At 32.6% G+C, this 72,089-nt stretch overlaps 3 protein-coding genes across 3 annotated transcripts; 2 read left to right on the top strand and 1 right to left on the bottom strand.

Annotated features, from left to right (window-relative positions):
- Positions 1 to 13,828: 13,828 nt before the first annotated feature.
- On the top strand, positions 13,829 to 20,651 carry LOC120091618 (uncharacterized). The gene is made up of 8 exons (XM_039049718.2): positions 13,829 to 14,101; positions 14,920 to 14,977; positions 15,409 to 15,588; positions 15,765 to 15,845; positions 15,936 to 16,099; positions 17,607 to 17,743; positions 19,047 to 19,162; positions 20,199 to 20,651. The coding sequence occupies exons 1-8, from the start codon at positions 13,929 to 13,931 to the stop codon at positions 20,466 to 20,468; spliced, it is 1,179 nt and encodes a 392-aa protein (XP_038905646.1). The 5' UTR covers positions 13,829 to 13,928; the 3' UTR covers positions 20,469 to 20,651.
- A 3,195-nt stretch (positions 20,652 to 23,846) lies between these two features.
- LOC120091740 (uncharacterized) lies at positions 23,847 to 25,085 on the top strand. The gene is given in 3 exon segments (XM_039049856.2): positions 23,847 to 23,907; positions 23,910 to 24,017; positions 24,383 to 25,085. Coding segments are annotated over 3 exon segments (504 nt in total). The 5' UTR covers positions 23,847 to 23,861; the 3' UTR covers positions 24,733 to 25,085.
- Positions 24,510 to 29,632, bottom strand: LOC120091742 (cytokinin dehydrogenase 6-like). The gene is made up of 5 exons (XM_039049858.2): positions 28,365 to 29,632; positions 26,324 to 26,451; positions 25,968 to 26,228; positions 25,564 to 25,826; positions 24,510 to 25,480 (listed from the first exon to the last, which is right to left on the bottom strand). The coding sequence occupies exons 1-5, from the start codon at positions 29,029 to 29,031 to the stop codon at positions 25,096 to 25,098; spliced, it is 1,704 nt and encodes a 567-aa protein (XP_038905786.1). The 5' UTR covers positions 29,032 to 29,632; the 3' UTR covers positions 24,510 to 25,095.
- Positions 29,633 to 72,089: the final 42,457 nt, after the last annotated feature.

Here is a 72,089-nt window from a genome sequence, read left to right as displayed (position 1 = left end):
GATAGTAGAAAGTTTGTTCTCTTAAGTGTTGTTCCCGGGCTTGAACAAGGGGCCCCATACTCTCACTGGCCCGAGAGGGAATGGATTTAGTGATTAGATCCTAAATCAATTGTTCATTAGAAGGACAGTGGTACTTAAGGAGAAAAGATGTAACTCAGAGGTAAATCGATAACTGACCTAGCTGAAGTTATGAACGACCTGTGAAGGATTGACTTATCGATGACGGTTATATAAAATGGACACAAATATATCTACAATGAGAAGAATGCAGCTACGGGCTTTAGTGGAGTGTCCCGTTAGTTAACGAATGTTGGTTAACTAGATTAAAGAGTTTGACCAGTTAATCTCGGATCATTGGAGCTCATGATCTATAGGTCCATTAGGTCTCTCTATTATCTCATAAATGGACTAAAATCTTAGATAGTGTGGTGAATGAGTTTGAACCGTTCAAATCTTGGCTTAAGGAATGAAAGTAAGATATATACGATATATCGACGTTTAATTATGAATTTAACGGAAAAATAGAGTTAATTATAATACTTAAATATGATTTAAATATTAATTATATGAATAGGGATTCATATCGTTTTTTAGAAAGATCGGGATAAGTGGGAAAAAATAATATTATTTTATATTAAAATAATATTATATTTAATTAAATATTAAATTATTTGTATTTATTTAATTATTTTTTAAAAATTAAAAATCAATTTTAATTCAATTTTTGGAAATTCATTGAGAAATTGATTTTTGAAGATTGAATTTTCCCACTAATTTTCCCACTAACTAAGCTAGGAGCTTGGTTGTCTTCTTCACAATTAACCAACAAATTAACCATTTTGTATTGTCAAATTTTGATGCAATTAGATGGTTAAGAATTTTGTGAAATAAAAGGTTGATTTTGCAAAATTCAATCCATTGTTCATCTTCTTCCCAACCTTCATTCCTTCTCAAATTCACCACAAATTTGGATCCCACTATCCAATCTAAGCCTAGAGAATAGTAGAGAAGACTCTTGTGGTGGTCTACAACCAAGTGGTGTTGAAATTCATCAAGAATTGAAGGAGAATTTGAAGCTTCAAGGGTAAGTGTTCTTGAAACTTTGTTTTTCCTTTTTTAATTGCATGTTTAATCCTCTAAATTGAGCATCTTAGAGTGAAAATTGATCGAATCAACTTCCACTGCATGCTCATTGATCCTGCAGGGATGAAGTCGGTGAAAGGAAATTACTAGGTCCAGAACTTGTGCAACAGACATCATATAACGTTAAGATTATAAGAGATAATCTTAAGACAGCTCGAGATAGGCAAAAGAGTTATGCCAATAAACGGAGAAGAGAGTTGGATTTTGAAGTTGGTGATAAAGTATTTCTTAAGTTGTCTCCATGGAAATGAATACTCAGGTTTGGTAGGAAAGGGAAATTAAGCTCAAGATATATTGGACCTTACGAGATAATAGAAAAAGTTGGCCCAATGGCATATCGATTGGATTTACCTCCATAATTATCTCGTATTCATGACGTGTTTCATGTGGAAATGCTTAGAAAGTATGTGCCAGATCCTACCCACGTGTTGCCTGAGCAACCAGTACAGTTGAAGGAAAATTTGTCTTACGAAGAAGAAGCAGTGGAGATTCTTGACTGAAAGAAACAGGTCTTAAGGAATAAGACAATTCCATTAGTAAAGGTACTATGGCAGAACCATAGCACGGAAGAAGCAACGTGGGAAGCCGAAGAGCAAATCATGAACAAGTATCTGCAGTTGTTTAATTGACGGACTTGTAGCGAAATTTCGAGGACAAAATTTTCATAAGAGGGAGGTAAATGTGAACCCCGAATCCTAATTTCTCTACTTGAATATGTTTCCTACTAAGACTAGTAAGGTGAGTAGGTTAATGTGGAAACTAGTGTGGAATGGTAGAGAAAAAGGTGAAAATTTAGAAGAAAAGAGGAAATTTGGAAGTTTGACTTTTGGGAAAAAACTTGGAAATTTGGCTAAGTAAAGAATTTTATATGGGATGCGTTGGAAGGGTTGTGTTGATGCGTTGGAAAGGTTGTTGGTGATGGCATGCAGTTGAAGGAAGAAAGATGGAGGTGACGCGTTGGAAGGCACAAGGGTAGGCAAGGCATGCGTTGGAAGGCAGCCCATGCGTCGAGCAGTCGAATCCAACCGCCCCTGCCCATGCGCCGAGCGGTCATGCCAAGCGCACAGCCCATGCGTCGAAGCGCCCTGCCAAGCATCAATGCATTGAGCATGCCCAAGCGGTCGGGCACGCCCATGAGACCGAGCAAGCAAGCGATGGCCAGCGCCTATGCAGCATGCCCATGCATCTAGTGGCCAGCTCCTATGCCAAGCGCCATGCGCCCATGCCAACGAGCCTTGCGGTGATACCTAGTGAGCCATGCGTCGAGGATGAGCAGCCATCCTATGCGTTGGTGATGGTTGGCTCTTACGATGGCTAAGTTGGATTGCGATGGCTAAGTTGGGTTGCTAGGCATTGAGTAGTGGACTATGCGTTGAACGTCATCAAACCATGTGTCTTCTTGGGAGGAAACATTAAACCTTAAGCATTTGAGGTGGTTGCATCAGAGGACATGCAATTTGAACCTCATGCGTTGGCTACATAGGAGAAAGACACTTAGATTGCGTTGATAAAAAAGATGTGTTGGTAGTATGAGGGAGAAACACTTGGACATAAAGCCAAGTAGGAGGTGTCAAATTTGGAGAAGGTTTGGACGCCTATAAATAGGGCCAAAGACTTCATTTTTCAGATCACAACTCAAATTACATTAGAAAAGAGTGGGAAAGTTGAGCAAATCTTGCGTTGAGAGCAAAATCCATGCGTTGATCATAGAGCTTCAAAGGGGACGCATTGGACAGTGAAGTCTAGAAAACAGCATCAATTTGGGACAAGAAGTTTTCCCAATTTACTCGTGCGTTTGAAGTGATTCCAAAGCCACCTGAAATCTATGAAAGTTTAGTTTTTAGGGTAGGGCTGCCAGAGAAAAATCTCAAAGGGATCGGGCTGGAAACTGAGAAAAAGACAGAAGGGTCAGGCTGTCAGATAAGCTTGGGCCAGTCTTGGAGATTTTGTGATTCCCGCCAAACCACGAGAAGTTCTGAGCTCAAATTTTAAGATAAGATTCCTGAGACATTTTGGAATATTTTGTAGAAGAAAGTATCTCAAAATAAGGTCTATAACTATGAGTAATCTGAGCGGTAAATTAAATTTGGATTCTAGGGGTGAAAAACGAAGCTCGAGGTAGAAAGGGAACTACTAGAGTGAAAAGTTCCTAAACGATCGAAGTGAGTGACTAAAACATTTGACTAAAATGTTTGATTTACAATGTTTTAAAGAAAGCATGTTTTAAAGAAGAATATTCTCGTGCTAGCTAGTTTTATAAAGTAATTTCCAAGCAAACCATGAGTTATGTTTTAAACGCATGCATGTGTGGAAAGTTTGTTGAAAAGCTATTTATATGTATTAAATATACCCAGCATGCGTTAGTATCTTTAAAACCATGTTTTTATATGTGTTATACTTTACATGCTTTAAAGAGAAAGTCATTTATGACCAGTTTTACTTAAAACGCGATACCGAAGGACATTTGAGAAGGTATCCGCCCAACTAAATACCGAAGGATGCTTGAGAAGGTATCTATTGGTACTGAAGGACGTTTGATAAGGTACCAAACCAACCGGATACTAAAGGACATTTGTGAAGGTATCCTAGCAGCTCAATATTGAAGGACATTTGAGAAGGTATCTGAGCAGAAATACCTAAGGTATGACGGTTCTTAGTATGGCCATGTGCACGTAAGTAGATAGAGTCAGAGATTGAGCAAAAAGGTTCTCTCTTGACTAGCAGTTGGTGTTAGGATTATTTTTACCCACAGTGGGGTTATTCTCAACTGAGAAACAGTTTTAATGTTTTATGATTAAAACAGCTTTATATGCTTTATGCTTGGAAAATGTTTATACTGCAATATAAGGTACTGTAGAAGTTTACATTTCAGTTTAAACTCTTTATTGAGAATTTTGCACGAGAATCAATTATCTTTCTTAAGTCACTCACTGGGCTAGCAAGCTCACCCCATTTTCAAATGTTTTCCTTTCCCTCAGGTAGCAGTTAAATCCTCAGGAGATAGCTCTGCATCTGCCCTGCCACTAAAGGATAAAAATATTGTAACCCGTCTGTTAGGTGGTTACTATAAATATTGTACACATGTTATAGTTGTTCATATAGGGACTAGGATTTTGGGCTTGGGACTTATGAATCTAGTGTTGTAATGACTCTAAACATGTTTTGTTTCTGAATTAATAAATATTTGGCCTAAAGAAATTCTGTTGTATATGAGGTATATATTGGTATAAGAGTTATTTCGCAACAGTTATTAGGCAGTAAGTGTCAACCAAAGGGTTGATAACTACTGCAGTCACACCCTTTCCTAGGCTAAGAGGGTGGTCTGGGGCAGGGTGTGACACATAAAACTCAAAATTTGTTCCCAAAATGGTTTATCTCAACCCCCCCCCCCCCACCACAACACATTAAACTTCGTAAATATTCATAAATACACAAGATAGCCAAGTTCAAGGACAAGACGGGTGTAATGAAACTCTACCCACCCCCCACAACAAATATGGAACCTCCCGAACATAAAAAACACACAAAACGAGTAAACAATGACCAACACACATAAAACTCAAATTTGTCTCCAAAATGGTTTAACCCAATCTCAACCCCCCCTCCCCCATCCCCCACAACACATTAAACTTCGTAAACATTCATAAATACACAAGATAGTTAAGTTCAAGGACAAGACGGGTGTAATGAAACTCTACCCACCCCCCACGACAAACCTGGAACCTCCTAAACGTAAAAAAACACACAAAACGAGTAAACAATGACCAACACACATAAAACTCAAATTTGTCCCCAAAATGGTTCAACCCAATCTCAACCCTTCCTCCCCCCCCCCCCCCCCCCCCACACACACACACACACACTCACAACACATTAAACTTCGTAAACATTCATAAATACACAAGATGGCCAATAAAAAAACACATCAAAATCCAGTTGTTTGGCTACCATAACTGCAAGATAGCCAACAATTCTTTAATTATCATAAAGCTACTTAAGACATAACTACTTTGCTACCATAACTGCAGGATAGCAACATATTAAACAACTAAATAATGTAGTAATCATACCTAATTTGATGGGTCTCCTCTATGTGATCGTATCATGTCTTCAATCATTTTTTTCATTTCTTCCATTTGTCTTGCATGATCCTCTTGCATTTTTTTCTAAACGTCTTCAAGTTCCTTAATCCTCGACTGAAACTACTGGAAATTGGCTCTCAATTCCTCCATTCCTGCCTCCGTTCCTTGAATAGATGACGAGCTTGATGAGATGTTACTCCTCCTTGACTTAGGCTTAGGCCCCACCCTAGGCCTTTTGAATATCCGGGTCGTCTACCCAAAATTGTCTCATAGATTTCATTCCCTGTTAGTAGTGGAGAACCTTCTAGAGTGGGACTGGATTGTAATTCCAACATTTGATGCTAGACATAATAATTAAATGGGTAAGAACGAGCGACTAAAGTTAAAAGTGAAAAAAAAAACACGATAGTAAAGCAAAAAATGTTACATGTGCATTTTCAGCTGCTTCGTTCACAAACTTGCCACCTTTAGAGTGTGTTTCCCTAAATAGGTCAATACGTCCTATTTCTTAACCTTCCTTTGCCTACAACTCTGCCTGAATTTGCAGGAATGACTTCGATCCACCTACGTGGTCGAACGGTAATTTCTCTCTGATCTTCCTGTTCATCACAAACATTTCCTACATTTGAAGGAAAAAAATGTCAATAGTGTGATGTATTAGTAAATGCAGCAAATGATACACGCCATAAATATTCTACCTGAAACGCTTCACTCTCGAAGCGATCACACAAAAAGTACCAATCTCCTGGCCTATTTTTAAGCCAACTAGACAAATTGGCACGTGCTTGCTGAGGATCTCCACATTTTCTGTAATGTCTGTGCAAATCTGCTCTAAATTCATTGAAGGAGTTTTGCATTTGATGTTCTATAAAATGGTTAAGTCGTTGACTAGACAAATCAAGTTCGAAATGAGCCTACAAAAGAGTGAGAGAAGAATTAGCATAGATGATGTTCATGACTGTTAAAGAGTAAACTTATAATTACTTACCAATAATTGACTCTTAGCTAATTCTATGAACTCGTTTGGAACCTCAGCAAAAGTACGACAATGTACTAGAAATGCAGATCTCACGGCGACGCCGATTGCATTACTAAATCGTACCAAATGTTGTAATTCTCCCATGTTTTTTTGACGTATTTTTCCAACTCGATGTTCCGCGAATACTCTCGTTTCTTCCGAGTGGATGCTGAGCTACTATCTGAAGAATAAAAAATTTAAAACAGTTTATGATATATTTCAGTTAACAGAATATATTTCAAAATATACTAACCTGAAGTATCACCCACAGAAGATACCATGTTGCCTAGATATATCTCCTGGAATTCTTCATCAGCCTCCTGTTGCCTATTAGGGGTTGACATTGTATCTATACAAACACCAAAAAGAGAAAACAATATTAAATTAACAATAAATATGTGTAAGCTAGAGAAAAAGAAAATTGAGTAGATACATCATTACTCATCATCGTAATCTAATTCAAATTATTCATTAGCACTTGAACTGTTATTGGGAGATAATTGTTCTTCATCATCATCGTTTATGAAGTCATGATCGCCATGTACAATAATTGGTCTTTCCACAACTGTAGGATCAACGTCAATTCTGCATAAAGTAACCTCTTCAATGGTTTCATCCACTCGGACGCCACCAACAATTTCTAGTAAATCTAGTTGTGTGTTTTCAACATCATCCACTTCTGGTGCCCATATTCGTTTATTTTGGACAACTTGAACAACTTTCCAATTGCTACCATGTTTGATGTCATCAATATAAAAGACTTGTTGTGCTTGGATAACAAAGATGAAAGGCTCACCGACATACCAAAAGTGTGATGTATTGATCGATTTATATCCTAAATCCACATGTGTCCTATTACTTTTGTTGTTATCAGTGTCAAACCATCTACACTTCAACAAGAAAACACGTCTTGTATTTTGCATATTGGAAATCTAATACTTCATCTACAACATTGTAGAAATTGTTATCCACACTTGTGTTCTCACCGATCTCTCTGGCCACTAGGACTCCACTATTTTGTGTAGTTCAACGATTATCATGCTCTACAGTGTGAAACCATATCCCATTAACAATGCATCCATTGTAAGAGCGCACCTTAGACGAAAGTCCCATTGCAAGTGAAAAGAAATCATCGGAGATATCTTTTCTCTCGCGCCGTTGTAGAACCTAATAATTAATTATATATTAAAATTGACTATGAAAAATGAATCATCCCTCAACTGTTTCCTACAAAATGACTATGTATACCTGAGATTTGAACCAATCGGGAAATTTGCGTTGATGTTTTATATATAAGTAGAGGCGCTTTGAGCTTCACGACGAATTAGCCTCAAATGTTGCCTACGAAATTGATCATTTAAATGTTATATCAAAGGAGATATCCTAGAATTTAGAAAAGTAAAAAGTTTGAAACGTACTTGCGATAGTCTGTTATTTCTTTACAATTGTTGAGAATGTACCAATGTGCAATACGCTTTTCCTCCGCTGATAGCGTCCGTAAAGTTGACGCCCCTAATGGTCATACCCTCTGCCTAAATAATTCAAATTCACCAAATATCTTGTGATCGGGAATGCTATCATCATTTCGTTCATCTCTATTAAATCTCGTTTCAATCCTACTTAGATATCGCGAGCAGAAGTTCCATGATTCATTCGTTGCATATGATTCCGCTATAGACCCATTGGGACGTGCTTTGTTCCGTACAAATTGTTTTAATATTCGTAAACTTATTTCAATAGGATACATCCAACTATAACTAACTGGACCCACCACTTTGGTTTCATATGGTAGATGAACTGCAAGGTGTACCATTACATCGAAAAAGGCAGGTGAGAATATTCTCTCCAATTTACAAAGTATGACTATGATGTCTACTTATAGTCTGTTCAAATCACTTACACATATTGTCTTTGCACATAAGTCGTGAAAGAATGTACACAACTCAACAATAGTAGTGGATATGTTCTTCGGTAGGCATGCTCGAATACCAATAGGAGTAGTCTGTAAAGCAACACATGACAATCGTGTGTTTTTAGCCCCGATATTTTTCCATCTTTGTCATTCACACATCGTGATATGTTAGATACGAATCCATCAGGGAATTTCACTGATTTCAAATACTTACAAAACGAAATCTGTTCACCATTTGTTAATGTATATGCTGCGTGTGGTTTTACAAATCTGTTTTCGACCTGTATTAAGTGTAAGTCCTTTCTTATCTTCAAATCTTGTAAGTCTAATCGAACATTTGTTGTATCCTTTGTCTTTTCTTCAATATTTAGCAATGTGCCCACAAAATTTTCCCATATGTTTTTTTAATATGCATTACATCTAATTTATGTCGTAACAATAATCTAGACCAATATGGAAGTTGGAAAAAAATACTTTTTTTAGTCCAGTTTAGAATTCACTTTCTTTTTTTATCTCGCTTTGATGGATGTTTGCTAAGCACAAAAAAGTTTAGCGTATTTATTTGTTGTAATATCTCTTCTCCATTCATTACGACTGGTGGAGGTCTACGTTCAACTTTTCTATTATGTTGTATACTTCGATGCCAACTATGATTCTCTGGAAGATAACACCGATGTCCTATAAATGATATTTTCCCTCTTATCCCAAAGGACGAGTTATCTTCTTTGCATATTGGACATGCTTGATAACCTTTTGTACTCCACCTAGATAAGCCACCGTACGCAGGGAAGTCATTAATCGTCCATAATAAGGTAGCATATAGTTGAAAAAAACTCACCAGCAACAGAATCATAAGTTCGCACATCAATTGTCCACAACTCTTTCAACTCTTCAATCAACGGTTTTGGACCAGGTATGAGCAAACACATGAAGAAGTTTGTTTCCTTCATGCATTTCTAAGGGGGCAAATTATAAGAAATTATCACCACAGGCTACATACTATAAGAAGTGCTCATATTTCCAAACGGATTGAAGCCATCTAAAGCTAATCCCAAACGAACATTTCAAGGATCTAAAGCGAAATGAGGGAATTCACGATCAAAATGTTTCCACCCCTCTGCATCAGCTGGATGTCGCAATACATTCTCCGTTTCAACTTGTTTATCTTTATGTCATCTCATGTCAGAAGTGCCTTCTTTTGATGCAAACAATCGTTTTAATCTCGGTATCAATGTATGTGGTATTTTTTTTACCCTTGCCATCATTAACTTTGTACCAAAACTCACTACAAACAGGGCATTGTTGCAAATCTGCAAACTCTTTCCAATACAATACACAATCATATTTACACGCATGAATAGACTCATAACCTAGGTCTAAATCACGCAATTTTCGCTTGGCTTCATAAAAGGAAGTAGGTATAGAGGTGCTAGCTGGAAACACTACTTTTAACAATTCCAGCAACATGTCAAATGATTTGTTACTCTAGCCGTTCAGAACTTTGATATGCATCAACTTCACTAAAAAGTTCAAGGACGAAAATTGCGAACACCCAGGGTATAATTCATTACGTGCTTCGGTCATTAAATCCTCGAATAAGTTCGTGGTATCTCTTTCTTGACCATTAAAGGACATATCATTCTCAATCCTTCCTTCATTTGCATTTTGTTTTCAATTGGAACTTGTAAATCGTTTATAAGATTCAACATCTCATTTTTTTCGATAGCATTACTCTCTATACTATCTACTTTAACATCCTGTATTGAATGACTTGTATGACTTCTAGATAAGTTTACTGGCTCTCCATGATATACCCATTCACAATACGAGGGAGATATTCTATATGTTAATAGATGTCGTTCCACAATATCTATCTTTTCCCAAATTGAATTCATACAATTCTTGCATGGACATCTTATTCGTCTGGAATCATTAACATGAAACCTTGCCATATCTAAGAACTGTGATACTCCTTCTCTATATTCCCCTGATAACTTATTCCTTAGTTTAATCCATTCTTTATTCATCCCTAAAAATACATATTTTCTAACCAACTTGTAATCCAAAACAATAACCTGGATTAGAGGACAAAGTACAAAGTATTATTTAGCATTGAGTTCCATAATTTTTATTTTTTAAGACAAAATAAACACATAGGTCCTTAGACCGTTTAAATTGTCTTAACAACTTTCAGATGTTTTATTTAATACGTCTCCAAGCTTTCAATTTTGTGTCTAATATAGGCCTTTCATCTATTCAACATCTTCTAAAATTTACAAGCCTATTGGACACAAAATTTAAAGATCAATTTTCTATTAGACACAAAATTTAGTTTTATGTCTAGTAGATTCTTTAAATTTTTTTAAAATATTAAATGTGTTAGGGACCTATTAAGTAACAAATTGGAGGTTTAAAGATTTATTTTATATTTTTTAGATTTATAGTTTTATTAGACACAAACATATAGGCATAAAAAAATTCATATACTAAAAATAGCACATAGCATCTATGTACTAATTTTCTTTCTCCTTTCAAGGAAAGTTCGAAATGTTAAATCATGCATGCTTAAGCTCCAAATAACCAACATCATATCATTTTGTAGACATAAACATAGTGTTATAATCAACTTGAAACTTAAAAGAATTTTATAATGTTTATCTCTAACGAATTATGACATGTTCGTTATAAAATTACTCTCAACAATTTCAGAGAATTGTAAAATAAATATATTCTGCAAAATTGACGAGATATTAATGGGCATGATTTGCACAAAAAAATTTCAGAGAAGATTTTAATGGACATGATTTGTACAACAATTTCAGAGAATTAACAAAAGCGAATACAATATGTACAACATGATTTGTACAAAAAAAATGTGAAATAATGATTTAAATAAATATACAAGATAAAATAAAATGAGAAGATTACCGGCAGCGGCGGTGGCTGAACGAGACGAAGAGACGACGGCGGCGGCGGGTAGTTGATTGCAGCTGTTGACCGAAGGGAGGAGCGGCAGCGGAAAAATGGAGGAAAAATGGGGGGAAATGGGAGAAAAATGGGAGAGGGAGGGAGAGAAGAGGTGCGCTGCGAGGGCAGCGACAACGTGTAAAAGGATGGGAAAATTGGGAGAGGGAGGGAGAATTGTGGAGAAGAATGAGGAAAATGGGAGAAGAAGGGAAAAATTTGAGAGGGAGAGGCAAAAGATGTAGAGGCGGCGCCGGTTTAGGGGGAAGATGGGTTGGGGTTTTGAGAAAATGAGGGGAAAATGGGGGAGATGGAGAAGAAACCAGACCCCTCTCCCGATGCTGCCCGACGGGCGTCGGGAGAGTCATTGGGAGTTCCTCGAGAACTCCCGATGGGCCTTTACGTTGTCGGGAGAGACGGTCTCTCCCGACAACCTAACTCCCGACACTCTATTTAGGCATCAGGAGAACTTCTGTTTCTTGTAGTGTGTCACCTATGGACATGCTGGTGAAATGTAAGTCTCTATTATGAACGACATTATATAATGAGACTAGTCATTTCGTGGTCCGGTTTTAACAAATTCCTTTGTATAGAATATCTCCGATCACATGTCTCCACATGAATTATTAGGATCGACACATTTGTAGCACTTTTCAATAATTGTAACATCTATAAAGCGCGTTGTACTCGTAGTGTCACCAGGACAAAGTATCAAATCTTATCCACCTACTACAGACCATTTAGGTTATCATTTAAACATGATCCACCTGTATGTCTCTACATACATGTTTAAGTTATAAAAATTAACCTTGGATGTTAGTTTATTGGTTTGTGGGTTTAATTCTACTAAATGTCAAATAAAACATTTCATATTTTATTAAAGACCCTATGAGATTTAGGGCACCAACCCCAATAATACAAATATTAATTCTTGGTTTCAATTGATATAACCTTAAAAAATTTAGAGGTATAAGTTGATACTATTCTTTAGGTAAAAAAAATCATTTTTATCATGAATTTGGTAGGTTGTATCAAATTTAATCTTAAACTTTCAATTTTATCAATTTAATCCTTAAATTTGGTAGATTATATCAAGTTCAACCATATACTTTCAATTTCATCACCGTACAAAAAATTGGACCTTAAATGTAGTAAAAAAAAATTGTGCGCACATATAATGTCTGACAGAGAAAAAATCAGAAAAATTGAAAAATTGAAATAGTGGCCTTAATGGACATTGTATTGCCGTCATTGTAGATCTCCTTTCTCAATACTGCCCCAAATTTTGAGTTTTCTGTATGCAGTGAGAAGCTTGGATTTATCTTAGCTAACGTAGATTTTGAGTCTTCTTTGTTATTTATAGGTTTTTAACATCGTTGGTTGTGGGTATTTGGCATAATTAGTGTGAGTTTTGTTTAATAAGTTTCTTATAAACACGAGTTATTTAGATATGTGCACTTTAGTCGGATTTTGTCGTCATGGTGCCTTTTAGCTTTCGTTCATAGATCTATTTGTGCATTTTACTCGCTAGATCTAAAGGTTTGATCCTCATCTTCTACAATTTCTATGGAGACATAAGGAGTAGGGGAGTGAGTTTTTTATTTGAAGATGAAGGGGACGTGGTGAGTTTTTCTTTTAAAGAGGGTGACGGCAAGGGCGACAGAGATAGTGGACGGCAACCACGATGGTGGAGGAGGGTCTAAAGGAGGAATGTCATAAAGAAGGGGAGCAAAAAGGGAGAGTGAGTAGTGAGAGAATTAAGTGTAAATTAGTAGAATTAAAAGTTTAGAGTTAAACTTGATTAAATCGGTCATGTTTAGGGTAAAAAATCTAACTTTTCTCTATCTTTTAAATTAATTAGTCAAGAAACACGTGCAATGTATATGAAATCATGTAGTTCTAATTATTTTTTTAAATAGTGATTTTTTAACATATAATAAATAAATATAATACATTTTATTTTAGTTACCATCAACTTTTAAACGTTAGATAATGTAACAATTTTTATTTTAGTGTTCCCATATTATCGTTATTTTTATAAAAAAAATCTTATATCTGGTAGAAAGAGATAAAATTTGTTCTAGTAATTAAATTATCGAGTAATATGTTGATATTCCAGTATTTTAATATATATAATGCAATAATTTTTATTCTAATATTATTACATATCTACTTTGAAGTCACATGAAGAGGATACATTATGAAGTCATGCGAAAGGATGCATTGTTTCACTATATTGATTACTACTTTTATTCAATTAAATTCTCTATTTTTTTTACTTTATTTAAACTTTGGACGGAATTATTTTTTTAAGAATGTAAATGCATGTATTTATTTTGTTTTTTCTTTTACGTGTGGATCTCACGTATAATTGGAAGAATCAATACACCAATTCGATGTGTATAACCACCTTCACTCTAAATAAATTCATCCAATTGGCATCTATTGCATCCTAGTTACATCCCGTCAATATTAATTGCATTTATTCGATCTAAGATTTTATGTTTTTAAATATGTAAATTTATTTTGAAAACTAAAAATTGGATAAGTCATCTTTACTCAAACGGACATCTACAATTGAAAAGTCACAACAAAAAGTAATATAAATAAAAGTTTATAGAAGATGTAAGAATAAAAGTGACATGATTCTTCCACCAAAGAGATAGAGATAGATATAAAAGATAAGTCAAAACTATGTAAAATCACGTGCGTTGCACGTGAAAGAAACTGGCATTATATTTATAATAGATCGATTTATCGATCTTCATCTTGTTTATAGCTTTCTTGCGGGACATTCCGTTCTGGGATTATGCAAACTGCAAAGCTCTCTGCTAAATTGACTCGACAAGGTTTTTCTTGGCGCTATGCATATAATCTATCCATGGAAACTCCCTGCCGATTTCTTGTTCCACCTTTGGCCACGGATGTAGGCGTCAACTCCATCAGAAGGCTTGGCATACGACGAGAAGTTGGTAATTGCAGGTATGGACGAAATAATGCTTCTTCACAAAGTCATAATCCAGTTTGTATGATTACGATTGTTTGATCTGATTATAGGGAGAATTAGTCACACCCTTTTGATTTTGAAGCTTTAGTTTTGTATTAAACTACTTGATCACCGTTGCAAGATCATTCACTGAAAATGTGCAATAGAGTCTTTTAATCCTTTAGGGGCGAGTTGTGAAATTGGGGCATTTCTCTTTTACTATTTTAGGATAAGAAATCTAATTCAACTACTTTGTGGGCATCCTTTCAAGAGTAGAGGTAATAAGCTTTGGGTAAATGCAATGCGGACTTTTCATTGGGTTTGGGTTTGGAAGAAACAACATATTGTTGAAAGGAAAGGTAAATGATTGGAGAGAATAATTTGATTAATTTCAATCTTCACTTTCAGTTCCTATGCATGGTGAATGTAGCAATTATTCCTTTGCATTTACTACAGATTAGAGCAGGTTCTTATAAGCTCTGGTGGGGAGTATGGTCCCTTGTATGTGGTACTTGGTCTATTGGACTTTCGTACTTTTCACTATAAAAAAATATTGGTTCCAGTTTAAAAAAGAAAAAAAAAAAAAAACCCGTATAATTGATCACTGGTTGTTGTATTTATTTGTATAATGGAGCTCTTTAAGCTCTAGTAACAGTACACAGCTTGTGTAATAAAATCTACAAAATAATATAATTTTTCTAATGACGTGTATACCGTGTACGTTTAAATTAACTATGGACTTTGTAGTAATTCGGGATTTTCTTTAAGTCCCATACCTAAGTTTGAATGTAACATTCCATTTCTTTCTCTCCAGTCAACAAGATGGAAGAGATGCAGTCCTTTCGAGAGAAAATAAGGGGGGATTGTCCCAGGTGATGTTCTAAAATGGATAGTTACTACTTCCTAGTATGAGATGTAAATACCAAGAGTCGTAATCTATCACATCAAGAATTTATCGAATTGTTAATATAGCTTCGATAACTGTCAATAGTCTATGAAATACTCAACAAAGGTGTTTCAAATTTTGAAATGATTTTTTTCCCTTTGTGCTATCATTGGGTTTTGTTTCCAGTCAAGATCTCTGTCCTCTTATTTGTACCCTTGTATGATATGATTTGAAACAATGTTTTCCCCTTTTTTTTGTACTGTAATCTTAATCTTAACTATTTGCAATATTGTTCTCAATTATTATTATTACTTTTATTTAAAATATCCAGTGGTTTCTGTTTCTTACAAAAGGGAAAAAAAGAAAAGCAATACGTATGGTGAATTGTTTGATGAAAGACTTTTTCTGCCTTTGCAGTATTTATGCCATATTCCGCAATTTGTGAAGATTGTTGAAGTTGGTCCAAGAGATGGACTACAAAATGAAAAACACATTGTACCAACTGCTGTTAAGGTTGAATTGATAAAGATGCTAGTCTCTTCTGGGTTGCCTATTGTTGAAGCCACCAGTTTTGTTTCTCCAAAATGGGTACCGCAGGTAACTTGGCTTGATATTCAATGAAAATGTTGGTTGGTATATTTTTCTGTTCCTGAAACAGTTACTTTGTTGTCATTCTTCATACTGTTGGCCTTCGACTTTTCATGCGTTCTGCCTTCATGTTTGAGTTTCTTGTACGTATACTTATTAATCTTCTTTTCTTGTATTTTCCTCAGTTAGCAGATGCAAAGGATGTTATGGAGGGAATTCAAAATGTTGAAGGTGCTCGATTTCCTGTGTTGACCCCAAATCTTAAAGTATGAGCTTTAATACGGAAATGCAAAATTAGGACTAATCTGGAATGCATTTCGTGATTATTGATGACATTTTTGGATTTCTTTGTCTAGGGTTTTGAAGCAGCTGTAGCAGCTGGCGCAAAGGAAGTAGCCATCTTTGCTTCAGCGTCCGAATCCTTCTCGAAGTCAAATATCAACTGCAGCATAGAAGAAAGTCTTCATAGATACCGTGAAGTTGCTGATGCGGCAAGAAAGCACTCACTTCCAGTTCGTGGGTAGGTATTTCAACCAGAAAACTGAGTAATTTTAACAATCAGACATCTTGTTTGATTTTGTAATCTTTTAGTGTTAACGTATTTACAAAATTTGAGGCTATAATATTTCAACCCCTTTTTGTCTACAAAATAGTACAGTTGATAAGTTCATAAGCTAACAAGCATATCATCTATAACAAGTCTGCCTGGCATAAGAGCACTTTGGTGGTTGAAATGATCCGATCCAATACTTTTTTCAAATGGTTAGCAAGAATCTTTGAAATACTTTTGTAGATCACATTACATAGACTTGATGTATGAAAAGCAGATTCAATTCATTAATATTGGCCTTAGGGAGTTTGAGTGAAGGATCATGACATTTTCCTTGAAATCAACACCTCTGGGAAAGCACCCTCCACTTCTCGTCTTACAATTTTCAGAGCTTTTGATTGAACACTGCAAGCAGACCATCTAGATTTGAACCTTCAGTAGGGCACATGTTTCTGTAATTGGAGGTTCCTTTCCATCAATCCAAATTGGTGTTGGTATTGGTAATGCCTCTTTTTATTAGAAACCAAACTTTCGTGGGAAAGCAAAACGAAAGGAAAAAAACCAACCCAAAAAGGAGCCAACCTAAAGAAAATGACTCCAATGAAGTTTGAATGAGGATACATAATGGGTAATTACTAAGTCCTTACACGTTAAAGCCCAAAGGGAGGTACTGAACCTAGCAAGGAGGGATCTAACTTCCTCCTTAGATCTCCCAACTCCTCTAAGAACTCTATTGTTCCTCTCACCCTAAAGACCTCAAAACTTTTTCATTCAACTTAACTTTTTTAGGAACTCTTGTGTTTCAGCAGCTTCTTCCTTCATTAGAAGATGTTGAAAATCTTCCTGAACGTTTGAGTATAAATAACATCAATGCCAGCCTCCTCCCCTGTTTTGATTAGACGCTCTGCTGTGAAATCAATCCTCCATTAACCTTTGCTTTTAGCTGGTTTCCTTCGTTTCAAAATATTTTCTAGCTTCCTCAGGTGAAGGTGCTTTGGTTTAATGCCTGTAGTGTTCTTCTTTGAATGTGTGGTTGGGATGCATAGGAGATTTTTTAGAGATGAGGATAAATCAAGAGAGCAAATTTTGGAATAAGTTATTTACTTGGTTGTTTTGGTTTCTAAATTCTAAGAACTTTTGTAATTATAGTCTTACATTGTTGAGCTTTGTAGAGCTTTGTAGCAACTTTGGAGTTCTTTGTAGTTTTTCTTTCTTATTAAAAAAAGAATAACAAAAAGAGGTTTAATTGTAGTTGGATCAATATTGCCAAAGTATTTTTTTACCGTTTTAATTGAATCTGCCTCCTTTTACTATTGGAGGTGGGAGGATGTATAGCCCTCCCATCTTATGTCTTTCCTATAAATTAAAATGTAATTACGTACAGATGATAATTATATGTTTATTTAGATTTAAAATCTTTTAGGGGAGTGATGATTTTCTATTTATATTTTGAAAATGTCTCCTATAAACATGTTAGATATGTATCATGTGTTGTGGGCTGTCCCATTGAAGGAATGGTACCCGCATCAAATGTAGCATACGTTGCTAAGGAGCTTTACAGAATGGGATGCTCTGAGATTTCCCTTGGCGATACAATTGGTGTTGGTACTCCAGGTAACCTCTTGGAATAGCTAGTTTAAAATCACAGTTAATATGAACAAAATCTATCTTCTAAAGGCATTTGACAAATTGAAGAAATATTACATCACAAGTTAAATTAGGTATCTGTATGGTCTCTGCCTCTCATTCTAAATTGGTTAACTGATATCATCCATAACTGGCACCATTTGATTTCGCCATTCATATGACACCATTTGAGGTTGTTTACGGGAGGGTACTGCCACCTGTTGTCTTTTGAATATGACATTTATGTGGTGGATGAGGTAGACCGTCAATTAGGAGCTTGGGACCTGATGTTGGCTAAGTTAAAGAGTAATTACAGCAAACCCGTCAGTGCATGGTTGAAATTACTAATAGAAAAATACGAGAAGTGAAATTGGAGGTTGATGATTGTGCTTATGTTAAGCTCCAACCTTACTGCCAAATTGGCACTGCCGTTTATTGGGCCGTTATTTGCAGTAGGTTCGGTTGCTTATTGCCTTGCTTTAGCTGAGGGCATTCCTATTCACCCGGTCTATTATGTGTCTCGATTATGTAAAGTTTTTTCAATTCCTTCCTCTTATACCTCTGTGTTGCGTGTAGCCCCCAACCTTTTGGGTTGTTGGGCCTCTGTTATTCATCATCAGAAGAGGGAGAATTGGAAGTTTTAATTCATTCCTCTGGTGCTTCCCTGAGGAAGCCACTTGGGAGGAAGCCTCTGTTCTGTCCTTTCTTCCCAATCTCCCGATTTTCACTTTGAGTACCAGGTAGCACCGTGGTGGATTGCGCAGTGGGTAATGACAGACCTCCAACAATGTTTTGTCGGGGCCATTTTCTGTTATGGGTGGGACCAAAGATTATTAGTTTTTCATTCGTCTTTCTTCTATATAGGATATGGTTGTGGGAGGATCATCTTTTAAGCAATTTTCTGCACTTTGCTCAGTGAGTGAGCTCAGGAGGGGATCTCGAATCTCCATAGGTTGTACCATTTTTGTCTTAAATAAATTGGACCCTATCTGGTGGTTTAATTTTATTCATATTTTTAAGAGAAATTTTTCTATAGAATACTTATATTCTATTCAATTCTTATAATCTTATTGGAAGCATCAAGTGATAAACTTATAAAAAAGTATTATCCTTATCAGATATTGCATCATAACGGTTTTTGGTCTGGAATATTGCTTGGCAATGCTTTCTTTTCTTTTCTTTTCTTTTTTTCCTCCAATGACTTCGGAACGACATATGAAGATCTTGATAGTTTCTTAATTAGAAGAGTTCCATTCATGTTCTTGTTAACTTTAGTTTTTTACCACTGCAGGAACTGTGATTCCAATGCTTGAATCTGTAGTTAATGTTGTTCCAATTGAAAATCTTGCTGTTCATTTCCATGATACTTACGGGCAAGCTCTCTCCAATATTCTAGTCTCACTCCAGGTAATCTCTTCTTTTTCCATCATGGTTTTAATCGTTCGAAACCTACAAGTCGTCAAAAAATATATGGCATTGAATTGGTATTTATTCGGCGAGTATCTGATATAACCACTATATATATTCAGAGAATTCAAGGCACAATTTAGGGAATTCATCAAAGTGTCCTTATCTCTCGTATGCTACCTTGCACTTAGCCAGAATCCTTGTACCCTCTATCTCTTGCACTTAGCCAGAAGTGCCCTATGTACTTCTAGGCACCCACTCACACAACTAACTTATAGCGGCCCACAAATTGAAATTTTGTGGTCTTATTAGACAGGAAGTTTAATTTTATGTTTAACAAACCTGTTAATTTTAGAAAACCTCAAATAAAAAATGTTATATACAACTTATTAGTTTAAGAACTAGATTTTTAGTTTAACCAATGACTAGATTTTTAGATTCAACTTAAAAGTATCACCGATTGATGTGTCAAAATAGTGAAAGGAAGTAGGTAATAGTACTAAAAAATTTTCTCCTTTCACTTGCTTTCTCTTGCATGCTGACTACCAAAGGCCTATCTCTCTTGGCATCTAAAACTTAATTTTTATTAAGAGGAAAGATGTACAAAGCACCAAATCACCTATGTATGTATATATGTGTGTGTATATATATAGTTTGTCAACAAAAATGAAATACTTAGAAAAGAATTTCAACTTAGAGGGTTGGAAAAAAGGCAAAATTAAGGCCTTGTCGTCCTTGAATTTCCAAACTTAGAACAGCTAGATTTTGCTTAAAGAAGCAATATTATAAATTGAGGGCTAAATTGAGGGTTAAATTGTTAAAGGTCTCATTTGATAATCATTTGGTTTTTTTTTAAAAAAAAAAAAAAAAAAAAAAAAAAATTAAGTTTATAAACCCCACTCCCGCCCCACCAATGAGTCACACCATTTAATTGTGATCATGGTAACGAAAATAAATCTATTACATGGAACGCATACAATGACGTTGAAAAGCAATACAAAATATGAAGATGGAAAATATTTTATCTTATTATCAGATGGGGATCGGCACGGTGGATTCTTCGGTTTCAGGTCTTGGGGGTTGCCCGTATGCTAAAGGTGCTTCTGGAAACGTTGCAACTGAAGATGTTGTGTATATGCTGAATGGAATTGGGGTGAAGACCGATGTAGATCTTGAAAAGCTCATGTTGGCTGGAGATTTCATCTGCAAGCACTTGGGGCGTCCTTCAGCTTCAAAAGTAGCAATTGCATTGCGGAAAGTTGCCTCCAACGCCAATAAATGCACAGCTACTGCATCCAAATTATGAGGTGCATTTTACCAAAGCTGTAAAATGATGCCTACTTCATCCTCTCCTCCCCTCTGATATTGTTCCTCAACACCCATAATTTGTATATCTCATTTCAGCTTTCTTCTAAGTTCTAGGTGCAAAAATATTTTATTGTGTATTTTACTCTCATATAACATAAAATCAAAGGATAAATTATGAGTATGTGAATGAAAAAATTGAGGGGATAGAAAAAGAGTGCCACAAAAGGGAGCAACTTACCAAAAGAAAAAAAAAAAGACTTGGTTACAATTGTCCATAGACACATTGAACCGAATACAAGACCAAACCTCACACATTGAACCGAATATAAGACCAAACCTCACACGTTGAACCGCATATGACCCGTTCATATATATATATATATATTAAATTTTGTGTGTACCGTTAAAAAAGTGTTGAATTAAAAAATACTCCCTAACTGTGTGGTTGGATATAATTATATCTCTAAAATTTTAAAAGTTCTATTTTAACCTTTGAAGTAATCTTTGTATGTTTGCCAAAAAGAGAGTTTGTATTCACTTGTGTGAATATATAATCTAAACATGTACTTGGACAAAAATTAAACGCGCATGGTGGATGTGTGCATCATTCATGTCCTCTTTCTCCTTTTAACCATCTATGTTTTTTGCTCTTTCGTTTATGACTTTTTCATTAACTCTCAAATTTGCTTATTTTATGTATTTAAATTTGTTCACTTAAGCAATATACAAGTAGACAAAAACTTTTCTGACAATGAATTTAACAAATAAAACATTCCATGGTTGTTTTGAAAAAATGTCAAACTTCAAAAGTTAAAATGAAACATTACAAACTTTAAGAATATAATTGAAATGAACTCTTGAGGTTATTATTGATAATTTAACCTTAAAAAGATCATAATACTAAAAAAAATTCACTTGATGCTTATGAAGTTCCTCTCACTCAATTGTTCAATCTTCATTCTCTTTGTATTCATCTTCGATTGTTTTATTCAATTTTTCAACTTTATCTTTAGTTTATGTAATACCATGGGTCTTGTCACTCATTTAATGAAAATTGTGGGTATAATCACATGATTAGGATAAATGAGAATTGAGAACATTTGAAGAGCGTGTATGTGATCGCAATATTAAGGAAAGTGTGTGCTAAATTCGATGAGCAATATCATTGTAGTATACTACGAAGGCAATTTCTACTCTATTTTTTTAAGTATTTATATTTTATAAACAAGAAACAAGAATCTTTATAAAAAATATATATATATATTATTTCTTCATAAAAGAGAAAATGTAAAGGTTATCGAGTAGACCTTATCAAATCTATCTCAAAGTTTTAAAATTATAATTACAAGTTGCTGGCTACATCCATATGCACCTCAATTTAAAACTTCATCCAAAGAGATCACTTAAAATTTATTTTTCATAAATAATTCAAAAGTTAAAAATTGAAAATGAAACATAAATTAATACTTTGAGATGGAAACCTACTAAAGAGTTCAAGATAGTTTTGTTTAATTCAACCAAACTAAAAGAAAAATAATTCATTAGTCACACACGAGCATTGCTCATCAATTCTCAACACTTGCAGTATTTGTTGTACTGAAATATACATATATATATATATAGACACACGCATAACGAAATTGTATTATATGACCAAATCAGTCAACTTCTTTGCAAATATAGCAAATAAGTAAAAGAAAATAATGCAAATATGACAATCAGATTTTCACTATTAAAGAATGACAATATTACCCTTCCTCTTGAAGGGGATTATTACACAAAAACTCCAATGTCATAGCGAAACCAGTGATAGATATAGTCCAGAAGTGTTATAGTCACGCCTTTTCTATGACTCTTATCGGCTTAGCACCGCCGACGCTCTCGACCGCCCCTGCTGCCGCCCTCGACGAGAGCCGAATCTTCTTTTGGCTTCAGTTAACACGATGATCAACTTCGGATCAAGAAATCAGAATGAGGGAGAGGGAAGTTGGAAAATTTGAAGGTTAGAAAAATATGTTTTTTTGTTTTTTTTGGAATGGAGAAGAAAGATGAAAATCACATCTCCAGAGGAGACAGTACATGGAGTCTATGAAGTTTCTTTTTCCCTTTTTAATGGACAATCATTAGGTAAATCTAAGCTACACCCAATTCTATACATCTCATTTTTTTTACATTGTAAAAAAAAATCAATTTTTTAACTTTTTCTCTCACAAATTTAGATATAATATCTTCATATGTCAACTCCGACAATCACCTCAGATGACCATCTAGGCGACCAACTTTGGTGGTCAACTCTAATTAGACCACATTTGACCCCCCATTTTGATGACGACCACCTCTAAGGTTAGTTCTAATGACTCCCTTCGATAATCAACTCCGACGATCATCTTGGTCGACTAGTTCATAATGTTTAATAGTATTCTTTTATAATGATTTGACATTAATTAGTATAGCAAATCAAATAAGCTTATGTATAAAAATATTTTTGAGACCAACTTGTGTAACTTTTTATAGATCAATAAGATATTTTTCTCTTTTTTAATATTATGTTTCTCTTTCGTTTTTTCCTTTTTTTCTTAAAAAAAATTAGTCATTGAAATTAAATAAATCCCTCAAGTTATAGACTGTAATTGTTAAAATTGGTGTATAAACTGTAGATAGAAAATGTAGGAAAATGATTATTTTTCAGATTTTATCTAGTCCAATAGAAGAAGAAAATAAATTCGGATAGAAACAAAATATTTGAAATAAAAAAAAAACCCATTTTAGCAGTTATATAATTAATTAAAATTTTAAGGGCAAAATTTTATAAATATGTAAGTGATGGAGCCCAATTTTAATAAATATCAGTTTGAGTATCTAAAATTTTTTAATATTTTATTTTTGAATTATAAATAAATATTTAATCAATCAAGTCATGCATAAATTCAGAAATAAATTTGATTGATTTACGTAGTTGACAAAATATGATACATAAGGTACGATTACTTATAATAGAAAAAAGTTTAAAAAAAATATTATTTTGACATTTACTTTGAAGTTTATTTAATTTTAATCCATATACTTTTAAATGTCTAATTTTAATTTTTATACTTTTAATAAATCTTAAATTTAGTCATTTCTATCCCTTTTAAAATATATAGTATTTTAAATTTTAACTTAAAAAAATAATCTAAATCCAAACTAAAATAACGTACTCTAGATATAAAATATTATAATTTAGATGGTTTTAATTTACACTTGAAATACGAATAATTATAATTCAAATAATAAATTATCGTAAGGGATTTTTTTTAAATATAAAAAAGATATTTAAAAAAAATTTATACATTATAAAAAAACAAAAGTTTCAGACAATTATTTCATAGTACGGTACTTTCCCCAAGTTCTAATGACCGGTAATCGAATTGCAAACGTGTCCGACGCGCGTCTTTATATTTCCATCACACGTTGCCTTCTGGTGCTCTACAAAGGATCGAAGCCGAGGGAGGGCCATGAGAGATCGTTAACTTTGCTATGGAAGTTCATCGGAGCTCTTCACTTCCAGGTCTGTCTAAGAATCATTCTCCCCTCCCGTGTTCTGTTTTGGCTTCCATTGAGAAGCATGCTAATCCGGTAGAAGATCAACGCGTTTGATCTTTTATTTGGTTGTTAATTTCATTTCAACGAGTATCTTTCTGGTTCAATGTCGGGTCTCTGGATCTAAACCAACTAGTATTTTTTAAAAGGATTCGGTGATGTATGTAGGAACTGGTTTGTGCATTGTCAAATGCGAAATTTTCATAGAATTGTCAACATTTTCATTGTAAGAGTTCAAGAACGATCTAGGAAAATCATCACAAATTCAGTATCTTGTGCGTCAAGATTTATCTGTTGATTTTTTCTGTTTTTTTTTTTTTTTTTTTACACCAGATAAGAGAGAAGATCCTTCTGTGGGAGTCGAGAAAGATGTTACAGAATCAGTTTCAAGCTCACCAAAAGATGTGCAGACTAACAGAGGTAGGGGAAATATCATGAAGGGTGAACCTAGTCAACAGGTTGATATGGCTGGGGAAATTAGCATGGAGGCCTCGATGTCGGCTGATGATGTTTTACGGGCTGGAGGGTTTGGTGCGAGGGATGATATTGGTAGTTTTCTTCCTGTTGCTAGTGATTCTACAGATTTTGAGGCTACAATTCTCAATGCTCGAGACTATGAAGGACCACAGGGGGAAATTTCTAGACCAGGTCTTGGGTGGAAAGAAGCTACAAAAACTGAATAGTTCTGCTTTGAGCATTTTGTTTTTGTCCAACTTCAGTCATTTGTAAGTATGGCTTGTTTACTAGGTCTACAGGATTATGTTTTGTGACGTTAGGGAGATGCATTAGTTTGTTGTATTTTGAATCAATATAGATCAGGACCCATTGCAATCCAATCATCAAGATAGATTTTGAGGATGAATCTTTCAAAATTATGCTTGGTATGTCCTTTGGAAGCAAAGGTAAGCTAATGTTTCTATGATGCATTAGTCATTGTGGTTTTAAATCATAAACCTCTCGAAGACAGAACTCAAGATGGCCACAGTCTTTGTTTTGATTAATGGTATTATTATGATAGAATACACTTCTTATTTAATTTACCTTTATCAAATCATTTTGACATTCTCTTCCTCTAGGATACTCTTTTTGTGTTTTGTTTTGTATATAAGATGTTGTACAGAAGTGACTTTCTGGAAGATTCTTTGTCCTGGTGCAAGGATTGACAATGGGTCATAAGCAGATTTCCTCTCCATCAGTACCCGCCATTTGGAGCCAAAATGAGCTTGCCACTCGTCTTGGGAGGTATAATGAGGCAGATATTGCTTACATCCTTCAAGGGACCTGGCACAGTAGTCCAGAATTACTTGGTTTTGGGCTAAAATGTATTGTAAGCTCTCTTTTCCGGTTGAAGTTGGCAGTGCAGAAAATAAGAAACCCACTAAATAGAAAATTTCTTCGTCTGGTGTGACCAATGATGTTTTATTGTTCCACCTGTATAACCCAAACTGATTTGTATTAGGATGGGGAAATGATAAGTGTCAGGGTTTCTGGGACAAATCTAATGAAACAACTACTTGGATTTATTGACTGGGTAGATTAGGATGGGACCGCTGGTAGAATCTGAAAGAATTTTGCCAAACACCTCTGTCGCAAAATCATGTATTTTGCTTCTTGGGATCATTAGATTCAGCCAAGGATGAGGTACCTCCCACAATCCTTTTGTCCTGAGTTTTTTCTCAGATATATGCACTCTATCCAGAAACTCCACGTAAGGAACTTCTGATAGGAAGAGAGTGGCTGGAATGTAGCTCAATTGCGATAGCAGCTTCTCAACTCTCTGCATGACCACTCAGAGTTTAGAAATGACCTTATATGGTAAACACCGCTATTTTATTTTTGTAATTTTTATTACTTTTTTTTTTTTTTTTGGCTGTTTGACATGAGCATGATATCTGATAATGTTTATGGCAATGCTCACCTTGTTCATAGTTTCTTTCTCTTCGGAGTTGAAGTACATGGCCATTTCTAAACAATACAGAGTTGTATTGTCTGCGATGAATTGGCTGGCTTGAACTGGATCTTTGGGATCAAAGGAAGATCTCCAATTATTGAGAATACCAGTTCTATTTATTAAAACAAAGCCTTCAATATAATCAAAGGAGTACTTGGAGGATATCAGATGCTCCTGGTCCTTGGAGAATATGGCAAAGTCTGAATACAAGGTTCTTATCCACTTTACCTGCCAAAAGAGCGTGGATTGTGTTATACATTACTAGTTATCACTAAAAAGGTTTATGTTTTATACCTATTCTGATGGAATGCAGGGTATATTACCATTTTTGGTGCTGATTCTAAAGATATCCTTGCCCTTGTGATGATGCCGAACTGACCGAGGCCTCCAAGTACACTGTAAAACAGGTCTGCATTCTCCTGCTCTGAACAGGTAATTATCTCTCCCTTTCCTGCTAAATTGAAAGTGAAACTACATTGGTTTTGTTTACCTCCAAGGTTTTAATGTTGAAATGAGTTAAAGCTTGGCTTTCATTTGCTTTGGTGGGTTCTTTTTTCTTTCTTTTTCTTTTTTCCCCCTGTAGTTTCTCTCTCAAATTCCCTCTGGCTTTCTCCGTTTGTTGGCGCTCTTGGCCCTTGTCAGCCTCTTGTCATTTTTTTTTATATCTTATAGAGATTTAGGTTATTTTCACGGTGCTTCCACTTCTCACCTTTTCGTCTTCACTATTGGGTTTGCATTCAGACTGGGACATTATACCAATGTTTCTATTTTCCGTCCTTTTTCACCAAATAAGGAAAACTTGGGACGGAAAACATGAAATGAAGATGAAGACAAAAGGTTTAGGGAGTTACTAGTACTTTATATTTTCCTTGTGAATGGTAGCATTTAATTTGCAGGTATTAATTTCAGAGGGTTTCAAGAGTTATTGTCACTGATTTGAATGTTGTATTTTAATTACAGATCTTACATGATTGAGGGGTTGACTGAAATGAAAGATTCTAGTGGCCAACAGTTTTCACTGTTAAAAAGAAATTATAAAAGGTCACTTTTTTTTTTCTTTTTGATGGTCTTAATTATTGATTTTCTTTTTATAGAAGTAACTTTTACAGTAAATTGGAGATTGGGACTGAAATATAACTACTGCTGGTGATTAAAATTACTTGCATTTTTTCAACTTCTCCTCCAACTTTTGTCAGGGTCTAGACCATCCATGTATTCATATTTGGTTTATATCATTGTTGCCCTCCATCTTCTCAAATCCAAGTAGAAGAAGAAACATATAGCATGAGCAATTCATAATGTTTGAGTTAGGAGATGCCGTTATTCTTCTCACCAAAGAGGAATTAAAGAGGATCCCCACAGCCAACAACACAAGTACTATTTAAATTTTCTGCACTGTTACTTTGTTATGGGAACATATGGACCAAGCGGATATGAATGGATTACATATTTTTGTCCAGAGAGAAAAAAAACCATCTCTAAATTATAGAATTCTCTTAATAAATTAATCCTTCAGACTTACATAAGTGTAAAAATTATTCTCTTTGCCTCATATTAAATATTCAATTTGACGAGAAAAAAAGTCTCGTTCTTTTTAGAACTTCTCTCAACTACTCTGCTCTAAAAAAATATCTGCTTCTCTATAATACAATTCTCTCAAAAAATTTCATTATTGCAGCCCTCTCCCTAATTTGTTTGATAGAGAAGTGTGGTTAGGGGTATAAAAATAGTATTTAAAGCGGAATATGTGAGAGAGACGTTTTTAGAGAGAGAAAAGTAGTTGTGAGAAAGATTGTTAATGGAGGGTAATAGAATGATCTATATTTTACACAAAAAAATTTTGGAAGTCAGTTTTGGGGGCCACCCTAATTAAATTAGGGGGTTTGCACAATTTGCCTGGTGATCAAGTATAACAGGAAGGTTCATCATTAATATCCTATATTGGTAATTAACATGCATGGTAAATGACAAAGATTTCCTTCTTTGAGGTCCAAAATTCAGTTTCCTATCCCGTGATTACCCCTGTAGGAGTGTTTTTGTTTTAAGTTCTACAACACAGGGAAGTTGTTTGTGGGGATCTAAACCTCTGATCTCTTGGTTGAGAGTACGTACTTAAGTCACCTGATTCCATGTTGGCAAAGTATAATTTTAATTGTTATACCTGGGCCAACAAAGTGTATACCTAAATTTGGTGATAAAAAGAAATAGTTTAAAGAACTAGTTGGGCCATTCCATTACTATAAGAAGGAAAAGCGAGAAAATTTAATAGCGCAACGAGTACATGATCATTTTACAGTTATTGAGCGAGAGGAATTCTAAACAATATATGCAATATAAAAAGCTTATGAATAAGCCAAGGAGTACCTGTGACAACTTCTAGCTGGTGAACGTTACTGATTTGAGGTCCATGCCTAAAAGCTTGCCCACTAATACCAGCATTTGATAGAGTACCACCCACGGAAAGATGAAGGTAGTCGGTCCAAGATTTTGGTGTTAAGCCATATTTAAGTGTTTCATGTAAGATATTTATCCACAGCTCTCCTCCAGGGACATCCACCCATGGCAGGTTTCCATTGTGAACCTGCATGGCTGGTTCCTTAAGGGATTCCATGTTGATAACTACGCCTTGCAAGGTTTGTGCCTGACCTTGAAGAGAATGGCCGTGGCCTCTTGCAGCAACTGTAAGTTCTGTTCCCGAACCCATTTGAAAAATATGCTTTAATGTAATTGAAATGTCACGAACCGAATATGGATGTAGAACTGCTAAGGGTAGCATATGATATCTATTGCCAAAATCTTTAGCTGCTTCTTGATTGTTTTTAAAGCTAAAGTATCCATCTAGGCTTATTGTTTCCAAGGATGAAAGCACTTTGGAAGAAGACTTTATAGGAAGGTCACCTGTTGGCTCCCCAAAACACTTGGTGAAACAAAGGTTGGGTTTATAAGTTGCACAGTTCATGAATAGGATCATGGAAATTTTGAAGATTAAGATTTTTTTGTGGTTGAGGAAGCTAGAAAATAGTGACCCCATGTTTCTAAATATTGAACTTCTCTTTGTTTTCCTTTATGAGGCAAAGAGAAAAGAAGTGGTGTAGAAGGGCTCAAGGTAATTGGAGATGGAAGAAGAGAATTTAAAGAGCTTGTTTATCCAATGAACAGTTTCGACTTGGGTGCAGACGTTATTACTTACTGTCTTGTCTTGGGTGGGTAGGCGTCTTTATTAGCTCAGCTTGGGTTCTAATGTTGTTAAGGGGCATTTGGTTGAGAGAAAAGTTGCTGATGTCATTTAATTCCCCTCCTCTCTGCCCCTTAAGAACGATATGTTCGATAACTGTTTTCTATATTCATTTTTTTAATTATGCTTTCATGAGTGACTTATTACTTTCCCTAAATAGATGAATTTATTCATCCTTCTAAATTTTTTAATAGTGATTTCATGCCACTGAAGTATTAACGTTGATAAGTTCTCACACTTAAGTTAAATACAACAAACCAGAAACTGACTTGGAGGTTCTAAGTTCGAACCTTCATACGAGCTTAATACAAAAATCTTTTGATGTCTCCTAGGCTTGGGCCTTGTGGTGGGCAAAGTTTTGACTCCAAAATATACCAAAAAGGAAAAAAAAGAAAAAAAAAAGTGAAACTGTTTCGGAGTCATGTTTGGTTGGTTTCTTTAGGTTTTTGTTCTCTGATACATTAGGATATTTCACGATGATTATTTCTGTACAACTTATGGATCATATTATCACTCAGACTGATGCAAACATAAATAGTAAATTGGGTAAAGAACTCAAAAGTGCAGATTTGCTGTGCTGAAATCAATATGTATAAACATGTAAGGAGAGGAGCTATGGACGTTGAAGATTGTCGGGTGACTCCTATTAAAAGCAATGTAAGTTATTTTGAATAATATTGATTCTATTATTTTACTTGCTTTGAGAAAAGTCAGGTGACAAAGTGAAATGAACTGAAGCAAGTTCAAGGGCGCAGTGGTGAGTTGAAATGGACCATCTGGAATTCCTTGGAGATGTTGATGTATGGAAAATGGTCCAAAGTCTTAAAGGTATTTGATCATTATAGGTAAGGTGTCGTGTGGGTCCCCGAGCATGTGATTGCCACGAGGAGTCAGTGGTACAACAATTTCCCTCTCTCACCTTCTTTCTCAAAATTAAATTTTCAAGAAAAATCATAATTTCCAGAGCCCCTAAAGTTTCATGTTTATTTCTATATTTTACATGCCTTACAATATCTTACTCAAGCTCTCTCTCTCCTAGTGTACTCTACATTAAGAAGTTTGATTGGGAGAACATTAATTAGGACAGAGCTTAGAATTTGGGTATTATACCATAGAGGAGAGAAAAATGGTTGGGAACAGATGGGTATGTGAGGCATGTAAATCAATGAAGCACCAACAAAACATAGTACAATTATTGTGGAAGTCCTCTCTTTGTTGCAGAAGTTTTAAAGAAACCTCCACGAAGACCTCGTGGTCGAAAGCAACTTGGTCGTCCCACCAAGTTCTATATGGAGTGACATCCCTCTTTTCGCAAGCTGCATCGATGTCGATGTGCTTTGGCCTTTCAAACAATATATTATCACAATGACCTTTTGAATGACAATACCATTTTGAATAGATGATTTCATGAGATGATGGCATGCTTAGAAGTAGGTTTTCTTCTAAGAAGCCTTAATTCCATGAGGGAGAGAGTTTTAATTTTAGGACAACATTAAATGTTTTTTCCCCTTAGACCCTACAGCTTTATAGAAAAAGATTCACCTTTAATATTGGATCTCTCAGAGATTGGACTCTGCCTCCGTGGCCCTCCCTCAATAATGTTACCTTTGTCAATGAGTATCAAATCTTGTCATGGGGTAGATGCTGTAGATGCTTCTTCCGATGCCTGGTATTCTGTTGAAGCAAGACTTGATACTCATTTTCCATACTATTTGCTTGGTTTTCTATTTCTAAAATCTACATGACTTCGTGAATTTCCTAATCTTTTAATTTATTTTCATCAACTCTCACAACTCTATGAGTATTTTTTTGTTGGAGTGATTCTGTAATGGATTATCATTTTTGTCGTTTTTAAAATTGTTCAAAATGTATTTTTAATCATTCAAAACCAATTTTTGAGGATACGAAAGTTGCATTTAAAAGATTAAATTAATTTTGAATAATTAAATACTTGATTTGGAGTGATTTTAATCATTTGAAAATCACTTCTAAACATACACTAAATAAATAATTTTACTGTTCACAACTTGACAGACCATCTTTCTTCCCTACTTTGCTCTATAATTGCTTTTGTTGGGATTTTCTGCTTGTTTTTCTTGTTTTTATAACATGTCACAAGCAAGACCCTCTTCTCTTTTTATTTGCTAAAGGGTACAGTTTTGTTTTTATTTCCTTGGTGAGTTGGTGTATGACGATTTCTTTTCTTTTTGTATAAGTTAAGGTAGTGTATATGTATTATCTATTTTATAAAAGCACATTTTTTGTGGACCATCAATATTTATTTGTTATTATAATGTTTGATCTGTCAATATTTATTTATTTATTCATTATAATGGTACTCCGTACTATTTCAATATAATATCGTTATGATTCTATATTTGAGCATCCTTGTCAATTAACACTGCTGAAATAACTACAAATTATATTTTTCTGTATATGTATTATTGCTATTGCCTGTTGATAAAAGCATAAAATAACTATTGTCGTTGGTTCTATTCTAAAAGGAAAAAAAAAAATGTTGTTAGTTAGTTGATCTCAACTTTCCTTAGATTGTTATGTCTAAATTTTCATTATTTGTTTAGTGATCTAAAGGTTATTCTAATTTCGTTAAATATGATACACGTGTTCGGTAGATCATCCAATTTTTCATCATATGCGTCTAAAATTTTTAATTATCTCGCTGTAAATTAATTCTTTAATTTTTGAGATATTATGCGTATGTGTATGTAAATTCTTGGTATCTATTAACCCACCTAATGATCATTTATTTTGTTGTCCTAGTGTATGTATATAATACTTCGGCATTAGTGACATTATTGACTATATGGACTAAAGATGTCCACAGACGGATCAGAGATGTCATTTTCCATTCTGCTCTCTATTTTATTTCTTCATCCTGTGAAATTTTCACGGGTATCAATCCTGCAGAAAATTCGCGAGATGAATTCATCTCGATTGTTTTTTTGATTTTTTCATCTCGATTGTTTTTTTTATAAAAAAAATCAATTGCTTTAAATCACTAATAGGGAGAAATTTTAATTAATAATTAATTCTATCACTAAGTTATTTATTATTATAGTTAATTTTACGAGACAATTGATAAATTACTTAAATTTTGAAAAAAAAATTAATCAATTTTTTTAGTAGAAAAAAATAAATATAAATTTAATTATTCACATATGTAGTCTAAATTTAAATATTTAATTTAAATATATTCATTATCTCAATTAATAAACCCTCAAATTTCATCTATATAATGTTAATAATATATACTAAATAAATAACAGGGAAGGGGATGTATTCTGTATTCTTCGTCTCTTACGGAGAATTCTCTCATTTCTTCTCCTATTTTTTCGTCTAATTGGAGAATCTCTGTGGGCCTCGTCTTCCTAGAGAAATTGGATATCTATATTATGGGTTATATTGACTGTTACGAAACAAAAGGATGACAACGTTGACATGTGGAGAGGTAAATAATAAAATCTCAATCATACTTACGAAGTTGAAAGTAGCATGGATGGATGAGCGTGTTACTTGCAAAGATCTAAGAGTGAAGGGTGAAAAACATGATTTAATGGAAAGACTTTAATTAATTTAGAAAATATTTTAGATGTTATCTTCAGTTATACTAATATTTTGTTTGGCCCAGTAAAATTTCAACTATCTTCCTTCCTCTCTAAAATATATTTCTATTTTTTTTTTTAGTGAGTTAGTAAAAATGAGTATTAGTCTAAAATCTATCTAAATCTTGCTTACTAAGTTGGTGAAAAAGTTGGTAATAGTTTACTTTCAGTATATTTAATGAATGAGGACAAAATTATAATCTTACCATATGGATGACATTGTCAAGTACCCTATCTTCTTCATTTATGAAATTTGTCTGAATATTTTCAAAAAAATTGTACTAATGACCTATTTGACAAGATCAAAATAAAATTTGAAATTCTATTTTAAAACTTAAGTTTAACAACTTTTTGCTTGTGTCATCACGAATTAACTTTATTATGTATATGTGTTAATGCTTGAATTTCATATTTGTTACTCGTTTTTTTGTTATTCTCTTTATCAATTTAATTCTCTTTTTTTTCTTCTTAATGTCTCTAAGTTTTCATTCCTTTAGACGTCCAAAGTAGAAAGTCAACAAGAATTTGAAAAAAATCGAAAAGAAAAGAGGAATGATAATTACGAATCACAAGAGTAAAGAAATTTTAAAAAAATGAGCTAGTAGTAAGAGATTGAGCGAGGGAGTCTATTATCAGGAATAATTTTGTAATTTTAGTAAAAAATTATAAAATTTATGTCTTAGAAAGTGAGTTAAGCTCCATATGGGTCTTGTATAAAGAGTCATCTTAAAAATCTCAAAAAAAAAATATTTGTTATCTTTAACAATGACCCATTTACGTTTTGCAATCTCGTTAGTTGCTCCTATTATTTTTCTTTTGGAAACCTCACTAAAGAGCATAATATGTGTAACTCATGAATAAATAAATAAATAAAATACAGTTAAATAATTACCCATAAATAATGAGTACTCCTAGGTCCCCCCCCATTTTATGAAAAATTTGTTGTACGATGGAACATTATGTAGCATGGTCACAATGTCCCAAGTGGCAAGAGACTGTAATAATAATGATGATGATAATAATGAAAGTATTAAAAAAGAATATAGAAAGAAAAGAGTACGGAATTAGTGTGGGTAAATTCTTATCCATGTTTCCTAACTGACTTCCAGTTCGTATCTTTATCTTAATTCTTATCATGTTCCCATATGCTTTAACCTTCATCATCATCTTTACCGTACAAATCTGATCTATTGCCGTTGTCGTTGTGAATGATTTGCAGTCAAGGACAAGTGGTTGGTTGGTGAGTAGGTTCCAACTTCAGAATTTAGATTCTATGCACAGCTTTTATGTATAAATCTTTGTGATTTTCCTTTTAATTTCACTCTAATAAGTCTCGTATCTCGTATCAAATCAATGGAGATAGTACTTCTCGTTTATATATTTATGATCACACCTTATCTCATACTAAATCAATGAAGATAGTTGTCTTCATTTATACATTTGTCTAACTAATGTGGGTAATGGCAGATCTAGAAATTTTGTTAACGAATAGCTTTATATAATTTAATAAAAATAAATGTAATAAGTGGGATTTGAATCTAAATTTACAAAGGCTTGAAAGGCAAATTAACCTGTGAACTAGCTAGTTGTTTTGATACTATGTTAGCTTTATATATGTATGTATGGAGCATAAAGTTGGGGGTATACTTAATGTGTCAAAAGCCTAAATATAGTACCCATATATAAAAGAATTAACTTTTTGGTTCCTATATTTAGGTCTAATTTTCATTTGCTACCTAGGTTTACATTTAGTTCTTTAATTTTGAATTCGATTTCAACTTAATCATTAAATATCAAAATGTTACAATTTTATTCTTGTAGTTTAAGCTTTGTTTTAATTTGATTAGTAGGTTTCAAGGTTTACATTTTTAATAATGGTTTTTTTACTAAATGCTTACTTCAATCGTTGATGTTAATGGTATTAACTAATTTAAAATAATTATAAAGTGAAATATTAAAATTAATTTTAATGGTCTTAAAAAAAATAGTGAAAGTTAATTAATTGTAATTATTTTAATTCTTTCAAATTAATTAATGGATATTAACATTATAACTAAAAGAAAGTATTTAGTGAAAAATCAAGATTAAAAATGTGAATCTTAAAATTTAGAGACCAAATTGAAACAAAACTTAAATTCAAGGGTGAAATTGTAACATTCTTAAACTTATGAACTAAATTGAAATAAAAAAAAATAATAACTAAAAGTATATAACTAAAAGTATAACATTTTGAAACCTAAAAACTAAACGGAAACTAGACTCAGAAATTAGGGGTAATAAATGTATTCTTCTTTACTATGGTTAAAATTTGCAAATATATAATATTTTTGCACAATTTTTTTTAATGGGTCCAGGGTGCCATCTTCATTTATCATGCTCCAATAATAGATATAGTTAATCATTCTGGACATTCAAATCTAAATCTTAAGAGGTGTTCAATCGATTCTTAAAATATCAATTTTGTATAAATAAATTATTAATCAATACAAAAAATTTGAAATTTCACGTAAAACTAAATGGAAAATTTAGAGGTTTTATTAAATATAAAATTAATTTCTGTAGGTAGTATACTATTCTACCCTTTGGCAGTTAGCTCTTCTTTTATTCCCTCAAGAAGATGAAACCAGGGGCGGATTGGACCAACAGTTTGTGCCAGCTTGTGGTTGGTTGTTGAAGTTCATTCAGATGCTTTTAGGAATCCTCAATTAATTGAGTTTCCCTCTCACATGGGGTTTAAAGGAAATTTGTATTTGATAGAAAAAGTGATTAGCATATTTGTAATCTTGTCTGTGATTTTCTACCTTTGCAATTGTAGTAAAACTATTTAGGTCACGTTTATACTAGAGAAACGTAATAAACTAATGGTAATATGAAAAGCGAGTTTCATTTGATTACATTTTTTTTTGTTGTTTATCTATGTTCCATAATCGCAATGAAATGCGAGACCCACTTCCAAGTGTTGGGATTCATATCCTAAATCTTGTGGGTCTTGTAATTTGTAATTATATTGTACAAACAGTTTATTTATAGGTTTATTTATAGGTTATCTTCTATAGCTTAAACACGTATGTAAAACATACAAGTGGATCATGTTTAAGTTAAAGGGCTGTGAGGTCCGATGCGAAAGTGTGGATCGTGTCCCAATTTTAAGTTCACAAAGAATTAAAATTATAGAGAACTAAATTACGCATATTATCAAAATTTTATAGCATGCTTCAAAATAAATAGAAGGGAGAGATTAGGGTTTAGATTATACTAACCTCTGAAGAATGAATTCTTCACAGTAATCCTAATCAATCCGGTCATGAACACTCCTCTTGCAATCCCAACAGAATTAAACCCCAATGTGGATACACCACAAATGAGCCACCTGTATTCTCTTTAGGGGTTCAGAATTAACATGAGTTGTGGGTTTTGTTGATTTTGGATGAGAGAGGAAGAATTTTTCTAGGAAGAGAATTTTCTGAAAGAATCTCACCCACAGACCTTATGTGATCTCTCGAAGAAGATGAAAAACATAAAACAAACTCCCACACAATTTTAACTAAGAGTAATAAGGGAGGGAAGTTGTAACTTCCTCCCTTTAATTTAAAATTAAATTAGATTTAATTTAATAATTAACTTATTATTATTATTATTATTATTATTATTATTATTATTATTATTATTATTATTATATCAAATATAACACATAACCTATAGTTTACATTATATCAAATATAATATAATCTATAGTTCTAGAATTCTAAATAATTCATGGTATTTAATATAAATCAAATTTATACTAAATTTAATTATATGAATTCAGTCCATATAATTAGTATTTGAATCATATTCATATATTTATTTCCTCTCATATTAAACTTTATATAATGTATCAATTACATTATATTAATTATATCATATATAATTAATTCCCTCAATTAATTTGAACAATTCAAATTAATTCTCAATAATCCTAATTGAGCTACAGTTGGGCCAAAATTAACGTTTTGTCTCTGTAGTTACATCTAACTCCTTAAGTACCACTGATCCCTTTAATAAACAATAAGTCATAGTCTAACTATGATGAAACACCCTCTCAAGCCATGAGAGGGTGTGGTGTCACATTGTTCAAGCCCTAGAATCAACCCTAAGAGAACAATTTATTTACTTACCCCGACATTAGGGAAAAAGTGAGGAAAAAGTGAATTTCGTCTTGTATAGTTGTGTTCCCAGCTCCCCAATCAGACGAATCCCCAAAATGGTAGGCATATTGAGTCGGCGAACTGGCCACTCTCACCCATGCAAATCAAACGACCACCTTCATAGGTAAGAGTTTACAACTCACTCAAGATTCAGGTCATGTCACCTATGAACATTCTAGTGAAATAGGTGACATGTAAGTCCCTGCTATTAACGGTGTTACATAATGAGACTATTCATTTCGTGGTCCGGTCTTATACAAATCCTTTTGTATAGAACACCTCCGCTCATATGTCTCTACATGAATGACCAAGATTAGATCACTTGTAGAAATTTACAACAAATGTAACATCTACAAAGCGGGTCGTATCTATACACTAAGATAAAGTACTCAACCTTATCCATCTACTACAGACCATTTAGGTTATCACTTAAATATGATTCACCTGTATGTCTCTACATACATGTTTAAGCTACAGAAGATAACTTTGGATGTTAGTTTATTAGTTTTATGGGTTAATGCTACTAAAAGTCGAATAAATACCTTATATTTTATTAAATAAATAAATTATTTGTACATTACAAGCTACAGGACCCACGAGATTTAGGGCATCAACCCCAACATACGTGATAACTTGAATGGTCTGTAGTAGATGGATAAGGCTGGGTACATCCTGGTGACACTACGGATACAACCTGCTTTGTAGATGTTACAATTGTTGTAAAGTTCTACAAATGATCTGATCCTAATCATTCATGTAGAGACATATAAGCGGAGGTGTTCAATACAAAAGGGTTTGTATAAGACCGAATCATAAAATAAATAGTCTCATTATATAACACCGTTAATAGTAGAGACTTACATTTTACCAGGATGCCCATAGGTTACATGACCTGAATCTTGAATGAGTTGTGAATTCCTACCTATGAAGGCGATCCTTTGATTTGCATGAGTGAGAGTGCTAGTTCATCGACTCAATATGGCTATCATTTTGGGGATTCGTCTGATTGGAGAGCTAGAAACACGATTACATAAAGACGAAATTCATTTCTTCCCTAATTTTGGGGCAAGTAGATAAATTGCTCTCTTTAGAGCTGATTTTGGGGCTTGAACAATGTGGCGCCACACTCTCTCTTGGCCTGAGGGTAATGTAACTATAGGACAAAACAATAATTTCGGTTCAGCTGTACTTACGAGCAATTTGTGAAGGGTCATCACACTGTTGACTGGTTATATCCAATGGACATAGAAATATACTATAGTGGGAAGAGTGCAGTTGTCGGTCTTTAGTGGAGTGATCGGCAGCTAATGGAAGTTGGGTAATTTAATTAAAAGAGTTAAATTAATTATTCAAGTATCAATGAAGCTTCAAATTATAGGTACGTAAGATCCCCTCGGAAGATCAACTGGGATTATTGAGAATCAAATTATTTTTTTATTAATTTAAAATTTTCAAATTAATTGAGGGAATTACTTATATATGATATAATTAATTTAAATTAATTATATGTGATATAATTAATATAATGTATTTGATACATTATAATATAAAGTTTATTTTGAGAGAAAATAAATAATCATAATTATATGAATTGAATTCATATAATTAAATTTAATATACATTTGATTTATATTAAATACTATAGGTTTAATGAGAGAATTTCAAACCATAGGTTATACTATATTTGATATAATAATAAATTATAAGTTATATATAACATATAGTGTAATGTATATTACATGATAAGTGAGTTATTATATTTATATTATATTAACTAAATTTAAAGTTAGTTTTAATTAATTTACATTTTAAACTAATTTTTTAAATTTAATTAAAGGAGGAGTTGCACAAATAATCTCTCCACTCCCCAAAAATTGATATGGAGCCTACAACTCGTGTGTTTTCTCAACCCTAAGGAGAATACCTTGGTAATTTTATGGTGGTGCCCAACAAATTGTTTTTGGTTTTGTTGACTTTTTAGGAGTTCGTGGTCCAAGGAGATTAGAAATGTTCGTGACCAATTGGAGAAAGAACTTGTGAAGATCTTGTCTTCAAGAGGTTAGTGTAATCCAAACCCCAAATTTCTTTTCTGTATTTTTCTCTTAACATGACGTAATTTGTTTAGAATGCATAATAGGTTTAGAATTTTACTTCTTCTGTGTAAATTTGAAAATTGGGAAACGATCTCACTTCCGTCTGTGGTTTCCACAAACCTTCACTAAGTTTGTAAGCGACAGATGCAATACAATTGAGGCGTGAAGGATGATTAATCTGATTGTGTTTCAAAATTACGTGGGACCACTAGCCGATAACGTTACGATTATTGTTATTATTATTGTTACAGTATAAAAGTATGAATCTGTCACATTTATTATTACTATTTGACCCTAGATGGTAACAATATCTTATGCATGTCTAGATTTCAAGATCAATTTCTTAGAAGATGCTTTTGTACAAGAATTAACCTTGTTCGAAAGGGTGAGTTCTAAAATTATTAGAAAATGTAGCATGCATAATCCATTGTTGTTCATTCACTACTCAATGCCCTTAACCTACGTTCTTAAGGTTTTTCTATTTGGTGTGTGGAAAATACACTTTATGAAGTGTGTAATTGACAACACTTTCTTTTAGGCCTCTGTCTCCCCCATTGATTCAAAGAGTGTGCTTCAGTTCAGTAGAGGTTGTTGAGTGGGTTTGTTTTTCTCAATTGTAGGTAGGAAAACTCAACTCTTGAAGAAAGTCTAATTGAAAAGAAATGGTAGTTGGCCAATAAAAATTCATTTTGTTTTGATTTACTTTCGTGGTCACCTGGATTTTGTCTATGTTGGGCTTTATTGTGATCCTCTTCTGGGTTAAATCTTCGGCCCATTTCTTCCTAGTCTGGTCTTAAAGATACTTCAAGCTCACTTACATAAAAGATCCTCACACCGCTGTAGTATCGAGCTTATTGTACTCTAATGCTTAAATTAGTACAAAGAGTGTGGCTAATTTAGAGCTAAGTACAAAAGAAGTAAAGTTAAGTATCTTCTTTGGAGATTACTTATCCACCATTTTTAGGTGGTCAAATGGGACTATTTGTAAGTCTTTCCTCTGACACATGTCTTTGATTATATGTAACGACGACGGTGTCAAGGATGTTTATAGTGCTCAAGGTTCCTGGTGTCAATCCAAGTCCGTGTTCGATTCAATTATTTAGTGATTGATATATATTTATCGACTCAACTATTCGGTCGAAACTTTGAGACATTGATATTTTTCTTTTGGGACATGCATTCCTCTATACGTCCTTCCAATACTATGTAGATTTGATTCCTATACGTAGACTTTGGTTAACCGTCAACAACTTTCAAATTTAAAGCACCATTAAATTTGAAGTTGTCACAACTTGCTGGGATTACAACCGTAAGTTGGCCATTTAACATAACTGCCCTCTACACACAAGGCAATAAACATCAAATCTACCCAAACTTATCATTTTTACACTTAAATGAACACATTTAGCTAAATGGTCAACGCTTCAACCAATTAAACTATATATATATACTCAAGCTGTGCCAATAAATTTGAGGTTCCAAAGAATTAATATAGATGTTGAATTTATTTATTTATATATATATATATATATATATATATATATATTGACAACTTAACAAGTCTTGTATATGTAGAATTGTTTTGCATATCCCCCAATACTGATCAAAGTCAAACAATCATATTTATTTATGTACTTTGTAAGTCAGTGATAGATATCCGACAAAGTATGTCCCGCAAACACAAAGTCAAGAACAACTTAACCTCTAGAGACATACATACATATATATAGGTTATAAATATGAAAGCAACATTTTTTAGTAAAATTTCTTTGCCACGTGAAGAAGATTGACTAAGTGATCTAAAATCCAAAGCCTAAAACAGAAAATGACCATAATGTATATATCTTAGCTAAGTGATATATGTTGAAGTTTATGTCAATTCCATCGGTTTATTTCCCCAACACCTAGCATCTTTTCTCAAAGATTTAGGACGTTCTTATGTCCTTGTCTCTAGTTTGTTTGTTTGTTTTTTTTTTCCCTACCTTCACAATTAATTTACTATGCTTTCAATTTTTATGATCTTTTACTAAATATGTGACGATTCACGGTTGAAAATATAGCAACTAGACTCAAAATATTAACAGATATAACATAATATAAAAAATTTACAGATATAACAAAATTAAAATTTTTTTTCCCTTATCTAAAAAGGGAAAAAAAATCAAGTTGAGATATAATTGAAAAGTCAAATATAAATCAAATTAATTATATGTTGAAAATTCCATATATGAAAATTTGTTTTGAAATTAAAAAAAAATGAAAATCAAATATTATAATCAATAAGATTTTATTCATAAATAAATATGTTTAAATGAGATACATCTCAAATTTAGGACGACTTTCAATTAAAGGAAAACAACAAAAAATTTTAATCTATCTGTGATAGATTGTAATAGACATCTATCAGTGTCAGTGATAGATGTATATCACAGTGTATCACTAATAGACAGCGACATTTTGCTATACTTAAAAATACCTAATTTTCAGCAGTTTTACCATTTAAAATAATTACTCTAAAATTTCAGAGGTGTTTGACTCACAACTTGAGTTGAGTTGAGTTAGTAATTACCAACTCAAAGGCTTTTACTTCTAACATCAAGTTGGTGGAGTGAGCTATTATACTTAAATCTATGTTCGGGGCTCCAAATATAAGTGGTGTTTATAACTATTTATAATCCACAATTAACTATAGTACTGTAATACTATTTGAAATCTCTCTATATTTACTATTTTCTACCCATCATCTCTCTCGCTCTCTTTGTTACCGTATGTTTATTATTTTCCATCCAGACTAAAATAGTTTGCACACCAAAATACTAATTACTAACAATAAGTCTATAATAACCAATGATCAGCACCTCAAACGCCCCCTCAATGCTCTAAACCAACCAAACAACATAACAAATCCGAACCCAAAATTTGACATAAGATGTCATTAGAAAAATCCTAACTCGTTGATGACATACTTCATTTTTGTGTATGTTCCACTCATATATTCCACAAATTGAATATATATTGTAAGGTGGTTGCTCTTATAAAAAATAATATTTTGTCTACCTCAAGTACAATGGTTACATGCATAAATTTGTAAAGTATATGTGAAGTTTTTAAGTTGAGATCTCAATTGAGTGTTGAAAATAGGAGAAAGTATGTGTGTAAATAGATAATGTAAAAAAAAAAAAAAACAAACAAACAAAAAAAAAAAGCAGACTTATTTTGATTATAAAAAACTGCATCTGATATCTCCGACAATAACATCTCAAACACAGACTTGCTAATGTTATTCAACTCAACTTTGCATCTTAAAGATAATTTTTTTAACTCTGTAAATAATTATTATTAATTCAACTCAACTTTAAACGATAAGAGTCTGAAAATATAAAAATATCCTATTTGACACAAGATGATGTGATGTATCTATTTTTAGTTTTGGGCTGGTCTCCATATATCAGCCAGTCTTATTTGCAGTCAGGCCCAGTTTTAATACTTTTGAGACGACTAGACAAATATCTAAATTAAAGAAAAATGATAGTAGGTGACCGATATAGGACTTCACTTTTGAAATTTGGCCATTTTTTTTAAATTACTGAAATTTGACCATTTGGTTGTTTTAGGGCCCACAACTAAACTTTATTTCTCCTCTTTACCGTCACAGATACTCCCATACCTGTGGAAAAGGTACATAGAATTTTTTTATAAAAAAAAAAAAAATTATAGATTACATCCTTGAAATTACAATAGTTTAAAAAAATGATATAGAATGTGTAAAGTTTTTGTTAACAGATTCTTTTTTTCTTTATATATATATATATATATATATATCATCACTTTAATTATTTAATAGACTTTTTCTTTGTTTAAATAGAGAGTGGTTGAACCCCAAAACCATAGGCGCTCGTATATGCAAGGCTTTTTCTAAAGATTTTCCAAAGATACATTGTTCAATAATTTGCACTCATTGGATTGACATTCTAAAAATACACAAATTTAAGGTATGTAATTTTTGTTTTTTTGAATGCCAATTGGAATGAAACATGTGTTGGAAAATTTGAAGAATTTGTATTTCTAAAGAAAAGGTGGAGGAGAAGGAGGTTGATAGATGGTGTGAAATTTAGCAGGTTGGAATCAGTGTTGCAGCCTACAATTAGTGAAGATCATTCATATATCAGAATATTTAATTCGATTAGAAATGACGTATTTGCATTGAAAGATGCTGCCCTTGCACATATTTTTGTGTATGAGACTCCTTTGTCCATGTTTGGTATCAAGTGTACCAAAGAAAAGAGAGTTTGTTTAACTTTTGACCAAATTGTTCCCGAAATGTACTATTCACATCAAAGATTTTAGATTTTTAGTATAGAGTATTTGTTTGGTTTAGTTGGCGATTTTACATAGTATTTACATTGTTTAAATGACTCATTCTTATAAAGATTTTAGCTATTACAATATATGCATGTCAAGAGTGTATGTCAAAATATGAGTAGAGGTATTTTATGGGGCGTAGAGAGACAGATTTTTAGAGTTGATGGGTAAAAGGTGTTTGATAGCTATTTTGGATATATGATATTTACGTATTTCGTGTATAAAGTTTGAGTTATTAATTATAATAAATTTTCATTATTAGAATTTAAAATACAACATAATTATAGGAATTAGTTTGTAGGGTATTTGTGTCCATTATTAAAATTTAAATAGTATCAAAATTAATCATTTGGTCACTTTCGTAAAGAAAAATACGTTTGGACGTTTTTTAAAAACGTCATCCCATTTTGGTCATTTGTCCAATCACCCTTAAATTAAAAATACATTTTAAAAAAATGTCTAATCTTACATTTTACTTGAAAAATGTCTAAATACTAGATTCTTCCCTTTATTTAATTTTAAAACGGATCAATATACCCCTCCTAAAAATTTGGAGGTATAAAACAAATCCAATTCAACAAAATCAAATTGAATGAAAATAATGACATAAAATATTTAAAACAAATCACCACAACTATGGAGTATTTGAAACAAAATCTAATAAACTAAAATAGTCTAATCAAATCAAACAAAATTAATTTAAATAAATAAAATATAAAATATGATCATGTAAATAAAAATAAAAAATAAAAAATAAAAAAGGAAACTAAGAAACTGAAAATGAAAACTAGAAGTAATACACCGTTTCCCTTGAATTTGGAAAAACTTGTTCTTCTTTAAAAGTGAAAACTATGTTTCTCCATAATTGAATTTGGAAAAATGTGTTCTTTTTTAAAAGTGAAAAGTAGAAGAAAATACAATGTTTTTCCACAATTGAATTTGGAAAAACTTTTCTTCTTTAAAGGTGAGAATTCGAAGAAAATACACCATTTTTTCATAATTGAATTTGGAAAAGCTTGTTCTTCTTTTAAAATGGAAACTAAAAGATCTGTAATTGAATTTTAAAGTGGAATTTTGTAATACAAATACCTGGTATGTAAAATTTCTCCCACAAGTTTCTTTGCCTACTCCCTTACCATTTGACCGAGCAAACATCTTGATCTTTCTTCCACCTTTATAATTAGTATGGAATAATTCAAAAACTTGATGCCAAATATATATATAGGGCACTTGCAAAAAGAGCAAAACAAATTATATCACTACTATAATATACTTGATACACTTGATGCCCCTTAATACACTTGATATAACTGAAGGAACCAGCAAAAACGGGATCGGAATCCAAAATCCCAAATCTACAAAACAATATTGTATAACGAACAAACAAGTAAATTATGCATTTAATAAGGAAAAACAACATGCTCAAAAGAATTATACAGAATAGTACATGGGTTTCAGAAAGGTAAATTGATTCTTCAAGAAGAAAACCCTCGAACCAAACGAACACCACCAAAATGAAACTTCATTGTCCAGAGATCTTAGAATAGTTCTATGTTTTCTCTGTGTTGTGTTTTTGTGAAAAAATAGAATGAGAGGATGATCATAACCCATAACCTCATTATCACCTTTCTTAGAGAAAAAAGGAGGAAGTTACAAATCCCTCCCAAAAATTGTTTTTTTAAAAATAAAATTAATAAAATAATTTTTTTTTAATTAAAACTTTAATATATATTTATATGATAACAACTTTATCATATAATATATATTAAACTATATGTTATATTATATTGCATCCAATACAATATAACATATAGTTTAATTCTCTCAAGAACGATACTTAATATAAATCTCATTTATATTAAATTTAATTATATGAATCCAACTCACATAATTAATATTTGAATCATATTCAAATATTTATTTCCTCTCAAATAAACTTTATAATATAATGTATCAAATATATTATAGTAATTATATCATATATAATTAAATTAAAATAATTAAATTACATATAATTAATTTCCGCAATTAATTTAAATAATTCAAATTTATCCAAAAAATTGATTCTTCTCATTAATTCTCGTTGAGCTACAGGGGGGACCTCATGGACCTTTAGCTTAAAGCTCTAACAGTACATGAATAATTAATTAGACTCTTTAATTAAATTATTCACCATTCAGTAACTATCGGACACTCAACTAAAGATTGACAGCTGCACTCTTCGCACTACAAATATATTTTTGTGTTCATTGGATATAACCAGTAAACCTGAGCCAAAATTATCGTTTTGCTTACATCTAACTTCTTAAGTACCACTGATTCTTCTAGTGAATAATAAATCATAGTCCAACTATGACCAAACCTCTCTTAAGCTAAGAGAGAGTGTGGCACCACATTATTCAAGTCTTGGAATCAGTTTTTAAGAGAGCAATTTATCTACTTACCCCGACGTTGGGGAAAGTGTAAATTCCTTCTTTTGTACCTGTGTTCTTAACTCCTCAATAAGACGAATCCTCAAAATGGTAGACTTGTTGAGTCGGCGATCTGGCCACTCTCACCCATACAAATCAAAGGACCGCCTTCATAGGCAGGAGTTCACAACTCACTTAAGATTCAAATCATATTACCTATGGTTATCTTGGTGAAATGTAAGACTTTATTATGAATGTCGTTATATAATGAGACTAGTCATTTCGTGGTCCGGTCTTATACAAACTCCTTTGTATAATATCCCTATTCACATTTCTCTATATGAATGATCAAGATCATATCATTTGTAACACTTTACAACAATTGTAATATATACAAAGCGGGTCATACTCGAAGTGTCAATAGGATAAGGTATCCATCTACTACAGACCATTTAGATTATCACTTAAACATGATCTACCCGTATGTCTCTACATACATGTTAAACTACAAGATAACCTTGGATGTTAGTTTATTGGTTTGTAGGTTTAATGCAACTAAATGTCAAATAAAACATCACATATTTTATTAGATAAATAAGATCCACCCGTATGTCTCTACATACATGTTTAAGCTACAAGATAACCTTGGATGTTAGTTTATTGGTTTGTAGGTTTAATGCAACTAAATGTCAAATAAAACATCACATATTTTATTAAATAAATAAGATGTTTGTACAATACAATTATAAACTATAAGACCCTACGAGATTTAGGGCACCAACCTTAACAACAATAATGATGTATACTTAATCACACTTGATACCTCTTGATATACTTCGATACACTTGATACCTCTTAATACATTATTGATGTATACTTAATACACACTTGATATCCTTTGATACCCTTGATACATTTGATATCCTTTGATACTCTTGATACACTTGATGACTTGATACCTTTTGATACCCCTCGATACACTTGATTTATTACTGATGTATATTTGTTACATATTTGATACACATATGATGTACACTTGATACGCACTTCAACTCCCCTCCCCCAACCCATTTTTTAGTTTTCTTTAAATTTCTGATTCTTATACTTCATAGTAATCGACTTTCCCATCTTTCAAATAGTAGAAGAATTCACAAGCCCTACAACCTAATTTCAATTAAATTTCCATAAATTAAAAAAAAAAAACACCACAAAAACTTTTAAGTGTTGAGGTTGGTGTCTTAATTCTCCTAGTAGTCTCATAGTTTGTAAACATTTTGTAAACATATTGTTATTAATAAAATAAATGTTATTTTATAAGCATTTACTCAAATCCAATAAACTAAAATCCATGGTTATTTCATGTAACTTAAGCATGTATGAGGAGACATACAAGTGGATCATGCCTTAAGTCATAACCTAAATGGTTTGTAGTGGATGGATAAAGGAGGGATACCTTATGCTGATGACACAATGGATATGGCCCGTTTTGTAGATGTTACAAGTATTGTAAAGTGCTACAAATAGTTTGATCCTGACCATTCATGTGAAGACATGCAAGCGGAGTATTCTATACAAAGAGTTTGTATAAGACTGGACCACGAAATGATTAGTCTCTTTATATAACGCTGTTGATAATTGAGACTTATATTTCACTAGAATGACCATAGGTGACATGACTTTAATCCTACGTGAGTTGGGAACTCCTGCTCATGAGGGCGGTCCTTTGATTTGTATGCGTGAGAGTGGTCAGATTGCCAACTCAACAAGCCTACCATTTTGGGATTCCTCTGATTGGGAAGCTGGGAACTTAGCTACACAAGATAGAATTTACTTCTCCCCTAAGCAGGGGTAAGTAGATAAATTGCTCCCTTAAGGGCTGATTTCGGGTCTCGAACATAGTGGCCATGCCCTCTCCTGGCCCGAGAGAATTTAGTCATAATAGAATTATGACTTATGGTTCATTAGAGGAATCAGTGGTACTTAAAGAGTTAAATGTAACTACACGGGACAAAACGGTGAATTGGCCCAGTTGTACTTATGAGCAATTTGTGAAGGGTCATTGCGCTGTTGATTGGTCATATAAACAGAAAAATATATTTGTAGTAGTGTGAAGAGTGCAGTTGTCGGTCTTTAGTGGAGTGACCAACAGTTAACAGATGGTGGATCTCATGATTAAAGAGTTTAATCAGTTATTCACGTACCGTTGGAGCTTCAAGCTACATGTCTCTTTTGTTGCTCAATGGGTTCAAGTTGCGAATCAGATTTTGGGTTAATTTGAAGTGTTCAAATTAACAAGAAAAAATTCAATTATATATGATATAATTGAAATGATGTATTAGATACATTAATTAGAGGAACTAACATAAATTTTTATGATTTATATTAAATACCATAAATTAAAAAAAAAAAGAACTATGGTTTATATGTTTCATATGATGAAATATTAAAACTATAGGTTATAAATATAATATGATAAGTTGGTTATTATATTTATTTATAACATAATTAATTATTTTTTTTTCTTTAATAACCGAATTGAGTGAGAGGTTATTGGAAGTTTTATGGTAACTGTTAGATAAAAGAAAAATGGTTTTCCAAAATTAAGTTAATGATTCATTCGGAATAATCTCACAAAAAGGCTATCAAGTAAAAGTGTTTTACTAGACAATAGCATAAAGAGCATACACAATCGAGTTACGAATTTACTATACGATAGTTACTCGCTTACTCGTTGCTACACCATCGAGTAGCAAAGTCTATACAATAGACTTCATCTTTCTAAACGATCGAATATTTTGTCTATACGATAGACAACATTCATCTCCTATTTACTCAATCATCTACACAATCATCTACCTCCTGCTTTCCTTAATCCAAAATCATACAGAGTCCACAACTCCTGGATTCTCACACCGAGAATTTCAAGGTAACCATTGTGGTGGTGTTCTAATTCCGTTCGAGGATCGGGTTGAACTCGATTGTGATCGAGGTGCATTTAGACGTTCGTTGAGATTAAGTTCTGATCGTTGCATTCGAGTTCAAGTTGTTGAATGGTTGCTGAACGATCAAGGGATACTTGAAGAAGAGTTCTTCAAAGGTTTGCATACTCTATCCCTTGTTCAGTCTTTTAAAGAAACATGTTGTAATTTACTGTTTATGCATAATCGTTGTTGTTTAGACTGTAGTTGTTTGTCTTCTTTCTTAATGAGATTTGGAACGATCCGCTTCTACTCAATGGATCTCTGTTTAGATTTCCTTCATTAAGAACATCAAATTTTCCCTTTTGTCTTTTTAACCTCATGTAAATGCTAGTTAAGGACTTTACCAAGCACATGAACCCTTTCATCTTCTTTCTTTGCCCAACAAAATACGATAACCTTCCCAATCTCTAAAGTCAAAATTAAATTAGAAAAAAAATACAAAATATAAAAAACAGAACAGAAATTAAAAGTTATCGCCATAAATTACAAGATGCTTTACAAAACCAAAAATTCCATGGACCAAAACAATTGGAGGGAGATGCTGGTAGGAACTGTTCAATGATGAATGACCAAATAGAACTATTAATCTCATTCTTGATCTCTTTCAAATGATTCTGACTCCTTCTTATCCAATTAATTCTTGTTTATTATAAATATATTAAATTAGGTGTTATGTAGATACCCATTATTAGTGTTCATTGGCCATGTGTCACTTATCATTACCCCATGCGTTGTTCATATGTCTCAAGATTACACATTGTTAGTGTCCATATAATCCATCTCATATTTGCCAAATTGCCTATAAATAGTGGTATTTGGTGGATTTTAAAAGACACATATTAGTGATCAATCCAAAAAGATTGAAGAAAGTGGAGAAACTCATTCTTTGTTATCTTATTTACTTTTTGTTATTTATTTATTTTATATATTTATATATCATATTATATTTATTTTAATATTTATTTATTTTATAATATATTATATTATAATATATTTTCTCCATATCTGTGTTCTCATTGTGCGCCATTGTGCTCCTCAAAATCACAATACCTTATCAGCATGAGCTCTGATTGTTTTCCTTGCTAAAGGTAAGTCCTAAAGTGCTACCATGATAAATCTCACAAAATTAGAATTATCGCCCTTGATATTAACGACAATAATTATATGTCATATGTACTTGATGCCAAAATCCATCTGAAAGCTATGAATCTTGGAGAGACTATTAAAGAAGAAAATATGACATCCAGTCAGAACAAAGAAAAAGTTATGATTTTCCTTCGTCACCATCTCCACGAGGGATTGAAAATTGAGTATCTTACGATAAAAGATCCATGTATCTTGTGGAAAAATATGAAAGAGAGGTATGATCATAAAAAAATAGTTATCCTTCCTAAAGCTCGTCATGAGTAGATGCACTTGAGGTTACACGATATCAAATTAGTGTTGGCTTTTTGGCCCTTAATCTCAAATTAATTAATTTTAATTAATTAATCAATCAATATTTTGATAATAACAAACTCAATTTTTAATTACTGAAAATCTTAGCATTTTAATATTTCCATAGCGTAGAGCTCGGAACAACAATTCCAACACCTCTTGAATCACTCAAATCGGAGATAAAACGAAGACGATATGACCGAAACAATTCTATAGAGAAAATACTATAGTGGATGACGTGACATAACCAGACCATTTGCATGTATACATGTAGCAGCATATTGGTTGAATGGTGGATCATTAAGAGATTAACATATGATGAACTTTTGATTTTTGGATTGATTTAAAATAAAAAAATTGAAATTAAAAAGAAATTTAAAAGGAAAATAAATTTAATATTATTTTATGTTTGTGTCTAACGGTTAGTTTTTTACACATGATATGTTTTTTATTTTTGGATTGACTTTAAAAAGAATGAATTTAAAAAGAAAATAAATTTAATATTATTTTATGTTTGTGTCTAACGGCTAGTTTTTAACACATGGTATGTTTTTTTATTTTTTGGATTAATTTTAAAAAGAAAATGAATTTCAAAAGAAAAGGAATTTAATATTATATTTTGTTTATATCTAACGACTAGTTTAGTTTAAAATCTCCACCATTGATTTTTCTTTTTCAAAATCCAATGGTCCAAATTAATTGTGGTTTCCAAAAAAGTTTTCTATCTCTATATAAACCATATTCCTCTCCAAATTTCAAATTAACAAATTTTACATTTCATAATCCTCCAAAACTTAAAAGTTCCATTGTTACTCTCTCTAAGTTCCCAATTTTTTTTTTCTTTTTATCTTATTCTTGAGAGAGTGTTATTGTATTGTGAGGATAAACTTGTTGAGTGCTTAAACTTGTAAATCCATTCTAGTGAGAGTTGTATTGTGTTCTTCAAAAATTCTGACATTTGTAACGGTTTGATCCTAAACCGTGGAAAGGATCGGGTTTGCTCTTGAACCCGTAAAAGGAGCGGTGGTATAACGGTTGGGCTCTAATCTGTGGAAAGAGTTGGAAAGATTTTATTCAAATTCCCAAGAGGTGCTTGGGGAGTGGAGTAGGTTGAGTTTGACCGAACCACTATAAAAATTACGGTGTCTTCTTCTCTAACTCTTTCCTTTTTATTTTTGTAATTAATTTAGGTAATTTATTGTATGTTTTAGTTTTTTCTTATTTATTTGCTAAAATTTGATAGAATTAAATTATCACATTTTTTGTCATCTTATTTGTTGCATAATTTGAATTTTTCTTATGATTTATAAAAAGTGTATTAATTAGTTTAATTGGGTTAATTTAGAAAAAAAAGTTTAATTAAACCCTATTCACCCCTCTAGGGTTGCCATATCGATCCAACAATTGGTATCAGAGTGGGTTGCTCTTCTTGAAATATTTTTTTCTGGATAAACTTAATTGTTTTTGAGTTATGGCAACTTTAAGTTTTATCCCTTTTACCGATAGTCAATCTATTACAAAGCCTCATTTCTTTAATGGTACTAATTATAGTTATTGGAAAAATTGAATGAGATTTTTATTGCTTTCTATTGATTATGATTTATGGGATATTGTTGAGGAAGGTTATAAAATTCCAACAAAAGATGTTGATGGTGTTAGCACTATAAAACCTAAGAAATAATGGTCAATAAATGAAAAGAAAGCATACTTTTTAAATGCCAAAACTATTAATTGCTTATTTTGTACTTTGAATGAAGTTGAGTATAATAGAGTGTCTACTTGCAAAACCGCTAAAGAGATATGGGATAAATTAGAAATTACTCATGAAGGAACTAGTCAAGTAAAATAAACAAAGATTGACATGTTAGTTCATCAATATGAAATGTTTAAAATTGATGAAAATGAAGCTATTTCCGATATGTTTATTAGATTTACTAACATTGTCAATGCTTTAGAAGGACTTGGGAAAAAGTACTCAAATCTTGAGAAGATAAAGAAGCTATAGTGGTCTTTGCCTAAACAATGGGAGCCTAAAGTCACCGCCATTCAAGAGGCAAAGGATCTCAAATCTCTCTCCATTGATGAACTCATGGGCTCGTTGTTGACGCATGAGATAAAGATCAAGAAAAACATGGAGGATGAGAAGAAAAAGAAAGAAAAGAGTATAGCTTTAAAGACCATCTCTTTAGAAGTTGACTCCCAAGATGAAGATGATGTTGCCTATCTTTCACGTGAGTATAAGAACTTCATCAAGAGAAAGAAGCAATTTAAGAAGCATCTCTCCAACAAAAAAGAGTCAAAAGGTGAAAAGAGCAAAAAGGATGAGGTAATATGCTATGAATGCAAGAAGCCGGGTCATATTAGAATCGATTGTCATTTTTCTCAAATCATCCAAGAAATCCAAGAAGAAAGCAATGAAAACTACTTGGGATGATAGCGATGAAAGCGAAAGTGGGAGTGATAATGAAGAAGTGGCCAATTTTTGTTTCGTGGCTCATAGTGACAAAGAGGATGAACAAAATGATGAGGTAACTCTAGAACCTCTTTCTTATAATGAATTGTTTGAAGCTTTTGAAAATATGAAAAATGATTTAGAAAAACTTAGTTCTAAGTACGTTGTGCTTAAAAAGAAATACAATGTTTTATCTAGTAAAAATAAGTCTTTACTTGAAGAAATTGCTTGCTTAAAAGAGAATGAGCATGATGCTATGCATATTGATGAAATGAATATCTCTTGTGACAAGCATGGTTTTGATTGTGATGAGAAAAATGCCTTGCTTGACAAAGTTAAACTTCTTGAGCATGATAGTTGTGAAAAAGATAATTTGATTAAATTATTCAAAGGAAAGGAATTTAGTACTTTGCAAGAACTTGATAAGGCTAAAGAATCTATTAAAAAATTGACAATAGGTGCTCAAAGATTAGACAAGATAATTGAAGTAGGCAAGCCTTTTGGTGATAAAAGAGGTTTAGGCTATATTGATGAATGTTCTACTCCTTCAAGTTCTAAAACTATCTTTGTTAAAGCATCTCATAATATGCCTGAGCTTAATATGCCTAAGGTTGTATCTAAGCATGTTAAATCTAATTTTGTGCTTATATGTCATTATTGTGGTGTTGAAGGCCATATTAGACCTAAGTGTTTTAAATTGAAATATGCTCATACTACTTCTCCAAGAAGAAATTTTTGTCAAAAGGCAAAGTTTCACAATGCTCCGAGGAATAATTTCTCCAAAAAAAGTAGAGTGCATAAATTTGTTGTAAGAGATAAATCTTTGCATAATATTGTTTGTTTCTCATGTGGCAAGTTTGAACATACAACTTATTCTTGCTACTTGTCTAAATCCAATGCCTTAAATGTCTATGCAAAAATGAAATAGATTCCCAAGTTTGTCGATGCTAACAATTTAGGACCCAAACAAGTGTGGGTACCAAAGAATCAAACTTGAACATTTGTGTTTGTAGGTTTGTTTGAAAGCCTCTAAGAAAAACAAGTGGTACTTGGATAGTAGTTGCTTGAGGCACATGAGGGGAGACCCATCCAAGTTTGTCTCTCTCTCCAAAAAGGATGGAGGCCTTGTTACCTTTGGTGACAACAAGAAAGGTAAAATAATTGGTAAAGGTAGTATAGGTAATGAATCTTCTATTTTAATTGAAAATGTACTTTTGGTTGATAGTTTGAAGCATGATTTACTTAGTATTAGTCAATTGTGTGATAAAGGCTTTAGAGTTGTGTTTGATAAAAAGAATTGCATCATTGAAAATGCTAGTGATAGAAAAGTTATATTTGTTGGAAATAGAGATGAAATTGTTTATACTATTGATTTGAATGATTGTCCTATTAATGATAAATGTTTATCGACTTTGCATAATGATTCTTGGTTATGGCATAGAAGACTAGGACATGCTAGCATACACTTAATTTCAAATATTTCCAAGAATTCTTTGGTTAAAGGTCTTCCCAAATTTAAATTTAAAAAAGACAAAGTTTGTGATGCTTGTCAAATGGGTAAGCAAACTAAGTCCTCTTTCAAATCTAAAAATGTAATCTCTACAACTAGATCCCTTCAACTATTACACATGGACTTATTTGGCCCTTCTAGCTAGTTTTGGAGGGAATTATTATGCCTTTGTGATAGTTGATGATTTTTCAAGATTTACTTGGGTTTTGATGCTAAAACATAAAGCTGATGCTTTGAAAATCTTTTCTAGTTTTGCAAAAAGAGTTCAAAATGAAAAAGGTTTTTTGATTTCTAAAATTAGGAGTGATCATGGAGGAGAATTTGATAGCAATACTTTTGAAACTTTTAGTGAAGAAAATGGTTTTTATCATAATTTCTCCACTCCAAGAACTCCTCAACAAAACGGTGTAGTTAAAAGGAAAAATCGTACTTTGTAAGAATTTGCTAGATCAATGTTGCATGAGTATGGTTTACCTATATACTTTTGGGCGGAAGCCGTTAACACCGCTTGTTATGTTTTAAATAGAGTTTTAATTAGACATTCTTTAGATAAAACTCCTTATGAGCTTTGACATAACAAAATTCCAAATATTGGGTATTTCAAAGTTTTTGGTTGCAAATGTTTTATTTTGAATAACAAAGGAAAACTTGGAAAATTTGATTCTAAGACGGATGTTGGTATTTTCCTCGACTATTCCTCTACTAGTAAAGCTTATAGAGTTTTCAATAAAAGAACTTTAGTAATTGAGAAATCTATGCATGTAGTATCTGATAAATCTTGCAATGTTATTTCTAATGAGCCTATTTATAGTGATGTTTTAGAAGGAAATTTTGGAGATTTACTTGTTAGTGACAAAGGCAAGGAAATTGTTTCAAGTAAGCAAGAGGTGAGCTTAATCGAAAAGAACGAAGTTGGTTCTTCATCCATGCCTAAAGAGTTGAGGTATGCTCCTTCCCATCCTAAAGAATTAATTCTTGGTGATCCCGAAAAAGGTGTGAAAACTCGTTCCTCTCTTAATATATTTAATAATCTTGCTTTTGTTTCTCAAATTGAACCAAAAAGTTTTAAAGATGCCGAAAATGATGAATTTTTTATTTTAGCTATGCAAGAAGAATTAAATCAATTTGAAAGGAATAAAGTTTGGGAGTTAGTCCCTAGGCCCTCTCATGCTTCTATAATTGGAACTAAATGGGTCTTTAGAAATAAAATGGATGAAAATAGAAATATCATTAGAAATAAAGCTAGACTTGTAGCTCAAGGTTATTGTCAAGAGGAAGGAATATATTATGAAGAAACTTTTGCACCCGTTGCTAGATTAGAAGCTATTAGAATGTTGCTTGCTTTTTCTTCTTATAAGAATTTCATTTTGTATCAAATGGATGTGAAAAGTGCATTTTTAAATGGTTATATCATGGAGGAAGTTTATGTAGAACAACCTCCGGGGTTTGAAAGTTTTGATTTTCCTAATCATGTCTATAAGTTGAAAAATGCTCTTTATGGCTTAAAACAAGCTCCAAGAGCTTGGTATGATAGACTTAGTAATTTCTTGTTTGAGAATGGATTTAAAATAGGTAAAATTGATACTACTCTTTTTCTTAAGACTAAAGAAAATGATATGCTTTTAGTACAAATATATGTGGATGATATTATTTTTTGTTCTACTAATCCATCTTTGTGTGAAGAATTTTCTAAGTGTATGCATGGTGAATTTGAGATGAGTATGATGGGAGAACTTAACTTCTTCCTTGGACTCCAAATCAAACAACTCAAGGATGGTATTTTCATAAGTCAAGAAAAATACACAAGTGATTTGCTCAAAATGTTCAAATTCAATGAAGGTAAAATTACAAAAACTCCTATGAGCACATCCACTAAGCTTGACAAGGATAAAAAAGATAAGTGTGTGGATATAAAAACTTATAGAGGTATGATTGGATCTTTACTTTATTTAACCGCTAGTAGACCCGATATTATGTTTAGTGTATGTCTTTGTGCTAGATTTCAATCTTGTCCTAAGGAATCACATTTACATGCCGTTAAAAGAATTTTTAAATATTTGCTTGGTACTATTGATTTAGGCTTATGGTATCCTAGAAATGTTGAATTTAATTTAGTAGGATATTCCGATGCGGATTTTGCGGGTAGTTTACTTGACCGTAAGAGTACTAGTGGGACTTGTCAATTTCTTGGTAGTTCCTTAGTTTCTTGATTTAGTAAAAAGTAAAATTCGGTTGCCTTATCCACTATCGAAGCAGAATATATTGTAGTTGTTAGTTGTTGTGCTCAAATTCTTTGGATGAAATAAACTCTTTGTGATTTTGGATTAAAGTTTGATAATGTGCCTATATTTTGTGATAATACTAGTACTATTAATTAGACTAAAAATCATATACATCATTCTAGGACTAAGCATATTGATAGTAGGCATCACTTTATTAGAGAGCATGTGCAAAATGATAATATTACTCTTGAATTTGTAGGCTCTAATAATCAATTAGAGGATATTTTTTACCAAGCCTTTGAATGAAGAAAACTTTTGCAAAAATAGGCTTGAGCTCGGTATTATTCGTTGTGATGCCTCTTGATTTTATAATTTCACTTGTTAAATCTTTTAGAAGGCATTTTGATAGGGGGATATGGAAAGAATGTGTTAATATTCTTAGGGGGAATTGTGCTAAATTTATGTTCATGTTTTTAAGCGAAACATTTATGTAGTTCTAAATTTTTTCTTAATTATTCTTTTTGATGATTCCAAAGGGGGAGAAGTTTAAGAAAAATATGTTATAAATTTTTTATGATTTTGATTGTATTAATTAGGGGGAGAATTTATTATTATTATTATTATTTTTTTAGTGAATTTCAAGAATGATCTTTATGGTGATATGTTGAATTTTATTACGTGCTACATATGGTTTACATATATTTCAAGCTATTTTTCTTGAATGGTTTGTCATCATCAAAAAGGGGGAGATTGTTGGCTTTTTGGTCCTTAATCTCAAATTAATTAATTTTAATTAATTAATAAATCAATGTTTTGATGATAACAAACTCAATTTTTAATTACTGAAAATCTTAGTGTTTTAATATGTTCATACGTAGAGCTTGGAATAACGATTCTAACACCTCTTGAATCACTCAAATCGGAGCTAAAACGAAGACGATATGACCGAAACAAATCTATAGAGAAAATACTATGGTGGATGACGTGACATAACCAGACCATTTGCATGTAGACACGTGACAGCATATTGGTTTAATAGTGGATATTAACATATGATGGACTTTTGATTTTTGGATTGATTTAAAATAAAAAAAATTGAAATTAAAAAGAAATTTAAAAGGAAAATAAATTTAATATTATTTTATGTTTGTGTCTAACGGCTAGTTTTTTACACATGATATATTTTTTATTTTTGGATTGACTTTAAAAAGAATGAATTTAAAAAGAAAATGAATTAAAAGGAAAATGAATTTAATATTATTTTATATTTGTGTCTAACGGTTAGTTTTTTGATACATGGTTTTTTTTTTTTTTTGGATTAATTTTAAAAAGAAAATGAATTTCAAAAGAAAAGAAATTTAATATTATATTTTGTTTGTATCTAACGGCTAGTTTAATTTAAAATCCTCACCATTGATTTTTCTTTTCCAAAATCCAATGGTCTAAATTAATTGTGGTTTCTAAAAAAATTTTCCATCTCTATATAAACCATCTTCCTCCCCAAATTTCAAACTAACAAATTTTACATTTTATAATCCTCCAAAACTTAAAAGTTCCATTGTTGCTTTCTTTAAGTTCCCAATTTTTTTTTCATCTTATTCTTGAGAGAGTTTTATTGTATTGTGAGGATAAACTTATTGAGTGCTTAAACTTATAAATCCACTCTAGTGAGAGTTATTGTGTTCTTAAAAAATTCCAACATTTGTAACGGTTTGATCCTAAACCGTGGAAAGGATCGGGTTTGCTCTTGAACCCATAAAAGGAGCGGTGGTGTAACGGTTGGGCTCTAATCCGTGAAAAGAGTCAGAAAGATTTTATTCAAATTCCCAAGAGGCGCTTGGGGAGTGGAGTAGGTCGAGTTTGACCGAACCACTATAAAAATTACGGTGTCTTCTTCTCTAACTCTTTCCTTTTTATTTTTGCAATTAATTTAGGCAATTTATTGTATGTTTTAGTTTGTTCTTATTTATTTGCTAAAATTTGATAGAATTAAATTATCACATTTTTTGTCATCTTATTTTTTGCATAATTTGAATTTTTCTTATTATTTATAAAAAAAAAAGTGTATTAATTAGTTTAATTAGGTTAATTTAGAAAAAAAAAGTTTAATTAAATCATATTCACCAACTCAAGGGTTGCCATATCGATCCAACAATTAGTAAGTGATTTCAACTCCACATTATTTAAAATTAGTTCAAAACTATTGTTATGCAGATAGAAAATTACTGATGCTAATATGTTAAAGAATACGTTTTCTACATTTCATGTCACCAATATGCTCTTGTAGCAGCAATATCGAGAGAAAGATTTTACACAATATTCTGAACTAATTTCATGTATTTTTGTGGCTAAATAAAATAACAAGTTATTAATGAAAAATCATAAATCTCGACCAACCAAGACGACACCATTCTCTAAAGTGAATGCTATGAAATTTAATAATAATCGTGGTCGAGGTTGTGATTAATGTCAAGGTCGTGACTGTGGTAGAGGAAGAAATAATGATTATTTTTATGGTGATTATTCTAATCATTCAAATTTCATAAGAACCATACAAAATGATGATCACAAAGGAAAAGCTCCACAAGATAAGAGTTAAAAAAGTGTTGAAAATAAATGTTCTGATGTGGAATGAATGGGCATTGGTCATGAACTCGTCGTACGTCAAAACACTTGCTTGATCTTTATCAAGCATCCCTGAATGAGAAAGAGAAAAATGTGGAAGCAAATTTTGCATACCAGGATAATGACATATTTGACCAATCTCATATGAAAAATTTGGATGTGATGGACTTCTTTGAATCTTCTGAAGAGAAAATCGGCAAAATTGATGGAACATCAAATGTTTCCTTTGTCTTTGAAAATATCTAGACTTAAAGTTTTTTTTTTTTTAATTCATCTCCATGTTTTTTCCTCTTAGTAGATGTTAACCTTTGTATATTCCAAATGTTGTTTTTCTTATTGTAATTATTTTCTTTCAATGAAGAAATCCAGATCATTTTCATATGTTGGGTGATTAAAAAATGAGTAATGAAGATCTACGTCTGGCAGACAGTGCAACTACACATACAATACTTACTAGTAAAAAAATATTTTTCCAAACCGACAATACTAAAAGCAAAAGTCAATACAAGTTCTACAAATCTAATTGAAAGGTTTGGGAAAGCAAATATTACTTTGCCTAGAGGAAAAAAATTTACAATTGGCAATGCATCGTTCAGTAGTCAATCAAAGAGAAATCTGCTTAGTTTTAAAAATATACATTGCAATGGTTATCATTTTGAGATTGATAGAAAGAGTAGTATGCAGTATCTTTATATCATATCTACTGTCTCATATAAAAAACGTATACTGGAAGAGTTGCCTACTTTATTTTCTAGATTATATTATACTCATATACGAGTAATTGAAACATACGCAACAATGAATCTGAGTTCATGAATCCAAACATATTTACAATTTGGCATGACAGATTAGGTCATCCAGGGTCTATAATGATGAGAAGAACTATTGAGAATTCAAATGGACATCCATTGAAGAATCAGAAGATTCTTTAATCTAATGAATTATCATGTGATGCTTGCTCTCAAGGCAAATTAATCATTAGACCATCACTAGTCAAAGTGGGGATAAAATCACCTGTATTTTTAAAACGAGTTCATGGTGATATATGTGGACTTATTAACCCACCAAGTGGACCGTATTAATAGATGCATCCAACAGATGGTCACACATGTGCTTATTATCAAGTCAAAATCTTGTATTTGCAAGATTACTTGCTCAAATAATTAAGTTAAGAGCACAATTTCCTGATTATACAATTAAGAACATTTGTTTTGATAATGTTGATGAATTTACATCCCAAGCTTTTGATAATTATTGTATATCAATTGGGATAAGTGTTACATCATATAGCTCATGTTCATACACAAAATGGTTTAGTAGAATCATTCCTAAAACGTTTGTAGTTAATTGTTAGACCATTGCTTAGGAGAGCTAAGCTTATGGGCCATGTTATTTTGCATGTAGCGTCACTTGTACGCATTAGGCCAGTATCTTATCATAAGTACTCGCCATTACAATTAACTTATGGCCATGAGCCAAATATTTCCCATATGAGAATTTTTGGATGTGCAATATATGTTCCAATTGCTCCACCACTATGTACTAAAATGAGTCCTCAAATGAGGTTAGAAATACATATTAGATATAATTCCCCATTAATTATCAAATATCTTGAACCCCTAACGGGTGATGCATTTACTACACGATTTATTGTCATTTTAATGAGACAAATTTTCCAACATTAGGAAGAAGAATTAAAAATTTGGGAAAAGAAATTACATGAAGTGCATTATTATTGTCTCATTTAGATCCCCGTATAGATCAATGTGAACAGAAGACAATTCACTTACAAAATATAGCAAATCAGTTACCAAATGCATTTACAGATGCAAAGAAAGTAACTGAGTCACATATATAAGCTACAAATGTTCCATCGAAAATTGATATCCTAATACAACAAGTTGTCACTAATGAGTTTGGAACATGCTAGAAGCGTGGTAGACCAGTGGGTTCTAAAGATAAAAATTCTTGGAAAAAAAAGTAATTAATAGTCAATAAGACTTAGTTGAGGATGTAAATACCCATGAAGAAATTCATGACATAACTAATGAGGAAGGTGGAATATATAAAGATAATAATGAGATTTCAATCAATTATGTCATGACAAGAAAAAGATGGAATTGAACTCATATAGTTATTGACGACATTTTTGCGTATAAGGCTGCTCTTGATATTATATCTGAAAATGAGAATTATGAACCAAAATCTTTTGAAGAATGTCGACATAGAAAAGATTGGCTTCAGTGAAAAGAAGCAATTGAGATAGAATTAAACCCACTTTCAAAATGTCAAGTTTTGGACTAATAGTCCGAACACCAGAAGGTGTCAAACCTGTGAGATACAAATGGGTATTTGTGAGGAAAAGAAATGAAAATAATGAGGTTACAAGATATAAAACAAGACTAGTTGCACACGATTTTTCACAAAGAACTGGTATTGGTTAGGATGAGACGTATTCTTTGGTGGCGGATGCAATTACACTAAGATATTTAATTGATCAGACTGTGTATGAAAATCTGGATATGCATCTTATGGATGTAGTCACAGCATATTTATATGGATATCTTAATAATGATATTTATATGAGAATCTAAGAAGGATTTAAAGTATCTGAAACATATAAATCAAATTCTCGGAATGTATTCGATAAAGGTACAGAAATCGCTATGTGGACTGAAACAATTAGGACGAATGTGGTACAATCGCCCGAGTGGATATTTGTTGAAAAAATATATCAAAAAAATCCAATATGTCCATTTGTTCTTATAAAGAAATCATAGTCATGATTTGCTATTATAACTGTATATGTTGATGACTTAAATATAATTGGGACTCTTAAAGAGCTTTCAAGTACAATAAAATATCTTAAGAAAGAATTTGAGATAAAAGATCTCAGAAAAACAAAATTTTTCCTTGGTTTGCAAAGTAAGCATTTAACAGATGAGATATTTGTTCATCGGTCAACTTATAAAGGAAAAATTTTGAAAATATTTTATATAGACAAAACACATCCATTGAACATTCCAATGGATGTTCGTTCACTAGATGTGAAGAAAGATATATTTCGACCTCGAAATGATAATGAAGAACTTTTTAGTTCTGAAGTACCATATCTTAGTGCAATTGATGCACTTATGTATTTTGCTAATAATATGAGACCAAATATTGCATTTTCAATAAATTTATTAGTAAGATATAGTTATTCTCCAATAAAAAGACATTATAATGGAATTAAGTATATACTTTGTTATCTCCAAGGAATGATCAACATGGGTTATCTACTCACATGTAGAGGAACTGTGGTGATCGATGAAACAGACTATAACAGTCACTTCCTCAAATCATGCTGAAATTCTTATAATTCATGAGGTTAGTCAAGAATGTGTATAGTTAAGTTCAATGACTCGGCACATTCATGGAACATGTAGTTTGTCTTCTAGTAAAAATCTTCCAATAATATTATACGAAGACAACACAACATGCATATCTCAAATCCAAGGAGGATATATTAAAGAAGATAGAACAAAACATATTTCACTGAAGCCTTTCTACACTTATGATCTTGAAGAAAATGGTGATATCACTGTACAACAAATTTGTTTGAAAGATAACCTGACAAACTTATTTACAAAAGCATTATCTCCTGCAACCTTCAAAAAACTAGTGCATAACATTAGAATGCGGCGGCTAAAAGATCTCAAGTGATGTTTTTATGAGAGAGAGTAAATATTCTTTTTAAAAGTATCAGATTATATGAAATATGTGCTCTTTTTCTAGGTTTTTTTCCCTGTAGATTTTTTTCTAATAATGTTTTAATGAAGCATATTTCATATATAATGATCATCTAAGGGGGAGTATTATAAATATGTTAAATTAGGTATAAGTAGATGCCCATTATTAGTATCCATTGGTCATGTGTCACTTATCCATTACCTCATGTGTTGTCTATGTGTCTCAAGATTACACACTATTAGTATTCATTTAATCCACCTCCTCACCTCCTATTTTCAAAATTATCTATAAATAGTGGCATTTGATGGCTTTTAAAAGACAATTAATTGATCAATCCAAAAAGATTGGAAAAAGTGAAGAAATTCATTCTTTGTTATCTTATTTACTTTTTGTTATCTATTTATTTTTATATAATATATTATATTTATTTTGTTATATATTGTATTATATTATATTTTCTCCATATTTGTATTCTCCTTATGTGTCATTGTGCTCCTCAAATTCACAATATTGTGTTTTGTTTGTTTGTTTTTTTTTTCATTGAATTGATTCTGAATAGATGGGTTTAAAGTGTGAAATCAAAAGGGAAAACGAGAAGAATCTTCGAAGACAAAACTAAAAGGAGACAAATCAGAAAGAAAAATTCTTGCGAGGACGACGAAGAAATCGAATGAAAAGTATAAAAAAAAAACATGTGAGAAGGAAAAAAGACCCTGATAGATTTGTTGTAAAGGGTAATTTTGGAATAACGAAAAAAATAGAATATCAAAACTAACTTTTCGCTATACTTGCAAAATCTAAAATGTGGAAGACATATTACCCATTACAATTTTCTATATATATATTTCAAGTTCTCATAAGTGGACAATTATGTTTGTCTACCGTCAATCAAAATAGTCGCAATGGCAATCTTGTTTGGGTAGTGGAATTTGTGGTCTACCTATCATATTTTTCCAAAATCAAAACTAAAAAAATATGACCTCTCCAAAATTGAAGTTAGAATTCTACAACACAAATACTTGGTATCTTATTAGTCTTAATATCTTCTTGAACGTAATATCTTCTTGAACTTTGCATCCCTTTGCATATTCTCGAACTTTTCCTAGAGAAAACAAAGAAAGATGATTTAAGAATATAGTCACAAATTTCACCGAAATCCAATTTAAAATCTCAATGATTCAACTAGGAAGTAATTGAGTTTGTAAATTTCAGCTACTTAAATTCAACTACTTGCTTGTTCATGTGCTTTCATTCACACACAACCTGTCATAAACTTTTGTTTTTTTTTTTTTCTTATTGATTCTTTCCTTCTTACCAAATACAAGACGACTCCACCTCTTCTTTCTTTTAATTAAGAGAGAAAGGAAAATAGAATCGACACTGAAAATATACTTATTCGCCTCAAATTCAGGACTACATCTAGTCTTCTGCAATTAAAGGTTCTACTATGATGAAGATTGTAAAAATTCAAAACTTGCACTATAAATCTATCCCCAAATAATCCAACAAGAACTATTTGAATTTAGTACCACAACTCAGTAATTTAGAATAAACAAAGAGAAACACCTCAAAACTAAACAAAATATACACTATATTTTCTTTTAATTTTGCTCATTGCCGCATGGACGACACACATGAAATGCTTCAAGCGAAAGGTTCTTCACAATTGCCATCTGTTGTAATTTTAAAATTGTCGTCGTTCTTTTTCTTCTCACGTGAACACATACAAATGGATGCTAGTTGGCTGGTAATTGGTGACCTAGCCCAATTGGGCCTTCAACATAAAATTGGCCCAATAACTTTAAGAGAAACCTTTAACAAGCATATTCGCCTAATTTTGACTTTCCCAAAATTATATATGTGTAAATATATATGAATATATTTTCCATCATGCACGTGCTTCTCCACAAACTTTTGTCTCTATAATCCTAACATTCTTACACTTGGAGATAAAACGATAATCTTGCCTGCAACAAATATAATATCTTGGCAAATTCCAAGACTCAACTCCCACTACATCTGTTATCTCTAATCTTCTTGGCAAACTCCAAGGTTCAACATAAAACTTGTAAAGTCAACAAAGTAACAAAACAGGAAACCATAAAAGAAATAATTGTAGCTCATCTGTTCTTGAGCCAAGGTATGAGCAAGCTACATGAAACTGTCCCCCAGACATAAAACACAACCAAGTACTCCCACTTCAGCTAAGTGATACCAACTGACATCTTCTTCAGTCTTGAACACCTGTTTTTTAAGAAGACACATTCTGCAAATGGTTTGATTCCTTCTTTCAAACCTGCTGTCAAGCTAGAGACTTTATCTTTGACCTTCGTAGTTGCTCTGGTCTTCCACTTTAATGCCCTTATTCGCTTCTGCAACATTATCAATTCATTAGACTATTTGACAATTGCGGGTTCGTGATAATCATCAACTTTCTCTCTCAGACTTCCCAATTGTTTTTAAACTGATGGACCTTGATTTGACTAATTAATACTGGCTATCATTACTGCTGGCTCAACTGTACCGCTACACCTGCCATCTACAACTTTAATTAGCATCCATTGTCCATCTGATCCTTTGACAACAGTAAACCAACATCTGTACAGTGTGGAATTTCTATGGCTAACTGCCACTGTCTGGGATCCTAACCTGAGTTAAACTCACAACTGTATCCCTCATCACTGAACTTGCCAATAGAAATTATATTTATCTTCATCCTAGGCACAAACTTGACATCTAGTAATACTATTTTTTCTCCAAACTTTGTCTTTGGCTTAATGTTCACAATCCCAACAATCTTGGAAACTCTACCATTCCCCATCGTCACTAGATCACGATGTCCTGATGTGAAAGATGTGAATAGACTCCTATATGAAGCTATATATACGAAAGCTTTACCATCAATTGTCCATTCAAATGAGTAGCTACCTTTTTGTGTGTTACTCTCAACACAGATATAGACATAACTAATTAATTGTTCATCAGTTTCAACTAGATTTATTGTTACTTCTTTACTTTCAACCTGATTTACCTCTTGTTTTCTTTTTCTGATACCCTTCTAGTTTCCTAGATGGTTTTTTTAAGTGACGTTTCTTGCGACAGTAAAAACACTTAATCTCCTCGTTCCTATTCTTCCACTTTTTATTATTGGTACTCGACCCATAATTTTTAGAGTCTATCCCGCCTTTACCTTTAGTCATTCTAAAGTTGAACCTATTGCAAATTCTTTACTCATGTACTTCCTACAAATTTCTTTAGATATATCACAAATTCCTAAAATATAGCTAAATTAGACATTGCAGTTTTCATGGTTTCTCAACTATGAATAAATACATTAATAATCGAATAGCATATACTTCATCAGTAAACTCTACTTGGACAGATTTTAACTGATTAATTAAAGTGATACCCTCATTAATATAAGAATTTATAGAAGCATCCTTAGCCATTTGCATGTTGAATTACTTCTTAAAGAAGATAAGTCTTACTCCTTCAATGCCTTGTCCAATTTCTTATTAGTTAAGAAATCCTTTAACTTCCATCTTCCAATACCCAATTTTTTCCCATGATTCCCTCAAACTTTTGGGCTCTAATAATTCCACGACTCCTAAACCGAAAAGCTCTGAAACCACATGTTGGGAATTTATAATAAGATATAAATTAAATGTGAAATATCAAAATTATATCTTAAATTCCTACTTCCACATGTTAGTACCAAAATGGTTATCAATCATAAAATAATAAGTAATTAAGAGGAAAAAGAAAAGAGAATTGACACAAAATATATACTGATTCGCCTCAAACTTGAGATCATGTCATGTCAAGTCTTCTGCAACTGCAAGCTCAGGTTCTTTCACGATTGTTGTCTGCTGTAACTTCAAAATTGTCGTCGTATTTTTTCTTCTCACGTGAACGCATATAGGCATATATATGGTAACCTAGCCCAATTGGGCCTTCAACACAAAATTGGCCCAATAACTTGAAGAGAAACCTTCAACAAGCATATTCCTCTCATTTTGACTGGACCAAAATATATAATAAATATATTTTCCATCAAGCATGTGCTTCTCCCGGAAGCTTTGTCTCCACAATTCCAACACCACCATCGTCTGGGTTAGATCTGGCAGCGGCCACAACTAAGATGAGTCCTGTTGGGTTGCCGTCTCCATCGACGGGTTGGGGTATGACTTGTTTTTAGTTGTTATCGTTTTTGTATAGTGCACCATTTTGGGGAGTTTTTTTTAGTAATCTTAACTTCACGAAGACACTTTCTAAATTGGGATTTTTTTAAAACAAAGAATTATGTTGATGAACTTGTGGACTTTCCTTGATTTTGGGGTTTTTTCTAAGGAGAAATTCATTAAAGAGAAACTAACTAACAACACACTCCTCAAATATAGCAGAGGAGATCCAAGCGGGTATAGAGACACATTTGATTTCACGATTGTTTGAATATTTTTTCAAAAGGAAAAAAATCTTTCGTAAACAATTTTAAAGTTTTGAAAAAGTGGATCTACCATTTTCTAATACATAGTAAATCTTTCTATTCTTTTAAAATGTTTGAAAATCTGTATTATTCTTTTAAAATGTTATTTTTGGTGAATCACGTTTTTTATTTTGTCCTTTGATAATTACTAATTAATAATAATGAAATTCATTTTGCCATTTTTCTAATCTAGAAACAATTTTGTTAATTTTACAAGTGCAACTTTGAAATTTGCAATTTCTCATGTCCGCTCAAATTACACAACCATAAGTGTTGCAAGCCCTCATAGCCTCTCCTAGCCAAAACATGTGTAGTAGAATTGAAATGTCTAGGTGAGGGTACTGAGGCTACATAAATTTATAATGTAATAGGATAGGGATATTTTGGTAAAATCAAGTTAATTTTGGTTAATCCTTAATTAATTATATTTTAATTACTAAATATGTTTTTAAGCTCTTCTAATTATCCTTATAGGACCCTAGCAATTCTCTATAAATAGAGAGTCTCTCCCCCTTGTATTAGACATCTTCTTATTCATAGTAAAGACTTCGTTAGTTTATTGGAGATTTATCTCCTTTTAGCATTTAGGCTCTCATTGAGAAAAAATCTTGTTGCGACTCATGTAGTTAATGGAGGTGATTGAGGCAAAATTCACGCGAACGAAGTAGAAGATAAAAAAAGAAGAATCAAGAAATCTCAGATTATTTAAGATTTTGCAAGATTGGACTATTACTGTCACACCCCGCACCAGATTACCCTCCTAACCTGGACGGAATGGTGACTGTAGCAACCAACCCTTTTGCTGGCACTTACTGCCTAACTTACCTTAAAATAATATTCAAACTCTAAATACATACATAATAACACAGAGCTTAACACATTTACATTACAGGGTTTCGCAGCATTGTTTTTACATAGATAATACAACCTAGTGAGCCCCATCGAGAATACTAGTCACTAGACAGACACATGTGTACTAACTAATACAGGTCTTCGATTACGCTTCTTTCAACCTGTTTCTTTGAGTGGCAGAGCAGCAACAGAAAAGTCTTTTGGGAACTGATCGCTACCTGAAAGTAAAACATTTGAAAAACGTGAGCTAGAAGCCCAGTGAGTGACTTAATAAAACGTAAATCTCATGCTTAAACTGAAAGCTTGAAAACATAATACTGGAACTTAGAATATACCAAGCAAACGTATACATAAAACCTTTAAAACCACCATTAACATCATTACACCTCAGTTGAGAACGAGCATACATCGCTCTAGCTCCCAACGTCTGTTATCGACTAAGAGACCCATACCTCGGCCTCTCAATCAGACCTGTCTACGTGCTCATGGAGTTTTCTATGTACCGTCAACACCTTAGGTACGTTTACTTAGATTCCTTCCTTACCTTTGGTATCCCTATTCATTATATTTAGAAATACCAACCATGTACTTTGGCAACCTTAGGTATTAAAACATAGTAAGTCAAGCTTCATTCAACCTTAGCTTTAACCCTAACACATGCTTCATATTTTGTGAAATAAGTTGACTTAAAACATATTGAACTAGCTTGTAAAACCATTAGCATGTGTTAGACATGAAAAACATACTTGGAAAACTCATATATTAGTAAACACCATGCGTCGATAAACATTCATAAGCATTAGAAATTTCAAACTATCCTTCTAGCTTAGGAGAACATATGACCGCTTTTATCCTTAGTTGAGAGTGAACTACTAGTTCTAACCCTCAACGTCAACCTTAGTCGGGGAGAACTCTTTTGCTCAATCCCTCGACGTCGTATAACCTACGTGCACGTGGTTATAATTGAGTACCGTCGTACCTTATGTACCTGATTAGGATACCTTCTCATTGTCGTTCAGTATCCTCAGGTACTTGACTAGGATACCTTCTCATTGTCCTTCAGTATCTTTAGGTACTTCTGCTCTGATACCTTCTCAAACGTCCTTCAGTATTAAGTTACTAAGATACCTTCTCAAGTGTCCTTCGGTATCAAGTTGGTCTGGTACCTTCTCTATTGTCCTTCGGTACCAAATTGGTCAGATACCTTCTCAAATGTCCTTTGGTATCTGGTTGGCCGGATACCTTCTTAAATGTCCTTCAGTATCGCATTTTAAGTAAAACTAGTCATAAACACTTAGTTGAAAGGATACCTTCTCATTTTCCTTCAGTATCTGTCATATAACTAGTCATAAACATTTAGTTGAACACTAAAGCTTAGGGCTCAAATCATCATACTAGTTCATCATAAAAATGGAGTTACTTAAACATATTGAAAGTATTTGGACAAGATAACATATCTACATCAATCCCATGGAAAACATGCTTTACTTAGCATGAGAAACAGTTTCACAAATATGTTGCTTGGCACATCATTTAAATACTTAGCGTGAGAAATATTTCCAAAGAAATCATAATTTTTAAATCATTAAAACAGTAAGCCATCATATAGTCACTCACAGTTCGTTGGTCTCTTAACGGGTTATACGCCTCTCCTAGCTCTTCTTGGCCTAAAAGGATATAATTCCTAGTTAAACTACTTAGAATTCTTAACAAAATGCCTCAAATAGTTCATTTGCTAATGGAACTTTCATCATCAAAGACTGCCTTACTAGCGAGATCTCCATGAGCAAGGTCAACGAGATCCCCATGAGTAACACCAGCGAGATCCCCTAGAGCTACACTAGCGAGATCTCCATGAGTGATATCAGTGAAATCTTCATGAGCGACACCAGCGAGATCTCCATGAGCGACACCAGCGAGATCTTCATTACCAGCAATGCCAGCGATACCAGCCCAAATTCTAGCGAGATTTCCTTCATTAGCGAGATCCTCTTCACAAAATTAGCGAGATCTCCTTCATTAGCGAGATCCTCTTCACAAAATTAGCGAGATCTCCTTCATTAGCAGGATCCTCTTCACAAAATCTCGCTATAATCTCCACGGTGAGTTGTTTGCTTATTCTTCCTAAGTAGCTGTCTGCTTATGCACAGGTTCTCTATTAAAATTTTAAAAATTCATAACTCAAAATTCAAACCTCTTTTGAAGAAACTTCCTTCTACAAACATGTTTAGAATTGAGTTAAATTTCTTACCTTAAAATTTCACTCATAAATTCTTTATAATTTGACCCAAAGCTCCCAATTTTCACCTCGGGCCCTGATTAACTCGAGATTCTGTCTCTTCCTATAATTTCATCACTTTCCATTCTTCTTTTCCTACCATCTTTCTCTGACAAGACAATTTTGAAAACTAGATTCTCTCAACTTTCAAATGGCACTGATTTCACTAAATTTGCTCATATAGATTGCCAAAACCAAACTTTCGAAGTTCCTTTTCCCTTTTAATCTTCCTGCCGCCCCCAAATTCAAGGATTAATCGCCACGTGTCAAACCAATAAGTGAGCTTCCTTATTTTGTGTTTTTCTTTTCCTTTCTCTACAACTTCTTTAAATAACATGGATTTTCACTTATATGATATTTAATATATATTCCTTTAGCCAAACATGCTTGTTTAGGATACTTTGAATTCGGGGTTTACACTTAGCTACACAAGAGCTTATTTCTCCTTGCTTCCAGCCTCTAACCCTCCTAAAACATGACTTCATTTAACTCATTAGGAGATATCTCATTACTTACTCTTACTTAAAGTAATTAGGGTTCGGGCTTTACAATTACCTATTAAAGAATGTTGGAGTTTATGTCCTAAATCTCATGTATCTTGTGGTTTGTAAAGACAAATTACATATCTAATAAAATAAGAGGTATATTTTATTGACGTTTAGACTACATTAATTCAATTAAATAAATTAAGATTCAATGTTATCTGATGAAATTTAAACATGTATGTGGAGACATACAAGTGGATCATTTTTAAGTGATAACCTAAATGGTCTGTATATGTGGATAAGGTTGGGTACTTTATTCAAATGATACTACAAATAGGGTCTGCTTTGTAGATGTTATAATTGTTGTAAAGTGCTACAAATGATCTGAGCCTGATAATTCATGTGGAGACATGCGAGCGGGAGTATTCTATACAAAGAGTTTGTATAAGACTGGACCACGAATGAATAGACTCTCTATATAATACCGTTGATAGAAGATATTTACATTTCACTAGGATGACCATAGGTGACTTGACCTTAATCCTAAATAAGTTATGAACTTCTGTTTACAAGGTAATCCTTTGATTTGTATGGGTGAAAATGACCATATTCTTTGACTTAATAAGTCTATATTTTTGGGATAAGTCCAAGTCGGGAGGTGGGAACATAGTTACAGAAGATGGAATTCACTCCTTCCCGTCTTTAGGGGAAGTAGATAAATTTCTCCCTTAATAGTTGATTCCGAGTCTTGAACATTAAGGCCTCAACCTCTTATTGATCCGAGAGGTGTTAGTTTATAGTTGGACTATAAATTGTTTGTTCATTAGAAGGATCAGTGATACTTAAGAAGTTAGATTAATTATAAGGGTAAAATAGTAATTTGATCCAGCTATAATTATGAGCGATTTGTGAAGAGTTGACTCACTGTTGATTGGTTATATCCGTGGACACAGAAATATATATACAGTGCGAAGAGTGTAGTTGTCGATCTTCAGTAGAGTGCTCAGTAGTTAATGAATATTGATTAATTTAATTAAACGATTTAATTAATTAATCTCATATCATTGGAACTTTTAATCAATAGCTCCATAAGGTCCCCTTGTTAGTTCACTAAAGGA

Source organism: Benincasa hispida, chromosome 11, assembly GCF_027475165.1.
Source record: "Benincasa hispida cultivar pf3 chromosome 11, pf3_genome.v1.1, whole genome shotgun sequence".
NCBI classification, from domain to species: domain Eukaryota; kingdom Viridiplantae; phylum Streptophyta; class Magnoliopsida; order Cucurbitales; family Cucurbitaceae; genus Benincasa; species Benincasa hispida.
Note: the sequence above shows the minus strand (reverse complement) of the source record. Positions and strands in the feature narration are given on the sequence as shown.

Coding starts and splice junctions, on each gene's coding strand:
- LOC120091618 (XM_039049718.2), top strand. CDS start 13,929: ATGCAAACTGCAAAGCTCTCTGCTAAATTGACTCGACAAGGTTTTTCT. Junction 15,589..15,764: donor CTCCAAAATGGGTACCGCAG/GTAACTTGGCTT, acceptor TATTTTCCTCAG/TTAGCAGATGCAAAGGATGT. Junction 17,744..19,046: donor AATTGGTGTTGGTACTCCAG/GTAACCTCTTGG, acceptor TTACCACTGCAG/GAACTGTGATTCCAATGCTT.
- LOC120091742 (XM_039049858.2), bottom strand. CDS start 29,031: ATGGGGTCACTATTTTCTAGCTTCCTCAACCACAAAAAAATCTTAATC. Junction 26,229..26,323: donor TAGAATCAGCACCAAAAATG/GTAATATACCCT, acceptor CTCTTTTGGCAG/GTAAAGTGGATAAGAACCTT. Junction 25,481..25,563: donor TACCCAGTCAATAAATCCAA/GTAGTTGTTTCA, acceptor TGGGTTATACAG/GTGGAACAATAAAACATCAT.